Raw genomic sequence first — 72,089 nt, forward strand, 5'->3', positions numbered from 1 at the left:
AAGATGCAACATACCAGTGGTGGAACACATTAATTTCAGTAGTGCCAAGAGAACAGATCATACGGGAATTCTTTCAGACCGAGTTCAGAAAGAAATATATAAGTCAATGGTTTCTTGATAAAAAGCGCAAAGAATTTATAGAGCTTTAACAGGGTCGTATGACGATAGCTGAATATGAAAGAGAGTTTGTCAGATTGAGTAAGTATGCCTGAGACTGCATTCCAACTGAATTAGTTATGTGTAAACGGTTTGAGGGTAGTTTGAATGAAGACATTAAGCTTTTAGTTGGAATTCTTGAATTGAAAGTGTTTGCTGTTTTAGTTGATAGATCATACGAAGCTGAGGAGCTTAGTAAAGAGAAGAGAAAAGTTGATTCAGAGGCTAGAGATTTGAGAAAGAGGTCAACGGGGAAATCATATTAAACATCATCAAAGAAATTGAAGGATTTCCATAATCGTTCGACCGCCACAGTGGGTTATCCTAACAGAGATCGTGGTAAGCAACACGCACGCACGTTCAAAGGCTCAAGCTATATTAGTAGCAAGTGTTGGTAGTGTTAAGGGCAACAGACCTGAGTGTCAACGGATTAACTAACGCCCTTGCAGTATGTATGGATTTGATGATTAGAATCTTAAGACCATATTTAGATAGATTCGTTGTAGTATTTATTGATGATATCCTAATATATTCCCGAGACGAGTCTGAGCATGTTGAGCATTTGAGAATTGTGTTACAAACTTTGAGAGATAAACAACTATTTGTTAAATTCAGTAAATGCGAGTTTTGCCTCCGAGAAGTTGGGTTTTTAGGACACATAGTATTGGAGGAAGGTATCAGAGTTGATCTGAGTAAGGTTTCAGCAGTTGTTGACTAGAAATCACCAAGAAACATATCCCAAGTCAGAAGTTTTCTGGGATTAGCAAGCTATTATCGGAGATTTATAAAAGGGTTCTCGATGATAGATACACCGATGACGCGGTTATTACAAAAAGATGTGAAGATTGAATGGTCTGATAAATGCCAACAGAGTTTTAACCAGTTGAAAACACTGTTAACTCAGCACCAGTTCTGGTTCAACCTGAGTCGGGTAAAGAATTTGTGATTTTCACTGATCCATTGTTGAACAGTTTGGGATGTGTTTTAATGCAAGAAGGCAAAGTGATAGCTTATGCTTCCAGACAGTTAAAGCTGCATGAAAAGAATTATCCGACACATGACTTAGAGTTGCCGCTATCATGTTTGCATTGAAAATTTTGTGACACCATTTGTTCAGTGAAAAATGTAACATATTTACCGATCACAAGAGTTTAAAGTATCTGATGTCACAGAAATATCTGAATCTGAGACAGCAAAGATGGCTCGAACTGTTGAAAGATTATGAATTAGTTATTGATTATCAGCCAGGAAAAGCTAATGTAGTTGCTGATGCTCTCAGTAGAAAATTTTTGTTTTCTTTGCGAGTGATGAATACACGATTGACTTTGTCTGACGATGGATCGTCATTAGCTGAGTTAAAAGCTAAACCGATGTTTCTATAGCAGATCTGCGAAGCTCAGAAATGTGATAATGAATTACAAGCTAAACGAGTACAGTGTGAATCGACTTCTGATTCAGAGTTTCAGATTGGACCTGATGATTGTATGTTGTTAAGAGGTAGAGTTTGTGTACCAAAGAATCCAGAGCTTATACAGAAAATTTTGCACGAAGCTCATAGTGGTAGCTTGTCTGTTCATCCGAGGAGTAATAAAATGTACAGTGACTAGAAACAAATGTACTGGTGGTTGGGTATGAAACGCGAGATTTCTAACTTTGTGTCCAGATGTTTGATTTGTTAGCAGGTTAAAGCCAAATATCAAGTGCCTTTAGGACTGTTATAGCCAGTGATGGTACTAGAGTGGAAATGGGATAAAGTTATGATGGTTTTCATATCGGGGCTACCTCTATCCTCTAAAAAGAAAGATGTTATTTGGGTTATTGTTGACTGTTTGACGAAGTCTGCACATTTTATTCCGGTACATAGAGATTTTTCACTTGACAAATTGGTTAAGTTATATGTTTCTGAGATTTTCAGATTACAAGGAGTGCTAGTCTCTATTATTTCAGATAGAGATCCACGGTTTACCTCACGATTCTGGAGGAAGTTACAAGAAGCTTTGGGTACGCGGTTGCATTTTAGCACTGCATTTCACCCTCAAACTGATGGTCAGTCTGAGAGTGGTTCAGATTCTCGAAGATATGCTTCGTTGCTGTGTTTTAGAGTTAGAAGGCAACTGGAAAAATATTTATAGTTGGAAGAATTCGCGTATAATAATAGTTTTCAGTCGAGCATAAAGATGGTACTATATGAAGCTTTATATGGTCGTAAATGTAGAACTCTGTTATACTGGACCGAGCTTAGTGAGAAAAAGATACACAGAGTTGATTTGATCAGAGAAACTGAAGAAAAAGTGAAAGTGATTTGTGACAGTTTGAAAGCAGCTTCAGATCGACAGAAATCGTATGCATATTTGAAACGTAACGATATTGAATTTCAGATCGGCGATAGAGTGTTTCTAAAAGTATCGCCTTGGAAGAGGATTCTTCGATTTGGTCGCAAAGGAAAGTTGAGTCCGCGATTTATCAGGCTGTATGAGATTATAAAGGGAATAGGGTCAGTGGCGTATCAACTAGCTTTACCATCAAAGTTAGAAAAGATTCATAATGGATTTCATGCATCTATGTTACAACGGTACCAATCAGACCCTTTGCATATAATTCCTCCAACAGAGGTTCAGATTCAGCCCGACATGTCGTATAACGAAGAACCGATCAGAATTATGGCATGAGAGATTAAAGAGTTAAGAAACAAAAGCATAGTCTTGCTAAAGGTTCTTTCGCAGCGTCACCGGATAGAGGAGGCTACTTGGGAACCCAAGGAAAATATGAGAAAACAATACCCTAATCTATTTTCTGGTAAGATTTTCAGGGACGAAAATTCCTTGGGGGAGAGTTGTAACAACCCGTTTTCAATGAATTCAGAATAGTGGTTTCGGGACCACAAATCTGAGTTTGAAAATTTTATTTTAATATTATTTTATGATCTACAGTGTGATAGTGTTATCGCATAAAAATTTCGTTAAGAAATTTTACCGTTTGCATGTTCAACTTGACAAAAAGGTATCACGTAAAATGCAAAAGTTGTGTTCTATTAGCTAAAGGTATTAAATAGCTATAGAACTTTAAAGTGGAGGTCCTTATATGGTAATTAAACCATTAAAGGTGATAGTGGATGTGCATGGCTTGGCAATTTTGTTATTTTTAAAGTTATGTAAGGGTAATTTGGTAATTAGGTAATTAAAGATAAAATAAACAAAAATTAAAAGGCTTCATCTTTATTTTGATCTTCCCCAACCGAAATTAGAGAAATAAAACATCATTGGAGGGCTTTGAAGGTTCGACCATCTCTCCCTTTGCATGTTGGTGTGTTTTTTTTCCGTTTTTAATGATTTTTATGTTTCCTGGATCATTGTAGCTTAACCTAACTAACTCGAGGACTAATTTGCAAAATGGTTGAATGTCTAGAGTTTTACCATGAGTGCATTTAAGTTTTTTTCTCAATTTTAATGGAAGAAAATGAATTCTTATTGTTAAATAAAAAAAACTTTGGTTAAGTGATTTTTGATAAATTTGTCAATTAAGGGCTAAATTGAAAAATATGAAATATTCATGGTGAAAGTGTGAAATTGTGAAATATATGGCATGCTATAAGCATGTTTAAAATTTTTCTAGGCTTGGGTATGGATAAAATTGAATGAATTTCATTTTACGAGCCTAAGGACTAAATGGTAAAGAAATCAAAAGTATAGGGGCAAAATGGTAATTTTTCCAAAACATGATTTTTGGACCAAATTGATAAGAATGAAGTTTGAATTAGTTAAATTTGATTATATAGATCAAGAAAAGCAATGTTCGTATTTAGATCAGGAAAAAGAAAAAGTATAAGATTAATCGATCATTTTTTTCTGTACAAGTTTGAGGTAAGTTCGTATGTTCAATAAGCATTAAATTATGTTTTATTTAAATGCTTTATTATTATATTCTTGATAATATGACTCCATAGAAATATCCAACGAACAATTCAACAGCTCTCAATTCGCCAGGAGATTATCAGCTATCGAAACTTCACCGTCAAAATTGTTCAAAAACAAAAGCTAGCATCGATCCTCACCAAGTTTGAATGGAAATGCAAAGACACCAAAGTGATAGAACAATGGTTGTTATCAATAAAAATGAATGACAGAGACTTACAGGTGCTAAAAAGGCTAAGAAATAGGTGTAATATGGTTCCCAAAAAATGGAAGAAAAAAAATGAAGCATAATTAAGAAAGTGGAAAAATGACAAGAAAAATGAGGGAAAGAGGGGGAGACATGAAAGGGAGTGAGGGAAGCGTAAGAGAATTTTTTGGGATATTTTTCTAAAATAAGAATCCCATTAAATCCCAAACTAACCACCTTATCAAATTTTCCCCCGAATTCGAATTCTTCCCAACTACTATAACATGGACAACATAAGCAGTAGATTAGCACAAATATTCTTGTTTGCATGCGTAGGGATTCGAACATAGGGCCAAAGAGTAAGCTGAAACCATACCACTGAACTAGCAGGCTCATTTTATCATCAGTTGTGTGAAAGTAATATATAAGCTATATGTTCAAACATAAGGGTTGAGACAAAACTAACACAAATTCAAGGGAAAGGTTTTGAACCCAGAACCTCTCACACACAAACACAACACTTAACCACTTAACCAAATCAATCCACTTGACAAAAATTTCACAACCTTAATCCAAAAACAAGACATGACCACTCTTGGTTTTACAAACCCAATTTTTACTAACCCGATTTTTGCGATGTGACAACTCTTTCCATTTTAAAAGAATTTTATTCTCAAAATTCCAACTATCACGTCGATCACTTAACAACAAAATCTGGAACTCCACACCCATACTGACCATCACTCTATCGCTGCAAAACTCTGATTTCAGTGTAATCCAAACAATATTTCACTCCCAATCTAGACAATATTTTTAAAAAACTTTCTATTCACTATTTTGGATTGTCTCAAGAAACTTTTTACAAAAATATTAATAATGATTCCTCTACCCTAGATTCTCAGATACACAATTGACAATAAACATTTTAATACAACCAATCCTTAATTAAGACATGATACAATTGAAATAAATCGCAAAAGTACCTGTATCATTGCCAAATGCATCTCGATCCCCTCAACGCCTAGTTGCATAACCCAGTCTCTGACTCCGTTTTTGAGTCGATGCTTGCATCCGACTAAAAGTGTAACACCCTTAACCAGTAACCGTCGCCAAAATAGGGTTATGGAGCATTACCAAAATTTACAGATGATATACAGATATTTCATAAAATTTAGCATTAATACTAGAAATGGATCATATTCAACCATATTTTCCCTTAAATGAGCCATCGAGGCCCAAAATATACATTAGAAACTAGTCGGGACCAAACCAGGTACTCAGAAAATTTTTCGCAAAATTTCAAAATCTTTCCAAGATGCAGGAGACTCATGCCAATGTGGTCAGGCCGTGTGGCTCACACGGTCAAGAGACATGCCTGTGTCTCTGGTCGTGTGGGCATTCTAATTAGGGACACGACCCAGCCTATGTCCGTACCCGTGTAACTCTCTAACTTGGGTCACAAGGCCAAGCCACACATCTATGTGCTAGGCCGTGTGAACATAATAATTTACATTAAATAGGAGCAGGGGTCAAATGGCCAAGCCATACGCCTGTGTGCCAGGCCATGTGATCTATTTTGAGCATTCTGTTTTGAAATTTTTAAGATTCAGGGGACACACGGACAAACCACATGCCCATGTGTTAGGTTGTGTGTCACACACGGCAGAGACACACGCCCGTGTCTCTGCCCGTGTGGACGAAAATAGGTCATTTGCAAGGCCACATTTCTCACCCAATTTATCTTTCACCTACATTAACACTTAAACATATTCACAAACCAACACAATTCAATTCACATCTTAGGAAAAATTATAATTTTGCCCCTATACTTTTAATTAATTATGATTTCGTCCCTAGGCTCGAAAAATGAAATTCATGCAATTTAATCCTTATTTCAAGCCAAGCCGATTTTTACATGTAACAATAACAACCCATATAATTCACAAAATTCAAAAATTTTCCATGAATTTTACATCTTTTCAATTTGGTCCCAAAATCATGATTTTATCAAAATTTCCTTAACAAAAGTTATTTATCTATCAAAAACCTTTCATTTTCTACCATAGAACTTTATAATTCAACTATATTCATCCATGGCAAAACCCTAGTTTAAGCTATTACGACCTCGAAAATATAAAAATCTTTAAAAATGGGACTTGAATATTCACCTAATTGAGCCAAAATAACTTGCTTAAACTCAAGTCTCCATAGCTAGGGTTTTCATCTTTTTAATTTAGGAAAGATGATAATATGATGATATTTTTCTTTATTTTATTATTTATCATCTTTTAATCTTTTACTTTCCAATTTAGTCATTTTCTTTACTTAGTTTTCCATGGATGAATCATCATACTTATCTACTAACTCCTCTTAATAGTCTATTTTTCATATAAGGACCACAAATTTTGAATTCCATAGCTATTTGATACCTATAACTACTAGAACTCAACTTTTGCATTTTATGCAATTTGGTTATTTCCATCTAATTAAACATATAATCGGTAAAATTTTCTTAAGGAAATTTTCATACGATATTCCTATCATACGGTAGACCATTAAATAATATTAAAATAAATTTTCTTCTGGACTTAGATTTGTGGTCCCGAAACCATTGTTCTGATTTCATTGAAAACGAGTTGTTACAACACTCCCTCTTAAAAAATTGTCATCCTCGAAAATCTTACCAGTAAAAAGGTTCGAATATTGCTTTCTCATTGTTTCCTCGTGTTCCCAAGTAGCCTCTTCTGTTGCATGTCGTTGCCAGAGAACTTTTACTAAAGCTACATTTTTATTTCTCAATTCTTTCGTCTCACGTGCCAGAATTCTGATTGATTTTTCACTATAAGTCATGTCAGGTTAAATTTTAATATTTGTCAAAGAAATGACATGTGAAGGATCTGATCGATACCGTCGTAACATAGACACATGAAAGACATTGTGAATTCTATCAAGTTCTGGTGGTAGCGCCAATCGGTATGCAACAGGTCCGATTCTTTCAGTGATCTCATATGGTTGAATAAACCACGGACTCAATTTTCCTTTAAGACCAAACCGAAGAACTTTCTTCCAAGGTGAAACTTTCAAGAATAATTTGTCACCAACTTGAAATTCTATTTCTTTTCGTTTTATATCCACATAGGATTTGTGACGATCAGAAGCTGCTTTTAAACTATCTCGGATCACTTTCACTTTTTCTTCGATTTCACGGATCAAATCAACTTCATGTATCTTTTACTCACTGAGCTCAGTTCAATACAATAGAGTTTTACATTTACGACCATGCAAAACCTTATACGGTACCATCTTTATGCTTGATTGATAACTATTATTATATGCGAATTTGACTAACGGCAGATGCTTTTCCCAATTGCCTTCGAATTCTAAAACACAACACCGAAGAATATCTTCCAAAATCTATATTACATGTTCGGGCTGGCCATCAGTTTAAGGATGAAATGCAGTACTAAAATGTATTTGCTACAGACGTAGTCTGAGATCTCGGATTGGAGCGTTGAATACCTCTGTCTCTCCCAGAATCCCCCGCAAAGCTGGTTGAACGATCATGATATTTCTTTGATTTCTTCGAGGCTATCTGATATTACTTTCTCGTAAATCTTTTACTTGAAGTTCGGGCTTCAATATCAGCTTGTCTCTTTTCTTTACTAAGTTCTTCAGCTTTATGTGCTCGGTCAACCAGTATAACAAATTCTTTTAATTCAAGAATCCCAACTAGCAATTTTATATCTTCTTTTTGACCTTCTTCAAACTGCTTACACATGGCGATTTCAGTTGGGATACACTCTCTGGCATACTTTGTAACACCCCTTACCTGCATCCGTCGTCATTTAGGGTTACGAGACATTACCGACAGAACATAGCTCAAAATAGGCATTCATTACATTTCATGCTTCATATTACAATCACATCAATACACCTGATTTTATATTTAAATAAAAAATATCATACGGCTTATAAATCGAAACACATTCATATAAATCATTAAACATGTAAAATCAATTGATCAACTAAAACCCAACCATGCTATATTTCCATTAATACATGAACTATTCATGCTTCACAATAAATCTACTTTACTTTATAAGTATAATATTCAAAACATACTAACATTATATATATGATATTCAAATGCCTAGTTTATAATCAAACCTATTTCGTTTTATAAACCAAGTGCGCATATTAATACATTTATTCATAAGACATTTTTAATGTTCATTTGACTTTTATTAGCCAATTTCCATGTACTTAGCTTAATCAAAATATAACACTTCCATATGCTTTTAATCATGCCCAATTTCATTCAAACAATCGAACTAACATATCTCATATTTGCTCAATTAATAAAACTTTCATATAACATTTATTCGGCTAGCCAATAAATCTATTATTATGACATTTGTATTCCTAACCACAACAAAGCATATCATTGATATGCATATAATTATTTTACTTAGCATACGCCGAATATATCATCAACTTATATTTTCGTACCTAATTAGTTAACTACAAACCAAACAATTGAATACATATTTAATCAATCATGACAACATTGAATACATAATATGATTATGAAATTATGATACAAACCAAATCACATACTTATCATTATGAATCCAAAGCCTTAGCCGAATATACATATACGTATTAAATATCACTTAATGACATGATTTAAATACCATTGCCGAATCATAAATAACTTATGACCATCACTTATAATTTATCACATGACCAAATACTTAATTTACATTATTAACAACATTCAATTTGAATCATGTTTCAATTTATGCATCTCTATAATAAGTCATTAACAATCCATAACCCAAAAACATTCAACAATCACATGTATCAAGCTTTCCAAATGAACTAATCATAGGCAATATATAATTACTTAATGCCAAAACATATATATATCATGACCAAAACTATATAACTCAAGCATTAAAATATATCCATTATATCAAAAGCATAGAAACTACGCTTAACCAAAATAATAAGCCATTTTCACATGGTTCATATTTACATATCCCAAAATCAAAAATTTTAACTAGACTATACATGCCATAAGTTCAAATTCGAACTTAATAAAATACCGAAAACAGTCGATAGTGTGATGAACTTCTTTGACGATCCCTGAGCTCGTAATCGAGTACCAAAATCTATAAAATAAAGAGCAAACATGCACACACATTAAGCTTTCACAACTTAGTAAGTCATAAGCAAATATTAATAAAATGAACATTAAAACTAAATCAACTAACTGAATCAATCCAAACCTTAACTAAATATACATATATCACACTCACAAGTTTATATATTATCAAATATACATTAGCATTTTAACATCATATGACAGAATGCACAAGTACTCAACAACATATATAATTCTCACTTTTAATATCACATATACATCATTTGGCCGAATGTATATATTCAAATATGCATACACATAGTTCACATTAATATATATAACATTTATATCATCAATTCAAACATCCAATTTGCCATTTTTTCATAACTTTGTATGAATACATACCTGTGCCTTTTTAACTCAATTTTTACACTCGGTTTTAACTTATTATTGCCCATTGAACCATTCGAAATTAAAAAGGATACCCGGATAATCGAACATTTCGTACAATGCCAATGTCCCAGACGTGGTCTTATATATAATTATATATCGATGCCACTATCCCAAACAGGGTCTTACACGTATGTCACAAGTCGATGCCAACGTCCTAGATGTGGTCTTATACGATAACACATAACAAAATCCTATGTCATGACATAAGTATCCTAACTATTCCTAAGGTTCGTACAGGACTTTCGGACATCAAAACTCGATCATTTCAAGCTCGTGAACATTGTTCCCATGCTTAATTCATTTCAGCATATTATATGCACAAGTAATAATTCACTTCAGCATAATAAAAAAATGAATACAATAGAATTTATCGATACTTATTTACTTATGAACTTACCTCAGATAACGACGGATGAAATAAAATGACTATTCAATTATTTTTGTTTTCCCCCGATCCAAATCTGATTTCTTTAGTTCTTAATCTAAACATATTCAAATTAAACTCATTCAAACATAGTTCCATTCAATTTAATCTAAAAACACATAAATGGTTAAATTACCATTTTGCCCTTGACATTTAACACTTTTTACAATTTAGTCCAAATTGCACAAAACACAAAACATGAAAAATTTGCACACATCATGCTTGGGCCGAATCTTCCTCATGCTCATACAAGTCCATGTATTTCATTTATTTCACATTTAAGTCCCTCAAAATTTTATTTTCACAATTTAGCCTAAATTACTCAAATTCATTAAAAATCCAAAGACAAAACATTATAATCTATCACATATCTTTTATTTTCTATCATCAAATAACAAAAATCACAAGCTATCATCAATAGAAAAACACAAAATCATCATCCAATTCAAAAATTAAAACATGGGCTTTATAAATTTCATAGCAATGATCTGAAAAGCGTAAAAATTATCAAAAACCGAGTAAAACACATACCTAATTTGAATTTCCAAAGTGCCGAACCTAGGTTTCTTTTCTTTCTTCTTTTCTTTTTGATGTTTCGGCTATGGATGAACAAATGCATGGCTTATTTTGTTTTTTTCATGTACTTTTATTATATCTTATTTTATTACTTACTATTTTAACCTTAATTATAAAATGTAATAATAAACTAATATATGTCCATAATGGTCCACTCAAGATACTACTGGTTTAATAACATTATAAGGACCTCCTAATTAACAAACCATAGCAAATAAACACCTTTAACATATAGAAAGCCTCTTTTACTTTTTATGCGATTTAGCCCTTTTTTCCAAATTAAGCACTCAAAAAGATAAATTAAATTACGAAAATTTCACACATATCAATTCTTATATAATAAAAAAAAAATAATATTAAAATATTTTTAACTCAGATTTGTGGTCCCAAAACCATTGTCCGACTAGGGTCTAAACCAGGCTGTTACATACTTACTCTTTCGGACAAATTCCCTTTCATACTCAGATACTATCATATGCCCCTGTTTGAGCTCCAAAATTCTTTTCGTTTCTGATCAAGAAACCTCTGGCTAATATATTTCTTTTGAAATTCGGTTTGGAAAAATTCCTATGTAACCCTTTTCTTTCGGTACAACAGAAATCAGTGTGTTCTACCATTGGTAAGCTGAATCTTTTAACAAAGATACAACACACTTCAAACATTCATCCTGTGAACAAGATAATTCATCAAGAACTCGGATAATATTTTCTAACTAGAAATCAGCTTTTTCAGGATCATCTTCAACTGTAGCTCAGGATTCTTCTGCCCCATATTTACGGATTTTATCAACAGGAGGCTTATCAGTTCTAATAAATTCTGTGCCTTGAGGCATATCGGGAACCGGTTGGGCAACAGGAAGGGGTAGAGGTTGTTGTACAAATGGATTTGTTCTTATATACTCGGTAAATTATTCATTCATCATTTGGAAAAATGCTTCTTTAGCCTCTCCTCCTCGGCCCTCAGATACGGGTCTTCTGCTACTTGAAGCTGCTCTTTGAACTGAAGCTTGAGCATTGCTCTCAGCTTCTTCAGATTCAGCTCGATTGGATGACATTACTATATGAAAAACATATTTAAAATTGTTAGGAGATATCACACTATCACAGGTTATATAATGGTATGTATAGCTAGACTCGTACACGCTACGATAGATCGAGAATCGGATAAACAGTAGCTCTGATACCAATAAATATAACAACCCTAACTCGTATCCATCGCTAGAATAGAGTTACAGAGCATTACCAGAATTTACAAATGATATACAAATATTTCATAACATTTAACATTCATACCATAAATGGATCATGTTCAATCATGTTGTCCCTTAAATGAGCCATCGAGTCCCAAAATATACATTAGAAACTAGTTGGGATCAAATCGGGTACTTAGAAAATCTTTCGCAAAATTTCAAAATTTTTCCAAGATGCAAGGGACATACGCTCGTGTGGTCAAACCGTGTGGCTCACACAGTCAAGAGACATGACGTGTCTCAGGCCATGTGGGCATTCGAATTAGGGCACATGGTTGTGTCCAGCCCGTGTCCGTATCCATGTAACTCTCTAACTTGGGTCACACGGCCAAGCCACACGCCTGTGTGCTAGGCCGTTTGAACATAATAATTTGCATTAAATAGGTGTAGGGGTCACATGGCCAAGCCACACACCCCTGTGTCTAGCTGTGTGATCAATTTTGAGTATTGTGTTTTGAAATTTTTAAGATGCAAGGGACACACGGCCAAACCACACGCCCATGTGCTAGGCCGCGTGTCACACACGGCTTAGACACACGCCCGTGTCTCTGCCCGTGTGGACGAAAATAGGTCATTTCCAAGGCCACATTTCTCACCCAATTTATCTTTCACCTACATTAACACTTAAACATATTCACAAACCAATACAAGACATTTAAATCAAGCCAAAACCAAGTTTTAAGCATGACATTTCGTCATATATGACCATGTATCTAACTTACCAATTTGATCAATTACCAATTAACCTTTACCTCAATATATCTATTAGTTAACCATCATTCAATCGTACCAAAACACACACATCAACCATAATAAGGTCATATACTTTAAATATCCAAATATACCAATCATAAGCCATACCAACGACAAGTTACAACCAAAATGTTTATAAGCCATCATTGGCTAATTAACCTATACATGGCATTATATCCAAAATTAGTTTTGTATTTGTATCGAAATGGGCCGATGGATAGTGTGATATGTCCCCAACCAACTTCCAACCTTAATGAGCCTTCAAGTTACTATAAAACAGGGAAAATAAACTGAGTAAGCTTTTAGAGCTTAGTAAGTTCATATAACATAGAATTAAACTTACCATTATTTCTTACATAGGTAAGTAAACTAAACATGCTCAAAACATTTTGGCCAAATGCCTAAACACATATCCTCATCAAGCATGTTAGTCATGAGATTCATGTAACAATTCATATTCACAAATATATAGAGAGTCATTAAGCAAGTTTCATACACATGTATCTTTCATTCCATTTTTCAAAATGTCAAATATTATCACTTTCATGTATTTCAGGCATATACGGTAACAATTCATTTTTGTACTCATGTTGTTCCATAACAGAATTTCGCCCGTTGGATGATTTAAATATCGATGAATACCCAGTAGTACACACGAAGTGTACAAATCTATAATTCATTAATTTTTATTTTGGAATGCTCATATTAGCACATAAACGGGAAACTCTTTCGAGCCACGTAACGGGAAACTCATGTGATCCATGTAACGGGAAGCTCCAGAGAGCCATTACGGGAAGCTCATATGAGCCAATGTCAGGAAGGTTCAAGCAAGCCAATATCGAGAAGCTTGGGAGAGTCATTAACAGAAAGCTCACAAAGAGACTTTAATAGGGAAGCTCACGAAGAGCCATATATCGGGACGCTCATAAGAGCTGCAGTGTGTCCACAACACATGAAAGATCGCAACCAAATCAGGATGCTCCGAAGAGCTATTAACAGGAAGCTCGTAAGAACCATATAACGGGATGCTCCCAAGGCCTCTTGCAACTTGGTCCAGAATCGGGATGTGAACCATGGATCTCTATCAGAAATAATAGAGATTGGCACTCCATGCAGCCTGGCAATCTCAGAAACATATAATTCAGCCGACCTGTCCAAGGAGAAATCTATACGTACCGGAATAAAATGTACAGGCTTTTTCAAACGGTCAACGATTACCCAAATGACATCTTTCTTCTTCGGAAATAGGGGTAATCCTGACAAAAAAATCCATAGTATGTAATGACCCATTTTCAATGAAATCAGGATAGTGGTTTCGTGACCATAAATTCGAGCTAGAAAGAAAATTTATTTTAATATTGTGGTATGGTCTATATTATGATAGGAATGTTACATGAAAATTTTGATAAGAAAATTTTATTGATTATATGGTTAAATTGATTTAATTGGATTAAAAAAAACATTTTCGGGACTCTGTTCCGGTAAATCGGATTCGTAAACCTTATGAGATTCCAAAAACTTTCCAAAAATCCCAAAATGATTTCCTAACAGAAATCAAAAATAGACTTAATGCTTTAGAAAGCTACAAGTCTAAATTAATTGCCCCTGATACCCCAATACAAGCCCAATATTCAGTAAATACATTACACCAATCCTCCAAATCTGACTCGGATCAGTCAGATGAACAACAAATTAACAAGATTGCTTGGAAAGAACTAAAAAGATTATATTATCCAAAAATCACTACACTTGATCTTAACATAAAAGAAAAATCCGTTTTCCAAAATAAATACAATGCTAATACAATCTTTGAATGGAATATAGATGGAATGTCTGAATACAATATTCTTAGTTTATTACAACAAATGACAATGGTTTCAAATGTTTATAAAACCCAAAATCAAAATGGATTAATCAGTGATCATGCTATAGCCAATCTTTTAGTTGTTGGATTAACTAGTCAATTAAAAGGATGGTGGGATCATGCACTCACTAAAACCCAACAGAAAGAAATTTTAAAAGTAATAAAAAAAGATGCCCAAGATAGAATAATTTTTGACGAACAAGGAAGAGAGATTCGAGATGCAGTTGCAACTTTAATTTTCTCAATCTCTAAACACTTTATTGGAGATCCTTCTCATCTTAAAGATAGAAATTCAGAATTATTATCAAATTTAAAATGTAAAAAATTAACCGATTTTAAATGGTATAAAGATGTCTTTATGACTAGAGTTATGCAAAGATTTGATAACCAACAACCCTTTTGGAAAGAAAAATTCCTAGCACGACTTCCCACTTTATTAGGAGAAAAAGTTAGGAATCAAATAAGAGAAAATTACAAAGGTATTATTCCATATGAAAAGCTTACATATGGTGAACTAATTAGTTTCACCCAAAAAGAGTGATTAAAAATTTGTCAAGATTTAAAATTACAAAAATAACTTAAAAAAGAAAGATATCAATGTAGAAAGGAATTAGGATCATTCTGCCACCAATTTGACATTAGGAATGAACCTTCTACTTCAAAAACATGTTACCCTGTAAAGCCAAAAAATAGGAAAAAGAATATTTCAGAATATTATAAAAAACCCAAATATAGAAAATACAGAAAAGGAAAGAAATATCATAAAACATAAAACAAAATTGATAAAACAATAAAATGTTATAGATGTGGAAAACCAGGACATATTTCAAAATATTGTAAAATCAAAAGAAAAATCAATAATTTAAATCTAGATGAAGAGATAAAACAAAAAATTAAGTGAAATCCTGTTAGAAACAACTTCTTATGAAAATGATACATCTACTGAAACAGATGAATTACAAATAGATGAATTACATACAACATCTCAGTCTTCTGACGATGAAAATGAACCTTCAATTAATATGTTAACCAAAGATCAAGAATTTATGATTGAAGTTATTGATAAAATTCAAGACCTAGAGCTTAAAAGAGAATACCTTTTGAAATTATAATCCTCATTAAAAGATAAACCAGAAAAAGAAAAAGAAATTATTTCTAGTCAATCACAAATGTATAATATACAAGACACAATATTTAATAAATATGAAAAAAATAAAACCAAGACAAATTACAAATTCTGAATTACAATTGGAAATAAAACAGATTAAATTAGAACTTTCTCAACTTAAAATAGAACAACAAGAAATGAAAGAACAAATGAGGACCTTAAAACACGAAACCTCAGAAAAAGTTCATCAGAAACTGAAACTGAAGAAAATACACAAGAATATATGATAGTTCTAACTGAAGTATCTATTCAAAGATATTTAATAAAAATAAATATTATCATAAATAATGAATTTCAATTAGAAACAATAGCCCTTTTCGATACAGGAGCAGACCAAAACTGCATTAGAGAAGGAATAATTTCAACAAAATATTATAATAAAACATTAGAATCTCTTAAAGCTGCAAATGGTAAAAAACTAAAAATTACTTAAAAAATTCCCAATGCAGAACTATCCAACAAATGTATAAAATATCAAACATGTTTTTTAATGGTAAAAGATATTACCCAAGATGTCATATTAGGAACCCCATTCATATCCTTACTCAAACCTTATAAAGTAACAAACAATTCTATCTCCACCAAAGTTTTAAACACTAAGGTAGAATTTCCTTTTGTAGAAAAATCGAAAATAAGAAATCTCAACCTATTAAAATATTTATCTATTCATAATGGGCAAATTAATAATTTAATTAATCATAAACAGAAGCAAATCTCTTTTCTAAAAGAAGAAATATGTTTTAAAAATTAACTGAACAATTAAGAAAAAGAGAAATACAAAAAAGAATAGATCAAATCAAAAAAGAAATAGAATCAACAATTTGTTCTGACATTCCTAATGCCTTTTGGAATATGAAAAAACATGAAGTAACATTACCATATGAAAACAATTTTGATGAAAGACAAATACCCACAAAAGCAAGACCCATACAAATGAACAAAGAAATGGAAGAATTTTGTAGAAAAGAAATACAAGACCTTCTTAATAAAAATTTAATTAGGAAAAGTAGTTCCCCTTGGAGTTGTTCAACATTCTATGTAATAAAAAATGCAGAACTTGAAAGAGGAACACCAAGATTAGTAATTAATTACAAACCTCTCAATCAAGCCTTAAAATGGATTAGATAACCAATACCATATAAGAAAGATTTGCTACAAAAACTTTGTAATGCAAATATTTTCTCAAAATTTGACATGAAATCTGGATTTTGGTAAATCCAAATAAAAGAAGAAGAAAGATATAAAACAACATTTACTGTACCATTGAACAATATGAATTGAATGTAACGCCTTTTTGATTAAAAAATGCTCCATATGAGTTTTAAAGAATAATGAATGATATTTTTTTACCAATATTCTCAATTCACAATAGTATACATCGATGATGTATTAGTATTTTCAGAAAATTTAGAAAAACACTTCAAACATATATCGATCTTTATAAAAGTCATAAGAAATAATGGTTTAGTGGTTTCTAAATCCAAAATAAGTTTTTTCCAAACAAAAAGTAAGGTTTTTAGGTCATTATATTATCCAAGGAACCATTACCCTAATAGAACAATCTATAGAGTTTTCTAGAAAATTCCAAGACCAAATTCTTGATAAAGTCCAATTACAAAGATTCTTAGGAAGCCTCAATTATTTCATAGACTTTTATTTAAGTCTTAGCAAATTATGTAAACCATTATATGGCTCAAAAAGAATCCACAACCTTGGACAAATAACCATACCAATATTATCACCCAAATCAAAAAACAAATCACTAAGCTTCCTTGTTTATATTTAGTTGATCCAAATGCCCCCAAGATTGTTGAGACAGATGCTTCTGAAATAGGATACAGTCGGATCCTAAAACAAGTTAAAGGAGGTAAAGAGCAAATAGTCCAATTTACTTCCAAACACTAGAATCCTACTCAGCAAAATTATAGTACTATTAAACAAGAAATTTTATCAAATGTTTTGTGCATTACAAAATTCCAAAGTGATTTATTAAATCAAAAATTTCTTTTACGAATCGATTGCAAATCAGCAAAAGAAGTTTTACAAAAAGATGTCTAACACATTGCCTTAAAACAGATTTTTGCAAGATGGCAGACAATCTTAAGCATATTTGATTTTGATATTGAATACATCAAAGGAGAAACTAATTCTTTGCCTGATTTTCTCACCAGAGAGTTTTTTCAAAAATGCCTCTCAAACTTCGAGACAAAGGAAAAGGGAAAATAGAAGAATCATCCAAAACCCAAATCACCTTAAAACCAATTAAGTCATGGTATGAAATTTGCCATGAGAAAAATGAGAAATCATCATCATCGTCAAAATCCTCTAAAAATACAATAATTCAAGATGCACAAGATCCAAATGAGATTGGTTCTCAAATCAAAAAATGGATTGAGTCCCTATCTCAATCTCCGGAAGTAGCATTGGCCTTTTCGCAAATGAAAGAGGAAACCCCTCTCAAACAAATTGCTGCTGAAGCAGTAAAGGTTTTAAAAAATAAATAGATAGTTTTACACAAACCAAAATCTCTCAAAAATGTTTTAAAAGAGACTTCTCTCCAAGATGTTTTTTCCAAAAGAGATAGCAGTGTCTTCACAGACTGCTACACAAAAATCTTCACAATATTTTCCAAACAAATATTTTGAAAAAATTCTTGTTATGGAGGAAGAATTTTCAGAAAAACCTCCACATATACTGGCAAAAGAACTTTTCAATGGATGGCATTTCAAACCATTGGATTCTCAAAAGCCCTAGCAGTATTATGAAAATATATTGGTCCAAACTGGATCAGTATTGTTCAAACATTACACAGATCCAAATTTTATTACCCATTAACAGCCCAAATATTAAAAAATCATCGACCAAGAGATTAGAGTGAAAACCCAAATTCTCCAAAGAAATTCCCAGCCAAATTTACCACCAAAATAGACCATTACCCGTATTTTACATATTGGGATTACCAAATGACACAATGCCTTCTTAATGAACAACCAACACATGAGATATTTATGGCTTATATATTTCAAATATGGCACCTAATTCAAATTCCAAACTGGTTCCAAGAATGGTGGAATTGGTATGGACCATCATCCTTTGAGATACTACCAGAAAAAATTCAAAACTTATGGCCCAAATTCTTTGACAAATTTCATCCTGAACTAGACCAAAAATAAATTTACAGGACAATCCATTTTTTCTCGAAACTATGCATTTCTTGAATTGTTTCATGGAATTATTCTTATGAGCAAGGCCAACATACCGGAATTCCATTATTAGTTCGCAACTACAGGACTAAATGGTGGGACAAATTTAATGATGAAAAATATGATTCAAAATATTTGGATAATTTTTTCAACAAGAATCCAAGATTATGTAAGTCCGCAGCCCCGGATCAAACCACATCAAAATTTCTTCAAGCAAAGTCGACAGCTAGTGCAATGTTAGCTCAAGCCAAGACCAAAAAAGAATACAAAAAACTCATGGCTGAAATGCTCAGCTCATTGGACACTGAATCTGAAGATGAATCTTCAGCATCCTCAATCAAGACGGTGGATCTTGCAGATGATACCACTTCGGTGACCATCACCAGGTCCAAGAAGAAATGATGCAAGAAAATATGTGTGAACAGGAAAGATTCCCTGCAAGGAATGATGCATGAACAGGAAAGATTCCCTGCAAGAAATGATGCATGAACAGGAAAGATTCTCTGCAAGAAAAGACGAGGTGAACATGAAAGATTCCCTGTAAGAAATGATGCGTGAACAGGAAATATTCCCTGCAAGAAAAGACAAGAAAAAGAAAAGACAAGTGAACAGTTCTGTAATTTGTATTTTTGTAATCAGAGAATATATTCTCTGAAAAGTTTGAATCAAAATCTCAAATGTAATGATTTCCCGATTCAAATAATGTAAAGAGAATAGCCCTCTATAAAAGGCTATCAGATTGAGAATGAAAGGCAGAACTCGATATACCCATTTGAGTTGTTTCTCCAAATTTTCCAAAAAGTTTCTCAAAATTTTTAAGTTTACAAACTTTAATTTTTAAGTTTCCAAATTTTCAAATTAAGTAAATATTTACGAAATTAGTTGTGTTTCTAATTAGGTTTTGATTAGTTGAATTTGACTTAATTAAAAGTAATTAGGAAGAAGGATTAGATTGAAATAAGTGTGAAAGTTTAACTATAAATTAAAGAAAGTAAAAAAGACTAAATAGGTAAATATGCCATTATAAATATGGTCTATATTACTTTTTTATCCTATCTTGTGAGTCTTTCATGCGAGTTTCAAGGCTCAATTTCAAACCCATGAATGTGATGGGCTCACATTACCTTAAGGCCTAAATACAATGTCAAAGGCCAAGCAAATCAAACCAAGATTCAATTAAATACAAGATTCAAGGACGAATCTTTTCGAGGAAAGGGGGAATGATACATGCATGGATTGGGTGAAATTTATTAAATTTCATTCACTGAAGCTATCAATTTTCAAGTTTAGGAAATCTACAGACTTGCAACATCTTTTTGGATAGGATCCAGGCATTTCTAGGTTGAGATGTCTTATGGCGTTCGAAGATCTATCTCTTAGCTTCGAAACGCACTTTGAATCACTCGATTTTGTGTTTGGGAATTCAAGTTATGACTATTTTAGTGAAGACTGTGGAAGTAGAATTTCTGAACGGGATTATGACGAAAATTATGAGTTTTAGGCTCTTAATTTGAGTTTAAATCATATTAGGTTTGGGTTTTAGGCTAAATTTTTATTATATATGAGCCCAATATTGTATTTATCAGCTCTTATTATTTTATTATTTTATTATTCTGAATTTTCAATAATTATTTAGTAGTTTAAGTTATTTAGGAGTTTTATGTCAATAAGAAAGTTTAGTTTAAAACTACTTGTTTAGATTAATTAAAGTTCTAGTATAGTTAAGAGTCTTATTTATATTTATTTAGCTAGCCTATGTATAGGCATTTCTATTGTAGACAAATAAGACAGTTCATTATTATTCAACTTCTCTTTTGAATTAATATATTCTCTTTCAGTTTTCTTTTTAGGAATTTCTCTTGAGTTTTTTTTTTTAAAAATAGTTTTAACAATCTTTTGAAATTATTGGGATCATCTTCAAACTTTTTCTTGCTAAATTTTCTGTCTTGGAGGGGAAACTAAAGTAGCTTGATGGGGGTTGTGGATTCTTCGTGTTTCCAATGATTCTTAGGACTTCTACATACCGCATTCTATCTTTCCATCTATCTTCTTTATTTTCTGCATTATTCTTATAATCGTAGATTTATTATTCTATTTTAATTATCTTAGTTATCTATTTTAATTGTCTTTCCTGACTTAGATTTGATTTTGTTTCAGGTTGTATCAAAATCCAAGTTTCTTTCCCAACGTCTAGAGCCCTAAGTCAAATCCGCAACTTGCACAAACTTTACGATCCGCTTCCACATTCATCCACACTTATTCTGTATCAGTCTTTTAAAAGTGTTTATGGTAACTAAGCAGAATGTATTAGAATCAAACTAGCAAAAAAAACCTAATGGCACTAGGAGTCCAAAGTCAATTAAACATCAAAGAATTGTGTTGCACAAATGAACAAATGTGAAACTTGCTTTAAGCTAAAAACACAAGAAACAACAAAGGGTTAGAATGCGTAAAGGAACAATTAAAAGCAAAAACAAATGAAAACCTAAGCCTAAGAGTTAATGAAAATCACTAAAACCTGAAAAATTGTAAAGCAACTTGACAAACTTTGTTCGAGGTGCTCCCGATTTCAAAAATTCATAAAATTTAAACTAGAGCCTCCTTAAATAATGTAGGTCTAATATGGAAAATTTTGGCATGAAATTCAACCCACAAAATATTTTTTAAAATTCTTCTTTATTTTTCATATTCTTTCACTTTTCCAATCACTTTTTTATGAGAAATATTTTTTAATATTCTAAAAGAGTGCCAAGAATCAGTATGAAAAATTTTAGATCATTTGGAAAACGTTTACCCACTAAAAAATATTTTTTTTGAAAAAAATTATGGGTAAAAGAAACTGTTTTGAGACTTTTTGTTGGAAATCAGTTTATAAGAACACCAAGAACACCTAAAATGCCAAAGAAACCGATACCAAATGATACGGACGGGTGTGTGTGGAAGAGGATCGTAAGTTTGTCCAAATCGTAGATTTGACTTAAGGCTCTAGATGATCGAAAAGAAACTTGGATTTTGACACAACCTGAAATGTAAATAAATCCAAGCCAAATCTAAGAATTTAAAAATTAAAGGAAGCAATTAAAATAGATAATTAAGATAGAAAAAAACAATTAAATAAATCAAAGATTTGAATAATTAAATAGAAACAAAATAGAATAAAGAAGAAAATAAAACATATACATGGAAAAGATGAAGATGTCATGTAAAAGTCCTAAGGAGTCTTAGAAACCTGATAAATCCATAACCCCTTTCAAATGGCTCTAATTTCCCCTTTAAGAAAGAAAACTTGGCAAGAAAAAGCTTGAAGATGATTCCCACAATCTGAAAATATTGTTAAAAACTCTTCTAAAAGAAAACTCAAGAGAAATTCTTAATTAGAAAACTCGAAGAGAACTTTATTAACTCAAAGTGAATAATGAAATAATGAATGAATCGATTGCTCCATAATCGTGTACAATGAAGAGGCCTTTATATAGGCTAGATAAGTAAGTTCAAATAAAACTCTTAAGTATACTAAAACTCTAATTAAACTAAAATTTCTTGTTGACATAAAACTCCTAAATAACTTAAAATACTTAAAAATAATCCAAAATTCAGAATAAATAAATAATAAAATAATAAACTTAATAAATACAATGTTGGGCTTGTGTATAATAAAAATTACGTTTGAAACTTGAACGCGATATGATTTAAACTCAAATAAAAAGCCTGAAACTCGTAATTTCCGTAATATTCCTATCCAGAAATTTTGCTCATGCAATCTTCACTAAAATGGTCATAACTTGAACTTCTAAACTCAAAATTGAGTGATTTAGAGTGCACTTCAAAGCTAAGAGATATCTCTTCAACCGCTATTCAGACATATAAACTCATAAATGTTTGGATCTTATCCAAAAATCCAACACAAGTTTACTAATCTTTTCATCTTGAAAATTGGCAGTTTAGTTGAATTAATTTTAATAAATTTCACCCATTCCGTGCATGTATTATTCCTCCTTTTCTTAAAAATATTTATCCTCACATATTATTTTTTATCGAATCTTGGTTTGGTTTGTTGAGCTTTTGACCTTGTTATTTGGCCTTTAGATAGTGTAAGTTCATCACATCATTATTATTTTATTTAAATTGAAACATATACTTTTCTATATTTTATATTATTAAAAATAATATGATATAATTTTACAAATCTAATATCAGTCTTTTGTACTTATTTTTTATCTCATGAAATTTCAATAACTTAAATTTTCTTTTAAAAAGTATTTATCGAAATAAAATAATTACAATTTAAAAAGAGTTAATTATGGCAGACATCCTTAAATAATGACTCTCATTCAAAATTAGTCCCCGAACTTTAAAATCTTCTAATTACATCTCAAACTATTGAAGTTATATCAATAAGATCATTCTATTACTAAAATCATTGATTTAACCATTAAATTAGACATCATATCTTATGTGGTATAATTTAAAATGAAAATTGTAAAGAAAAATCAAAGTTGTGAAAATGGATATTACAAAAATCTTGGTTTTGAGGTTCTCAAAACTTCTAAAAAAGCTTTATCATTCACTCCCTCTTTGTCGGTTTTACATTATTTTTAGTTTTACTTTTAAAAATTATGTGTCAATGTTTTACTTTTCTTTATTTTTTGTTGTTGGGACCTTAATTATCCTGTATCGGAACTTCTCCTCATGTTCGAACAACTCCTTGAAATACATCTTTTGTCACCGTATTCTATCCATTATTAGAAGTGATATTTATATAGTTGTACTTTATTAATCTCCCAGAAAACTTGTTTGCTTCCTAGTAACATTTGACTTGATATTTGTTTCGTGGTCAATAAACAACTCTCCCAATTTTTGCATAAACCAACCTTTATTAGAGATAAAGAGAACAGATATGTATCATTTTTCTAGCTAAAGATATAATGTTTATTTCAAATATGAAGATAAAGTACAATAATCAAGTATGACAAATTTAAATTCTGATAAGATCAACATATGTATTTCTCGTACTTTTATTATAATGAAGAGGAGTAGAATCATACGAGTTTTTCACAATCTAAAAGAACGGAGTCTGTAAATAACATCTTAGTAATGAACTACAGTAATGTTAAATTCCATAATGACATTGGTGGCATTTATAATGATAGGGTTAAATAGAGCAACCCCTGTTGCCATCATGAACTTTCCTCTTCCTCCGGCCACCGCAAGCCCAGGTTCTCCTCTTGAAAATACGCTTATTGAGCTGCCATTAAACCTACCGGTATTAAATCCAAAATCTATGTATTGTGTGCTTGACGCATTCATTCTGGATAGGAGCGCAATACCCTGAACATTTCCAATCACCTTCGAGTCAGGCTCAGTACCAGTCCTGAGGGGATCATTAAAGGCAACTAGGGAGGCAAATGGCACTGATGAATTATTATCGTTGCTTGTGATGTTAGCTTGGGCTACCTGGACTGCTGTAATGCCCGCAGTTTCGTGCATAAAGAAGTGAAGATTGGTGACCTTAACTGGCCTGGGATGATATGGTCGGGTCTTCGAGTAGTATTGGCTCTGCACTGCTACTTGGGAGAGGCAGATGATCAGAATCCAAGTCAACATCAATGTTCCTCTCATTGTCTCTGCTTTACTATAATTTCTGGAGGCGAAATGTATGAAAGTCCGTCGAGTTGTTGCTTCATTTTTATTAACAAAACACAAACTTTATACTCAGAAAACCCACAGACATGAAAATAATTAATTGTGCAAAATATTTTAAATCCCTGCTTGATTTCTCCGGTATCATTATTAAAAAGAAATGAAATCTTGATTGGAACGATCCACGTTGTAAATACCATTGATAATTTCTCCACCCATAATTAGCATGATCAACGTCGTAAACACCATAAATAAAATGATCTACTTACTGTAGATTAATTTTAGATTGGAAGTTTTATCTTCAGTGTCTGCAATAAAATCACCTTATTTTTCAAAAGAAATTCATTGTTGTTCATAATAATTGAAATTCCATTAATACTTCCTTCTCATCTACTTAAATTTTTGTATAAAGTCGATCCAATATTCGTGTGAGTTAATGTGTTGGTTTTATAAATTAATTTAACATCGTCTTCTGCTAACAAAAGCTTGTTTGAGAAGAAGAAGAAGAAGAAGAAGAATAAAGCAATAAATAAAGACAAGATATAATAAATCAGTTGATGAAAGACGAAGGAAACCACAACCCAAAATCACATCATAAGCATACAAAACAGAACTCACATCTTAATAATAAAAATTACTCAGAATATTTTTTATTCAATTCACATGTTGTCACTAAAAAATTAAAAAAATAATAAAAAATTATTATTTTATTAAGGGAAGAGATCCACCTACACCGGTCTAAAACATAAATAGTTTTACACTATTCCATAACTTTAAATATGATTAATATTTTAACAATTCAACTGTTAAAATTTAAGGGTGACTTAATTCTTTTTATTTATGTTTTTGTTACAAATGACAATTGAGACCCTATAAATAGAGGGATTGTATAACCTTATGGTATCCCAAGTAAAAGTTGAATTATTCTTTCACTTTTGTGCTTACTTTTCCCTCTTATTCTTACTATAATTCTCTTAGTTTTTATAATATTTTGTCAGCAAGATCTTACTCAGAGTGATAGTTTCTTTTATTGATAATCAAATATAGTTTCTTTTATTGATAATCAAATTTATCCTTCAAGATTTCCAAGATCTTAGACGGCATGATGCAATGTTTTACAGAAACTTTTTTTTAATGTTTTGTGTCTTATTATTTTTTAATTAGCTAATTGATGATTAGTTATAAATTATTTTGATTAATTTGTTTTATTTTTATGTTCTTAAGAATGGTTAAAGATTTGATATTAGTATGAATTTTGATTCAGTGTTGTTGATGTTGGGGTTTATTAGTATATATGAGTTATTTTGAAATGAAAATTTTCAATTATCTGTACAAAATCGGGAAATAAGATTTGGTTTCAAAGTTTACTATCAATGAATTTTGATTGGATTCAAAGTCTACTAACATAGTTTAATTTGCTTATTTCTTGATAAAATCATCAAGACTTAACGTCGAACAAGTAATACATCAACTTAGTTGGATCTCCATTTTTAAACTCTTAGCATCTTAAAATATTAAATCAACTTGATAACTGTTTAAATATTTGAGATTACCTTTGTTTACACCATTTTTTGCAAAAACGGGGTTGACTTGGATTTTGAAAATGAAAACAAAAATGGGAGTCGCCACCAATCCTTTTTGATAAGGTGTGATCGGGTCACCTCGAAAAGTGGGTGTTTTTAATAAACGATTTAATTTTATTAAAACAACGATTTTGGTCCTCGATATTCAAAAAAAAAAGGGGTCTGGGAGTCAGTTACGTACGAAGAAGGATTGGCACCCTCGTAACGCCCAAAATTGGTACCTAGTTGATTAATTAGCGTCTCTAGTGTCGAAGATTGGAAACTTTGAAAAAACAATTTTTTTTAAATACGATTCTTAAAAACTCGAATAACAAGGATTGAGATTTATGAGGATATTCGGCTATTTGGTCGAACGAAAAATCGAAACCTAACACGTTAGGGTACGTTTTCTCGAATTTCCAAACACAAAATATTGCTTTACTTTGAAATTTTAAAAGGATATTTGGCTATTTGGTCTAACGAGAACTCAAAACCCAGCATGTTAGGACACGTTTCCTCGAATTTCTAAACGCAAAATATCGCCTTACTTTGAAATTTTAAAAGGATATTTAGCTATTTGGTCGAACAAGAACTCGAAACCCAGCACATTAGGGCACGTTTCCTCGAATTTCCAAACGCAAAATATTGCCTTACTTTGAAATTTTAAAAGGATATTTGGCTATAATTTGGTCGAACGAGAGAAATCGAAACCCAGCACGTTAGGGCACATTTTCTCGAATTTCTAAACGCAAAATATTGCCTTATTTTAAAACTCTTCTTTCTTTTGAATAGGGGGTGAAAGCCGGTGGAATTTCTAAGAATAATACACGTGTAGTTTATTAGATTATGCTTTAAAAGAAATTGTTTAAAAAATTTGAAAGGATCATATGTGGCTAATAACGATATTGCAATATACATTTGAAATAATAATGAAATAATATGCATAAAAAAATACATGTAGCATTGATGCTAACAAATCACAATATCTACATGCATGAATAAAAATAATGATGCGAATGACAATATTACAATAATAATAAAACAACAACAATAACCATAATAATGAATCTAAATTTTGAAAGTACTAAAAATGGCAAATAAATAAATAATGAAATGAGATAGTAATAATAATGGCAAGAATAAAATACACAAACCAATGTATAAAAAATGAATAATAAATAAAATAATAAATAATGTAAGTTGACCAAAAATTGAAAATAAATAAGTAAGTAATATTAAATGAAATATTAAATAAAATTGATTTTTTTTTAAAAATAAAATAAAAAAATAAAAAATTCTGAGGTTCAATAGGCCGAGGATCAAATTGAAATCGAGCCAAAAATTCGAGGCCAAATTTGCAAATAAGTAAAAAAAGGGTGGTTTGAGGCTGAAATATAGCGTGCTTAAGACATGAGGGACCAATTGGGCAATATTCCCCATCCTAATGCGCATCGTTTCAGCGCGGACCAAAATGAAACATGCAGAAAATTTGTGGGGCCAAAATGTAAAATAAACAAAGGCCAGATTGCAATATACCGAAGAAGCGGAGGGACTGAACATGCAATTAGCCCCTCCCAACAAAACACGTGGATCCTCAGCGCCACTGGGTCGGGTCGCGGGTCGAACGAAAAACGGTGTCGTTTTGGCCATTGATATTAAGGCCCAAAATGGCGCCGTATTTACCACATATAAATATAAAAAATACACAAAAAAATCTCATTTTTCATTTTAAACAAAAAAACAGAGTCTTTCAGACTCTCTCAAAAAATTTTACCCTCATCCGTCTATTAGGGTTATCCGGCCTCCCGACGCGCCGCTATCGTGGCCAATGGCCGATGGCGAAAGAGAAGGGGTTCTTGACCCTTGTTTCGCGGCGTACGCAAGTCAGGCTTCGACTGGAGGGAACGAAGAGCCTTGCACCCCTTTTTAGACACGATTCCGACGACGGTGAAAGGACCTCCGTCGACGGAGCTACGGAGCGATACAGGTCTCTTTCTAAGCTCCTTTTCCTTTTCTTTTTTAATAGTTTTCTTTTAGAACAGATTTGTAGAAAATAAATGAATAAAATAAAAAGAATAAATGAATAGATCGAAAGGAAAAAGAAATGAAGCCTCAACCTTTGTTTTCTTTTTACTTTTTTTTTTATTTCTAACGTGCATAAAAAAAATACAAGTCGCAGATAAGGGCCTTTATAGCCGAATTACAAACTCTTTAATGATTATTTTTGTCGTTTTGCGATTTGTTTTGTTGTTTTTGTTTCTGCTGTTGCGTGTGGCTTTCTCTTGCAAGTGGCAGACGCATGGATAGCCAGTGATAGGTGAATGGCGGCAATGGCGTGTGACTCGAAGGTGACGTGCGGGGAGGCCACGCGCAGGCTGGAGGGCGACGGCTGCATGTGGCTAGGGTTTTGATTTGGCTAAAATTGTTTTAGGCTTAGTTGGACTGTTAGGTTTGGGTTTTCGGGCTATTTGGGCCAATTGTAAAATGGATGTATTGCTTTGGACTATTTTATTTATTTTGATTTTGGGTGTTGGGTCTTATTGGGCCCCGGGCTAAATTGGTCTACTACAATCTTCTTTTTTAAGTTTTGATTGCAAGGGTTACTTATTATTTTAAGCATATTATTTGTTCAAGAAAATGAGTATTGATTGATGTATTTGCGTCACTATAGTAGATTCTGTAATTAAAACTAAGAGGCGAAGTCAAAAAAATTTTTTAGGGGGACAAAATTAAATTATACATTTTTTCGATAGTAAAAAATGTAATTTCACTATTTTAATAACCTATATCTTTATAATTTTAAAAGATTAAGTCAAATTTTTATCATTTTAGGGGGTCAAAGTATAATTTTATCATTACTAATTTAAAATTTTATAAATTATAAAAGATCCTAAATGAAAATTTTTCTATTTTAAAGGAGACCGGGGCCACTACCAGCGCCCTAGCTCCACCCCTATTAAAAAATATATTTGACGAAAACATATTTAGCATGTGTTCTTTTGTTGTTGTTAGAATAAATACTTGTGTTGGTAAATGAATGCGTTTATGATTATTTAGATTTGATTTTTTAAAAAAAATATATTACATTCCTATGATGTCTCTCTTTAATTTGGTTAAAGAATTAAAAAAATAGAAGTAAAATTTTATTAAACAGCAATAACAGGATAATTCACCATGAGTAGAAGTCAATGCTCCAAAAGCCGATACGAAATAGATGATATGAGTGACTAAAGACACTTAACACACTTCACCATAAGAGCCCAACACACCCAAACAACAGTATGATGACAGCACAAATAAAAATATAGCCACAATACAGAGCCACATAAAATGAATCAAAAGCAACGCACCAAGAGAGTCAAAACAGACATAACTTTTGTCCACAACCATGGTTAAAAGGCTAGGCAAAAACATGGATTATAGTCTAGAATTTTAAGCTTTAATTGTTTTTATTTTTAATTCTTCAATTATTTACTTAAAAACAAGAATTACTATATTAATTTAGTTAATGGTATTTCTATGGATTTTTTTGCATTAATCAATTTTTGTTTAATAGGAAGCGGTTTAATTTTGTAAATACCTTATATTTTTCTGACTATGCATCATTGAGATACTTGTTATTTTTGTAGAGTTATTAAAGGTAATTCATATATTTTATATTATTTCATTTGTTAATTATTTAGATAAATGACATGAGCAATTATAAATGGAAAAGTTTTCTAAGTAATTGTAAAATGCACTAGTGCTTAAACTAGTGCCAACCGGTAGTAGCATTAACTACTCAAAAAAATTGTCATGTTTGAGTTGGCAAATCTTGGCAACAAATTACTTAAAGTTGTGATCTCTTTAGTTATTTGGGATATCTACCAGCCCATTCTGGATATCCAAAATTCACTTAGCAAGAGATCTTGATGATTTATTTGGATTGGATCTAAGCAATCATCATCCCTGAATTCACAGATCGGATCAAATCAAGCTATAGAAGGAAGTATATTCAGATTATTCAAGCTTGATCCTATGCTATTTTTTAGAGATACTATTTGTGTTGTTTTTTTGCTTGCACACAACAGTATCGTATGGCGGTATCTAACAAAATCACTCTTTTCTCATCCTAACTTTATTTATCCCGTCAGTAATTTTCCCTCCAGAACACACATATATTACTCAAACATTTCGCACGATTTATCGTTATACATACATCACGCCAGTTAACCAAATACTTACGGTCTACCATTAAACAATCAACACACAATTGGCAAGTTCACATGGTATTGTACACATACACAACCTTAGGCAATCTCTGTACATAGACAACGTGATACATGCAAGTCATAAGATATCATTCATCATCCAGAAGGCATGGTACAGAGACTCACCTTGCTTCCTTCACTTTGATAGCTTAGCTCATCCAAACATCAAATTCTCCTTTGTCCTGGCAGCTAAGCATGACAGTCATTATCGGTTAATCAAATAGTGGTCATCCCTTAAAACTCAAAATCTTAAATTAAATAGAAGCTTTGAGATTCTTACTCTACTTCTTTCTTCAATCCATAAGTACAGAGAGATAAAATCTTAAATGCCATCATGAATTCTCCTCTTCCTCCGACCACCGCAAACCCAGGTTCTCCCCTTGAAAATACGCTTATTGAGCTGCCATTAGACCTACCGGTATTAAATCCAAAATCTATGTATTGTGTGCTTGATGCATTCATTCTGGATAGGAGCGCAATACCCTGAATATTTCCAATCACCTTCGAGTCGGGCTCAGAACCAGTCCTGAGGGGATCAGTAAAGGCAACTAGGGAGGCAAATGGCACTGATGAATTATTATCGTTGCTAGTGATGTTAGCTTGGGCTACCTGGACTGCTGTAATGCCCGCAGTTTCGTGCATAAAGAAGTGAAGATTGGTGACCTTAACTGGCCTGGGATGATATGGTCGGGTCTTCGAGTAGTATTGGCTCTGCACTGCTACTTGGGAGAGGCAGATGATCAGAATCCAAGTCAACGTCAATGTTCCTCTCATTTTCTCTGCTTTACTATAGTTTCTGGGGGCGAAATGTAGATGAAAGTCGGTAGAGTTGTTGCTTCATTTTTATTAACAAAACACAAACTTTATACTCAGAAGACCCACAGACATGAAAATAATTAATTGTGCAGAACATGTTAAGTCCCTGCTTGATTTCTCCGGTAGTATTATTAAAAAGAAATGAAATCTTAATTAGAACGATCCACGTTGTAAATACCATTGAGTTTCTCCACTCCATAATTAGAATGATGAACGTCGTAAACACCATTCTGTCCATAAATAAAATGATCCACTTGATGTCCATAATTAATTTGATGTTCTGGGCTTGAAATTGAAAATAATTGTAAGTTAATTTGTGACACCAACTCAATTAACAACATTATTAATATTAGAAATCATATCATAAGAGTATTCGTTTAGAAACCATAAATTTAGAATACAAATGTATGTTTAAAAATAACATATAATCAATAATAAAATTTACAATTTAGAACTAATTAATAATAACACATGAAATATGTATGCTATTAAAATCAAAATTTAGATTAATTTGTTTATCATGACATTGTCATCAATTTTGAATCGATATCGAATTAACTTATGACATCATATACATATTTTAATTAATTCTTGTTAAAATAAAAAGACTAAAATCATTATAATGATGTTTACATATAAGATTTATATATATATATATATAAAAAAGATTACAGCAGATGACAGAGCCTGATTATTACTTAATAATATTGGGAGATGTCCATTTTTATTATGTGTGGAAAAGGCTAAATCATTATTGAACAGTATGTCATTTTCATCATTCTTTTCACAATGTATTATCTATAATATTATATTTCCAATTTAACTCAATAGAAGTAGATAAAGGCTTCTAAGTAAAGAGTTTGAATTATTTTTAGAAAAAAAATCAAACAATTAAAATAGTGCTCTTTTTCCTATTAATTTAAAAAATTTATTAATTGGCTTCATTTTAAAATTACTTATAATATTTATAAATATAATTATTTCCAAATGTTAAAATACCCAAATTTGTTAACTCAAATATCATATAAAAATAAAATCGATAATAAATTTAGATATCCAAGTAGGCAGTTTTGGACATTTGATTTATTGGCAAAAATGTAAGTAGAGGGTTAATATCAACTCCTAATCCACAGTTTCCATCGTCATAAATCCAAGTAACACAAACGGGAAGAAAAAAATTTCTATCTACGACATTTTATTTATGCATGAATGAAGAATCAAAGATGCCAATTGTTGTTCCAACTATACACGGATTATGCACTGTGTAGCGTTCCCCCCAACAACTGATCATTCTACAAATTGTGGCATTTTTATCTCACATTCGCTCTTTTAGACCTATTGCAGGACAATACTGTTCAACTCCTATTTTGTTCTTTCATCTCTTTACAATATTGAGTATGCACGGATTACCTCGACAATAGGTGCTCGACATAACGGGCATTTCCCCCCACCACGAACCAACTCATTTGCACATTTTAAACAAGTGCACATGTGTCCACATCTGCAACCGGTTTTTTAATGTCAAAAACTTCAGTTGCAATGTCTAATTAAAGCATTAATGGAGTTTCCAATCAAAGGTTTCACAGATGATATTTGACCATGGAAAGATTTAGAGAAGTTAAGAAGGTAAACCTGTACAAAAGCGAATCAATATGGCTATCACAACAAACACAACAAGTCCCTTTCCTCACATGACCCCAATTTGACCCATCATTTGATGCTTCTGCACTTGAACCTGGAATGCGACAGAAACAATTAAAACCACCTCAAGAAATCCCAAACAGTGCTTTGCAGGTAAGAAATGTTGGAAAGTTTTACGAACCTTTTTCACCAGCTGAACGATTCAAAGCTGCAGAGACTTCCTGCCTGACGGATCGCTGCAACTCCAACTGCATATCCATGCAGGCTTCCAACATCCTCTGCATGTGGTTCATCCCCTGCTGGAGTCTCACCATATCAGCTCTTAGATCATTAATCATCTCCCATTCCTGCTCAAAATAAGCAGCCTCATAAATAACTGAAGAGATGCAGAGTAACAAAATGTACTGTACAAATAAGACATCTGGGCCTATTTCCAGAGAATATTCAACTTCTATTCAACTAGCGATGACTGTACAAAAGCTGAAGCAAATCTATGTTACTGAGGTGTGAGTGTACAATATAGGCATGTGCGCGGCACAGGCATGTTCAAATTTTCTAAGATTTTCCATATATTTGAAGGGTCCTTCAAGGTTCATATAACCATACTCGTGTCTGAAAATGTACCAACATTGCTACTTCAAGAAAATAGAATAGTTGGACGCTTGGAGCATAGAGAAAATGAAACCCAGCAGTCACACAAGGAGTTGTCTATAAATTTGATTATTATCACTATAATTTCACCATTAGGAAAACAAAAATGACAACAGACAAACACAATCAGGGAGGAAAACATAACCCCTAATACATAATTCAATCAGTTACTTATCCAACAGAATATCTCTCAGAAGGGATAATTCCACAAATAAACTTACGTTAAGTATGAAAATCAGATTTCCTAGAGCTAATCTCTATATGTTAAAATTATTCCAATTTCCAAGAGAAAAATACAATGAAGAGAATGGAAACGATAAGATTCATTAGTTAAGGAATAAGCAGTTGCAAGACTAAGAATGATGGCTTACAAGGTCCGATCTATGCATGCTGTGCCTAGACCAGCTAGTGTGATGTAAAGTCTGCTGCCACAATGGCTGTGGGGGTGGCACTGGAGGAGAAGGTAGCACAAGTGAAGGCCTGTTACTAGCATCATTCTGATTATCATTTGTTTCATCCCTCTGCTGCTCTTGATAACGCTCTGGTGAGGCTGGAGTTGGCAAGTTTCTGTGCAGATCCCAATCAATGGGTGAACGGCCTTGTCTTTCCACATAAGATTGTATTAATTGGTCTAGACTTTCCCGGAAACCACTTCGAAGAAGATTAGAGACACTCCTCCTACAAATTAAATAAGATCCATCAATAAGTCATATTTTACTTTAAGTGTAAAAACACAGCCATGTGATCAAATACCTGCTCAGAAGTTCTCTAAGTTCCATACTGTACACATTATCATCTACAGGTGGATGAAATCTACTGAACCTTCCAACTGGGGTTGCACGACGTGCCCTTGGAGGATCAGAAGGCCCTTCTGACCAATTTTCAACAGCTTCGCGAGAGCCATCCTCATGCCAAACTCTCTGGGCTTCCTGAGAATCACTTTCTTCTCCATTTACATTTCCAGGAATATCTTGGCTATAATAACTATATGAACTTTCTTGCAAATTTGTATCCATTTCTTCTGCATTTCCCTCTCTCCATTCATTAAACTGAGCATATCTTGACTGTTGCCAGCTTTCTCTCTCATTATTGGTTGTTGGTTCCCGCCAATTCCCACCTTGGGTAGCATTTTCTTGCCAACTTATGCTCTCAACGGCTAGCATGTTGCTAACAGTATTTCCTGTTTGATTAGGCAACCGTCCAAAGTGACTTCCCAAACTCCTAGGTTGCATATCCTCATTGTTTTCACGTTGGACATCTTGTGACATATTTGTTTGGGAAATTTCATCTCTAGAATCATTGAAGACATTGCTAGTCATGGGTTCAGAATCGCTGTTTGCTTGACCACGTACAATTGCTTCTGATCTGTTCCGGAACTCTTCCCTGAATGAGAAAAATAATTGCCTTTTATGGAAATCAATGGAAAACTTGGAGCTGGGCATTGCAGAGAATTGTGCAACCTATAATCTAGATACAGGTAGATGGACTCTGCACTTGTGATCCATTTCTTCTTTTCGTAAAAAACCATAAATACCATATATCTCTCATTGTTTCTCAGAAAATGAAAAATAGAACTAAGTTGTTCTGGTTTTCCACGACCAGGAGAAGGTTAAAAATCAATCAAATAACCAGACTAGAACAATAAACAAAATATTATAACTGTATGGATGTAGCTGCATAGTATATCAACAGAAAGTAACAAGATTGTCAATCCTTAACACCAAACTCCAAGTACTACAGCAATGCATCTTGTTCTATGCATCATTTGCCAAAATTCCTCAGCCCATAAGATCATTGTTTCACAAACATTAACCATTTTAGAACATTGTTTCACAAACATTAACCATTTTAGAACTATCACCGAAATTTTTGAACAAGAGTGAAACATTCTCCAAAGAATTCGTAATCGAAGAATGAAAGAAGTTTCCTACCTCAAACCAGATACAGTGTGCCATTGTCTTAATTGATTTAATTCACTCACTGCCACTGAAGTTGGTCTCTCCTCTTCAACAAGTCTTTCATGCAAGAACCTACCTCTGAGTAGTGACTGCAAAATTAAGATAAGAGTGCTGCTAGTTTAGCATGGCAACATGTGAAAACAAAAGGATTTTCATAGAGCAAAACCATATATATATATATATTAACATCAATCATCAAGACATGTGATCACACAACAGTCCAGAAGTCATTTATAAAAGCTAATTCCATCATCGGCATACTTTTAATATTTTACTTTCATAAAAAATTAAAACGTTTTCTTAAAACATACGAATGATGTTACTTTCAGTCTTAACCATTATATAGCAAGTATTATCCTTCTACAAAGAAAGAAAAGGTTAACCTCCTCTAGTTTCCAGCCTAGCATGAATATGTGAGAAAGAGGGATGAATGGTGAAAAACTTAGGTAACAAAAACGTCTTTAAGGATTTACTAAAAAAATAGAAGCCAACCAAGAGCATCATTGAAATTAATGACAAGCGACTAAAATTCTAAAAATTCAATATGATAAATGACGATGGCACAAGATTAGTTAGCTATTACACACCATTCAAACGGATCTAACCAATACTCAAGTTTCTAGCTTCTCAAGGAACAGCACTGCAGAAAAGTACAGAACAGAGCCACCTATTGATATTGAATATTTTTCATTCCAGTAAGAAAGCTAGACTCATGATTTCTCTGTTTCATATTTTTTCCTTTGGCTAATTTGTTGATTGGTGAAAGAACCACAAACCTATTAAGAAAATCAAATCAATTTACAAAGATCCCAGTAAAGCAAACAGATCGAACTCTCTGAGAAACTAAACTAGAAATCGAGTCCATCCAATTTTCGAACCAATTAAACAGGCTTGTTTCCTAGAAGTTCCTGGTAAAATGGCTCTTGACTTAAAAGCTGAACATCCTTAGTCCCTTATAATTAAATTAGGTTAATACCACATGGGCTACAATACATATAGGATATAAAAGTCAAAACCTAGACTCAAACCATGGAACTAACATCCATGAATGGAGTGGAAAACTTGTAGTCCTATTTCAAGCAAATTTACGAAATGCGCAAATCAGGAGAAAGCATATAATGTACACTACATTAGTGCAAAACCAAATAGCACAACATTAGTAGACACTTAAGATATGAAGATTTAATTTAAGCCAATTTAAGATGCATCATATTTGAGACATTTTTTGCGAAATTAGCAAAGTTAAAAAGATAAAGACATACAGACCATAGCTGAATATAATTCACTGAAAAAAAGAAAATCATTGTATCCAGCCTTTACAAACAAAAGGCAGCTATAACCATGACTCTCTTAGAGTTGTGCAAACTTAACAATCTTCTGATATGTATGTTTTTATTGCAATAGGAATTTTAGTTTTATTTATTATATCAGGTTTTATTAAGAGTTTTAGTTTTACTTATTTTCTCTTTTATATTAGGTTTTTATTTCCTTCATAAACTCGAGGTTAGGAATTCTATTAGAACTCTTTTCTTTGTTATTAAGAGTCTATAAAAGGCTAGATAAGCAATTATTCTATCAAAAAAGAAACGTTATTTTGAGAGGGGTTCAGTCAAATACAAATCTGCCTTTTGAGTAAGCATAGGTCAAAGTAAGAATTCTTTGTTGTCTAGACCTGTGACTAGATCCTACCCCAAGGCACATAACATCTTCATGACAGCTAACTCACATGAATGCTGTTACGATGAGCAAAATCTGATACAGCACGGTGCTCCAATAAACCCTGAAGTTCTCTCTGTCTTTCTCTTTCAGTCCTCACAAGTAAGTCAATTACTGCTTGTCTTCCACGCAACCTCAGCAAGTCTCTCTGAATGTGCTCTGGTTGGCCTTCATCTTGATCATTAACTGAGCCATCAGGAACTCGGTCAACTTGCGCACCGCTTATAGCTGCCTGATCTTCCCTATGTCCCCAATGAACTCCTCGCTGTTGACTTGACATTTGTACCCACTCCCGGACAATTCTAACTCGCTCACGCTCCGTTTCACCAAGCCATTCAGCTCTACGGTTGCCAGCCCTTTGGGTAACACTGGATGAATGATCACTAATCCCACTCTCCATCCATCCCCGAACTATCTGTCTCACCCTCTCCCTCTCAACTTCACCAAGATCAGGAGACTGCTCCCTACTAGACCCATTATTATCCCATGATCATTCTGCAACACACCTTGATCGTTCAACCAAGTTCCATACTCATTCTCACTCTCAGTAACATCCCCAACGCTCCCATGATTATCACTCCCGTGGCTCTCATTCAAAGTCATACTAGACATTGTCCTATTATCATCAGCATTCCTTTGCTGCCTCAACCTTTCCCTAACCCTCTCCCATGCCCTATCCAACAAATGCTCATCCTCCAACTCCCTCCACATTTGCAAAATGGCAGAAGCCTGAGTGCTGGGCCTGTCAACATTCCCACATTGTCCTCTAGAAGTAGGCGACTCTGACTCTCTCAAGAAAGAGGAATCAAGCATCGAAACAGTATGTAAACCAGCTAAAGCCATCAGCTCGGACTCCCTATTCCTCCTCTCCATTGTAGTTATCATTTCCTGAGCCTGCCTAGCAGCCCACCTACTCAAAATCCTAGATTGCCGCCTTCTTGTGGCGGATGACTCGGCTAAGTCATCACCTTCAATATCAGACCTTCCCCTCCTCCTAACAAGTTGATCAGCCTCATCATCCTCATCATCAGGATTTCTACTAGAACTGCATGATGCAAATGACATACAATCATCTAAATGCCCCCTCATTAATTCTTCCAAACCCCTTTCGAATTCAGCTCTGGCATCACTTGGGGGTTTCAGGTTTTTGTAGTAAAGGTTGAAAATCTGTCATTTTTGTCCCTAATGCAGATAACCCATTTGCCTCCTAATAATGAACCTAAGATCACAACTTTGAAATAAATATGCCAAAAATTACAAAATCAACCTCTAAATCAGCTCACAAAATTCATTATATATATATAGATATAAACTATCCTATGCCCTACAATTGGAAACAACAGAACTCCAGCTAATTTCTTCACCAGATAACAATTCCAAATTCAAAAACATTATACAAAAGAATCCAAAAAAAGAAGATCAAAAGAAACGGGAAAAAAGGAGGAAATTTTGATTGAAACTCGTTGAAAGTGAAAGAAAATTCCAGGTGAAAGAGACGTGCCTGTGAATTTTGACGACAAGAATGTGAGGAGAAAGAGAAAAAGAAAAAGAAAAAGAAAAAAACTAGCTTTCTATTGGTCTTTATGGAGCACTGAAGTTTATTTTTCTCAAAATGAAAATAGGAAACAGAAACAGAAATTCTGATTGTCAAAAAAAGAAAGGAGAAAAGGAGAAATTCAAAGAAGATAGCGGCCCCAATTTCCAAAGGAGTGACACGTAATCAAAACTTTTAGCTTTTGATATTTCATTTATTTTTAAGACTTGTCACTCTTTTATAATTAATGTAAATTATTAAAATTTAATGGATTTTATTTCAGATAATTAAAACAGCATATATTTCAGCATTACAAGTTTGATAAGGAGGGTTTTTAACATGTTTTATTCACCTTTAATTAACAATTTTTAATAGCATGCTAGATAAGGGTTAAAGTAAATCAGGCTTTGCTTCTGTTCTTTTAAATGTTTATTGTTGGTTGTCCACAACAATCACAACCTACATTCACCAGTATTGAATCATGTCTGATAATTAAAGCCTGTAATTAGTGAGATCTTATATTTAATAATCAATAATGGAGTGTTCGATTATATCTGGGATGGATTTAATTATATCTTCCAAAAAGCTTGCCTTAAATCAGTTAATGAAAAAGTTTGGATGGTAACCTCCTAAACTAAAGTCAATGGCACACAAACTGTGAAACCAGATCAAAAGTATTGCATCCATAGGAATTTAGAACAATCTAAGCTCCAGATGTTTGAAACAGTAGTATAGATTTTTATTATATTATATTTAAAAAATTGAAAATTGATAGGTACTCAAGTTCATGAGCATGCTAAAAACAATTGAAGAAATTGAAGGTTCAACTTGATGTGCTTTTCTTGAAGAAATTGTCTTCTTTTTCATAAACCAAGAGTTTTATTGAATTAAAACTAATATGATACATAGGAGTGCCAATAAACAAAACACTAGGATTGACATGATTTCCAACTCTAGCTAAAGCATCAGCACAGCGATTTCCCTTCCGAAAGGTATGCCGGAGACAATTACTTGGTAATTGCATCAACAAAATGAGAGGTCCAAGTAAAACATTATCAATATATGAATGATTTAGAAGATCAATATAACCTGGGCATCAAGTTCAACAATAACATTAGTAATATTCGTTCTTTGCGCTAGTAAAAGGCCATCACGAAGAGCCCAGAGTTCAGCCATAATGTTGGGAGTTTTTCCAAGTTAACGATGACATCCAACAATCTAATGACCATTATGATCTCATATAATAGCTCTTAAACCTATAAGACCTGGATTACTCATGGAGGAGCCATCACAATTAGGGGGTAGTCCACATTATTTGAAGAGAGGAAGGATAGCCTAGAAATTTAGATCCATGAGAAAGAGAAAAATATTCCATAGCAAAAGAAATACTTTGTATTTGATATCATCTCCATTCAATAGGAATGTCCAAGATGATTGCATTTCTAGCAATCCAAATGCTATGGAGGAAGAAGGTGAATAAAGTAGGCCAATGGATGTAGTGGTTGGGGAAGATCGATTTCAAAGTCAAATTCTTTTTAAACCAAACTAGAAAAGGAAGTAAAGCAAGGCTCGCCACTTAAGGGGGAAAGGGAAGAGGCTTCAAATATGAGAGGTGAAAGAACAATGTTTAAGAAGGTGTTCAATAGTTTCAGGGTGATTGTTGCAAAAGGGACAGTTAATGGTAATGTTTATACCTTTAGGAGGAAGAAAAAAATGAGCAACTGCCCAGATGAAGAAAGAAACCTTCGAAGGAAGTTTAAGTCTTCAAATCCACATCCAATCCCCTGAAACATGTTAGGGAGGGTTTATAAGGTTTGAAGCAATATGATAAGTCGATTAGAAAGAAAAAAAAAACATTCGAGGAGGCATTCTAACACAAGGTATAAAGACCATCAGAAAAGATGGATAATGAATGTGCAAGAATATTGTACCAAAAGAAATTAGGGATTTCAAACAACAAAGAACACGGACTGAATTGGAAATCTTTGACTAAGAAGTTCTCTTCACGTGGCATAAAGGGGCCATGAATAAGAAAGCGGATAGAACCTAATTTTGTATAATCATCATGCGAAAAAAAAAACCTCGACAATTATCTTCAATGATCCACTAGATACCTGTAACACACTATACTTGATCCAGTCGTCGAGTCCGAGTATCCAATGCCACAATTGACCTGAGTAACTTAACAGGAATTTTAACTTAAATTATTTACTACTTAAATATCGCCATGATTTCTTCATTCTTGACATCATATTTTCCTTAACCTTTTAATTTATCAATGGGTTTCCAAAACTTAGCTACAATTAAAGATTCTACAAATTCTAAGCTATTACAATCAATCTGCCTTAATTTGTCATGTACGTAGTTATATATATATGAACATACTTACTGTGACTTGAAATTTGCAACTTGTTAGAAACTCAATTAATTAAACCCCGAGGTGTAGCCTCTAAGGATGACCTTCTATATGCATGATATGACTCACTAGCCATCCACGAGAGCTTGGTGGTATTTGGCTTGGTCCCTCCACACAAGTCTTGCGTTACCCCTTGACCTTACATTCAAGATAAAACACGTGTAAGTTTAGAGAAATTAGTGAGAATCTTCTAATATAATTTATTCGGATGGCTTTAAAGTTAAGAATTTAATAGTAAATGCACACAATATAACTCATTATATATCATAGGGGATCTCGTAATTTAAACAATCACTACACCAAAACAGGTTTTTAGCGGCGTTTTTTTAGGCCTTTAGCGGCGCTTTTTAACGCCACTAAAGGTATTTGCGGCGCTTTCTCAAGCGCCGCAAAAAAGGCCGCTAACGAAAACGTCGCAAACGTTTGCAGCGTTTACAAACAAAAACGCCGCTAAAGAACATGTTCTTCATGTTCTTTAGCGGCATGTTTTTTAGCGGCGTTTTTCCTTAAGTGCCGCTAAAGAACATGTTCTTTAGCGGCGTTTTTTTACAAATGCCGCTAAAGAACATATTCTTTAGTGGCGCTTTTATACAAAAACGCCACTATTTTGTGATTTTTTTATATTAAATTTTTCATTTTTTCGGCCCTCCTGTAGCAACAATTCAAAAGCAACAATTCAAAAGCAACCAATAGCAATAAATTTATATAATATTTCAACATAAGGGAATAAAATAATATTAATATCAATAAATAAAAGTGAATTCATATTATTTTTGCAAAAAATGTTAAATGTTAAAATGATAAAAATATTTATGTCATACACTATGAAGGCGGAAGTTGCGACTTAAACATCTTCATCATAATCTGAAGCTGCTGCTGAAGTTCGTCGTACTTTTTGCTCTGCTCCGCTTCTCTCGCTGCAGCCTCCGCTTCCCTCGCTGCAGCCGCTGCTTCCCTCGCTTCCGCCTCTGCTTTAAGTTGTAGCTGGAGTTCCTCATATTTCCTTTGAACCTCAATTGTAGTCGCTTGCATCTGAGCCATCTGGTCTTTTAACCTCTGAACTTCAGCTTGAGCCTGACTCCCCGAAGCCATGTATTGGTGGGAGCTGGATCCAAAATACTGGGTTGGGCTAACAAAAGATCCTTGAAATCGAACCCGACCATACCTTTCAGGACCCAAAACTTCAGTAATAATCCGGTTATCAATATCTTCAAGATGAACCGAACTATCACTAGAAGCAATCGCTTCGTACTCCGCCTTTTTATCCTTTAGTTTTTCCTAATAAATATATCACATATTTAGGAACGCAATATTATATATTGAAAAACATATGCAACATAACAATAGTCGCATTACAAGCAATGAATTAAACCATTAGAAAATAAACATTAAAAATAACTAAAATAAGTCAAATCGTATTAAGTAAACGTACCATTATTTCAGCAGCTTCAAGAGTCATGGGAGATCCATCTTTCTTCCTATGTGTAATTTCAAAAAGTTGAAGGCGTCCAAATTTTTGACCAGACGACCGTTCCTACAATATAGTAGTATAAATATTATTTAATAGAAAGTTATATATATTCGACAATATTAATAAATTTAAAAATACCTCCGCCTCAGCTACACATGCGAAACTTCTCGACCCGGCTGTGTGGGTGAATTTTTGTTTCTGCCTGCTGCTTATTCCAACTTGTTCACGATCCTACGTTATGAAATTTTTTAGTACGTAAATAGAAAATACTATAAACCAAAATAATTACAATAGTTTAGAAGTACGTCATACCTCGCCTTTATTCGAATGCCAAAATCTAACCGCATCTTCCCATTGGTACCTCAACATACCCGGCGGGACATTTTGCAATTTCTCATCGAGGGTTGTTTTTGTCTTATAATAATTTTTCTTCAAAGTACTTTTGTTGTCTCTCCATCCTTTTCCCAATGCCTTCTTTACATAAGCATCCGAGACCTCTAAAGCAAACCTCGCCTACAAAAAACAAAAAACACAAGTTAATCAAGTAAATATAAATGAAACTATTTCCCAAGCATTATAGATGACATTAACATTTTGTTACCTTAATATTATCGAGGGCTTGGTTTTTGTTGCTATCGGGCATTTGATGCCATGACTCGTAGTTTATAGGCAACATATTCGAATTTCGTGCTAAAATGCCCATGTATCCAGCTAAAAGTCGAGCTTCTGATCCAACAGGCTGACCAAAACTGTTTCGTCCAACTTTGACACGCTCGACTGGATCTAACTCGTACAACTCTCTAAGTAGCGTACGTCCTCGACCTCTGCGCGTCCCACCATTTTCAGCTACAAATGGTATATTATAATGTAAGAATTTGAAAAATAAATCAACTATAACAGAAACACGCATGTAAATTAAATGTAAAATTACTTTGAACTTCTGTAGAATCCTCAGCTATAATCGGAACATTTGAAGATCCAACTGCTGTCTGTTGTTCAGTACTGTTTGTTTCTGTCGAGTTTGGATCATTTTGAACAATGCTTCCCCTTAGAATTTTTCTTCTAGGCATTTTATCTACAATACACATAAAATAGTTAATAACTTAATAACTATTTACAACAATAACAGCACATATAAAACAGTTGAAATATATAATAAGACGAAGATTTAAATTATGATATTACATATAATTAAACAATCGTAAAATCTTACTACATCATCATTCGTAAATATCTTCATCGGTATCCTGACGAACCCATCCAAATTGTGCACTAGTACTAGGGATATTATCGTTTAAGTTTTGTTTTGGAAAGGGCAAAGTTACTGATCTATCGTCGATGTTATCTCTACTTCCACTGCCCATGTCAAACAAGTCTCTAGGGATGTTACGGAGTACAACGTACCAACCCTGATCAGTTGGATCTTTTGAGTAAAAAACTTGTTTGACTTGAGATGAGAATACATACAGGTCATCTATCAGTTGTTGTCCGGTGTGAATCAATCGGTCAAAGTTCACCATTGTAAAACCAAATTGATCTTGCTTAATTCCACGAGCTGTATTAACATCGGCCCAATCACCACGAAATAAGACAACTTTCCATTTGCCGTAGTAATCCAACTCAATTATGTCAGTAAGTTGTCCGAAATATTCCACATTTCCCTCGACAGGATTATTGTCCCTAGCACTAGCATAACTTGTAATTGCATAATTGACAACTATTCCACAATTTTGCGTTCTCCTCAACCTCTCACGATATTTTGTATGAAATCTGAATTCGTTGATGAGGAACGCACTATATCTTTTAACCACTCGATTTGGACCTTGGGAGAGCCATTTAACATCGTCGTTTACGTTATTCCCACTCCAAACCTATTGAATGGAAAGTAAACTGAGTAATTCATTTGTTATGAGAAAACATTATTATTTGTAAGCGGAAGCTCAAACTACATACCGTTTGGCTTAACCATTCATAAAAGATTTTGTAAACAACTTATTGATATCTCGATGTTGTGTTCTTCGGGAGCGCAAACGAGATCTCAATATTTGTTTGTACTCACTGTGTTAAAAAAATGTGATCTTTGTTAGAAGATAAACAGTTATTAGTTTGATAAATATTTATCAAATTTGTAGAACTTAATTCCGTAAAGGTTCCAATAATTCGTGGTGAAACAGAACATATCGATGTGCTTGTACCCACGATAAATGATCTAATTCTGCAATTTCAACTTTTCCGATTGGTTCTCCAAAACTTTGGAACAAATAAGTATCGGATAAGTTATGGTCTGTGAGTCCAGCATTCCTATTTGGTATGTTTAACCTTGTTTCAACATCTTTCAAATATCTTGAGCAAAAGGTCATACATTCTTCTGCCAAGTAGCCTTCAGCAATCGATCCTTCTGGATATCGCTTGTTGCGGCAGTAAGACTTTAATTTGGATAGAAACCTAAACACAATATACAACATTTCTTAATTATTGAAACTAAAGGCATAGAGGTGAATGAAGGAAAACTTTAAAATTTTTAATTAACACCTTTCTATGGGATACATCCATCGATAGAAAACGGGTCCGCCAAGAATTGCTTCGTGCGAGAGATGGATTATCAAGTGAACCATAATGGTGAAGAAGGAAAGTGGGAAGATTTTCTCCATGTTGCATAAAGTCAAAGCGGCTCGATCCTGTACCTTCTGAAGTTCTTGAACGTCCAAAACTTTGCCACAAATGGCTTTCATTATGTTGGATAGTTCAATTATACAAGATGTCACCTTCTTGGACATACAACATCGTAGAGCCACTGGCAGTAAATCTTGCATCAAGATGTGATAGTCATGTGATTTTAGCGAATATAATCTTCGATCTTTAACACTAACACATCGAGATATATTTGATGCATACGCATCTGGAACCTTTATATCCTTCAACACCGTGCAGAACAATTCTTTTTTCATCTTCGACATTGAAAAAATAGAAGGCGGCAACCGATATTTCCCATTCGGAAGTGGATTGGGATGAAGATCAGGTCGGATTCCCATTTGGACTAAATCAAGTCGACTCTGAAGATTGTCTTTTTATTTTCCGTCGACATTCAAAACTGTACCCACAATGTTCTCGCAGACATTTTTCTCAATGTGCATAACATCAAGATTGTGTCGTAAAAGGTGATGCTCCCAATAAGGTAACTAAAAAAAATACTTCTTTTTTTCCACAACTCCGCCTCATTAGGATCGTCCTCTTCATCAGAGTCATCATCAGCTTCATCATTGGATCTTCTATTTCTTTGCGTGTTTGGCGGTTGGTTCATCTTCCCATAAATGAAATTCATATCTTCCAACATGAACAAGATTTCAGAGCCACTGGTCTGCGAAGGAGCTTCTCTGAACTCTTCAGTACCGTCAAATACAGAACTCTGAAATCTAAATCTATGATTTTTCGGTAACCACCGACGATGCCCCATGTAAGAGAACTTCTTCCCATTGTACAACCATTGCGAACATGTTTGTGCAGCACAACAAGGACACGCATAACGACCCTTGGTACTCCAACCGGATAAATTGACATAAGCGGGAAAGTCATTAATGGTCCACATCAAAGCTGCACGTAAATTAAAGTTCTCCTTTCTCAGCACATCGTATGTCTCGACACCAGCCCACAATTGTTTTAACTCTTCAATAAGTGGCTGTAAATAAATGTCGATATCATTCCCGGGCCCTTTCTCTCCAGGGATAATCATAGATAAGATAAGGGAAGATTGCTTCATGCAAATCCACGAAGGCAGATTGTAAGGAACAAGCACTACTGGCCAAGTACTGTAGGCAGTGCTCATGATCTTGAAAGGATTAAATCCATCAGATGCTAGCCCAAGCCTCACACTCCTAGGATCGCTTGCGAAGCTTGTAAATTTATTGTCAAATGATTTCCAAGCTAAAGAATCTGTCGGATGCCTTAGTAATCCATCATCGGTTCGTCCATCATGGTGCCATGTCATTGACTCCGCTGTCTTCGACGGCATGTAAAGCCTTTGAAGCCTTGGTATCAACGAAAAATACCGCAAAATCTTGGCTGGCTTCTTCCATGACTGTGCATCATTTTCATCGTCATTCCCATCTGTGTTTCTACTTGTCCAACGAGAGTGGCCGCGTACATGACAGCACTGTTGGTTTCTCCGATCGCCCCAATACAGCATGTAGTCATTTGGGCAACTATGAATTTTGTTATACCCAAGGCCTAAATCTTTTATCATTTTCTTCATTCTTTGCATGACCGAGGGATTTTTGCAAACGGGAACATTTCTCTCAAAAACTCTAATAGCATCAACGAGTTTCCGGTCCACCCTCCCAAACACTTTAATTGAAAAAGACGAACATAGAAGGACATCTTTGAAAATTTTGATCCCTCATACAGTTCTTTGTTCATGTCATTAAATAGCGCGTAGAACTTCGCCGCTTCTCCATTCGGCTCTTCATGACGAAAACTACTTTCCGGTTCGGTAAAAGCATTTCCACTAACATTACAATCATCAGAGGTCATGAAGTCCGCTGGGAATGATTCGACACCATGATTGTGCATATTAAATGCATTCCGTAACATACCTTCCATGTCATCCCCTCTATCAGACTGATGATAAGCAGTATCAGGATAAGTTACATCCATCCTTGAAGAGGAAGTACTAGGCGGGCATTCTCCATGAAATAACCATTGTTTATAACCCCGAACAAACCCATCAACAATTAGATGCTCGTATACAACTTCACGATAATGCCAGTTTATGTTGACACACTTCTTACACGGGCAAAGAATCATGTTCTCTTGGCTTGCATATTGAAATGCAAAATTTAGAAAAGTCTGTACTCCATTTCGATAACCGTCGCTTACCCTTGACAAATTCATCCAAGACCGGTCCATTTCTTAGATCTTAAAGTCTGATTTTCACCAGAAATTACAATGGTAAGTTGTTCAGTGGTAAGTATAAATGAGTTATGTGAGTATATCATATGATATATATTTATGTATTAAGTAAATTATGTAAGTTATGTACATGTATAAGTTAAGTAAGTTATGTATTAAGTAAGTTATGTAAGTTATGAAAGTAATGTATGTAATGTAAGTTGTAAGTTATTATGTATTATGTAAGTTATGTAAGTTAAATGTATTATGTAGGTTATGTAAGTTGTGTAAGAGATTTAAGTTATATAGGTTATTTAGGTTATGTAAGTTTTGTAATGTGCAAGTGTCAGGTTATTGTTATTACATTTTAATAAGATTATTGTTAAATATTTTTTAATAAATAATAAAAACAAAAAAAATAATTTAATTATATTTTAACATAATTATTGTTAAAATAAAATAATATATAATTTAATAACATTACTAATATAAGTATTAACAATATTTAATAATAATTTTAATATAATATTATTATTAAGAATATTTCATTGCCTAATATCATTTGCTTCAATCTAACATCTCACCTGTTGTCTTAAGTCACAATAGCCAATATTTTTTTATATTTTAATATTCCACATATTTTTTTATATTTTATTTTATCTTTTATGATAACATGACAACAAAATTTAATTATAAGGTATACTCTTTAATAAATTAATTATTTATAGCAATCTTTTGGTGAAATAAAAACCTTCAAATTTTACATAAAAATTACCTCATTGTTTATAACATTAGTTATTTTCATATGTGAAATAAAAAACGAGATCTCATAGTCCTATGTTTTTAAAAAACTCATAGTTCTTTTCAATTAATTATATGATTGCGTTTTTTGCACGAAGCTGCTGCAGAAAAAACATGATAAAGGGAAAATTCTGTGTTCATAATCCTTTCTAAACTAAAAGAAAGGTTACCAAGTAAAAGAATTGATTTTCAACAAAGAAAACCGAACACATGAGGTAGAAATTGTGATTTAAGCAAAGTCTAAATGTGGTTATGAATAAGTTTACATCCAGTTACGAGTCATAGTTAGAACATTATAATTTAAGATACAAACCAGAATATAGATAAGAACCCAACATTATATTTTAACTCACATTCTTAAATTAAAAAATAGTGATTTAAAGACACTCATATGCTTAAATGATATGGAAAACCAGATTATGCATAATGTGCAAACCAGATTATGATGAGAAAGTAAATGGTATGGATGAGCTATTTCCCATTTAGCAGCAGAAATCAATAGAAGCGGTACCATCTTAGCAGTAAAAACCAGTCCATTTTTTTTAGGATCTCGTTTGGGATTTTGGAATTATAATTATAGCAAAAACCAGTCCATATTAGGAATTTGGGAATTAGCAGCAAAAACCAGTAGAAGGTCCATTAAAATCGAATTCATTACCTGCAAATGTCATCCCCTCATAAACTTGTAACAACTTTTTTTTATCAATTAATTTCGGTAAAACCTAAATTACACGGGCAAAATTTCATCTAAAAAAACAACCACATGATTTCATCGACACCAACAGAAAAGAAATGAAAGCATTTGATGCATACACCAAACCGTCGTCACCAACAACATAACATTTACTCCAAACCAATGAAATCATTCCCAGTATAAAAGAAGTGAAAGCTATAGTGTACCTTCGCGACGATGAAGAAAAATGAAACGATTGAAAACCCTATACACAGAGAAGACGATTTCAAGACATTTCAGGGTCATCAACAAATAACAAACAAAAAAATTAACAAACACAATAAAACCCAGTGTTTAAATGCGCAGAATCGGGAAATCGAACCTTAAATACTGATTCCCCCGACGACAGAATCCGAATGTCTGCCCACCTTCTCCGTCTTCTCTGTCTAGGTTATGTGAGTTAGCAATAAACCGAAACAATGAAGCTAAATAATCCTTATAAGTTTGCAAGAAACCGAACAACGGATGTAAGAAATCGGATGTAAGAAGCTTTTCAATTGAAGAAGAAATCGTAGATAGAAAAAAGATTTAGGGATTTCGACTGATTGGGGATTTGGTGCTGGGGGCGGGGATTTAGTCCAAAACTGAAATATGTTTAAAACGACCCCGTTTTCAATTCCAACTTTTCTGGCGCTTACAACCAAACGCCACTATTTTTACAACATTTACGGCGTTTTGAGAATAAACGCCACTAATATTTAATTCGTTAAGTGAAACGGTGCTGTTTCGTTCAATTTATATTATATTATCTGCAGCGTTTATTGGCAAAACGACACTAATATTTAGATTGTGTGGCGTTTTTCAGAAAAACGCCACTAATTATTCACTTTTAAAATATATATTAATAAATTTATAAGTTTTCAAATTATATGATATATATTTATGAATTTGATACATTCATATCACATTATTTTTAAGCAGGTACATTGTTATGACTTTATTAATATTATTTCAATAATATTATTTAAAAGTATGTTACATATTTAATACATTAATTTTAATTGTTAAAATTTAATAAATTTTATAAATCTTAAAGGGTGTATAATTAAAATTTTATCAAGAATTTATAAATTATTGATATTATTCAAATAATGTATTACAATTTTAAATTTATGCTATATTTTTAAGTTAAATTGGGTTGATGGAGATATGCCAGTATAATTTCATTTCATTTAGCGGCGCTTAAAGAAAACGCCACAAATCTTACAAATTTCAATTCATGAAACGGCTCCGTTTTATTCAATTTTCCAAATATTATTTGCGGCGTTTGTTACAAAAACGCCACTAAATTATTTATATTTATTTATAAGTAATTGCGGATATTATTCATATTTGCGGCGTTTTAGTATAAAACGCCACTAAAATTTCATGTACAGAAACAAACGGTGCCGTTTTATTAAAACATTATTCAAATAATGTATTACAATTTTAAATTTATGCTATATTTTTAAGTTAAATTGGGTTGATGGAGATATGCCGGTGTAATTTCATTTCATGTAGCGGCGCTTAAAGAAAACGCCACAAATCTTACAAATTTCATTTCATGAAACGGCTCCGTTTTATTCAATTTTCCAAATATTGTTTGCGGCGTTTTTGTAAAAAACTCCACTAAATTAATTTCATTTCATGAAACGGCTCCGTTTTATTCAATTTTTCAAATATTATTTGCGGCGTTTGTTACAAAAAACGCCACTAAATTATTTATATTTATTTATAAGTAATTGCGGATATTATTCATATTTGCGGCGTTTTAGTATAAAACGCCACTAAAATTTCATGTACAGAAACAAACGGTGCCGTTTTATTAAAACATTATTCAAATAATGTATTACAATTTTAAATTTATGCTATATTTTTAAGTTAAATTGGGTTGATGGAGATATGCCGGTGTAATTTCATTTCATGTAGCGGGGCTTAAAGAAAATGCCACAAATCTTACAAATTTCATTTCATTAAACGGCTCCGTTTTATTCAATTTTTCAAATACTATTTGCGGCGTTTTATACAAAAACGCCACTAAATTATTTATATTTATTTATAAGTAATTGCGGATATTGTGTTCATATTTGCGGCGTTTTAGCAAAAAATGCCATTAAAGTTTCATGTACAGAAACAAACGGTGCCGTTTTATTAAAATATAAGTAAATTTTCTAGCGTTTTCATAAAAAACGCCACAAATGATTAACTGAAACAATGCCGTTTTCAATTTAAAGATAATTTACGGCGTTTTGTTGAAAAACGCCACAAAAAAATGCAATAAACATTTGCTAATAATTATTCATTTATTTATCTATTGTATATTTAATTTAAATTTTACATTAATAATTATTCATATTTTAAGTAATATTTAGAAGTATTTAATATAAAAATTAATAACTCCTAATTCCCAAATTCCTAACCCATAACCCCTAAATCCCCCTTAACCCTTAAAGCATAAACCCTAAACTCCTAAATCTCCCTAACCCCAAAAGCAAAACCCCTAAAAAATTTATTATATAATTTTACTATTTAAATTTTACGTAAATAAATATTCTTTAAAAATATTATGTAATATTTAAAAGTATTGATACATGTATCAATCTACATGCATAAAGTGATTGATCATCTATCTATTATATATCTCTTAAATAATATAAACTATATTAAATTTAAATATATTAAATTTCTTATTAACTTAAATAACATATTTCATATAAAAATTAATAAAAGATATTTAATCTAAACTTAACCTTTAACTTTATCGTTCAAACTCTAAACCCCAAATCTCTAAACCCCTAAACCCTAAATCTCTAAATCCCTAAATCCCTCTAACCCCAAAAGCATAACATCTAAACCCTAAACCCTAAATCTCAAACCCTAAATTCATACCCTGACCTACTCCTTAAACTCTAAAGCATAAACTATAATGATAATTAATTCAATATTTTTAAATTTAATACTACCTCTTTTACGATTATATAAGAAATTATTTAATATATAAACTAACAAATCAGTAATGTATCCAAAAAACTTTAAAAATATTTTAAATAATAGTTTTTTAATTTTTCAATTTTTAAGAAATATTTTAAATTATTTTAAATCCCTGATCATTAGCGGCGCTTTTTTAAAAACGCCGCTAAAACCCCTAAAGCTAAGAAAATTGGGCTTAGGTTTTTAGCGGCGCTTTTACAAAAAACGCCGCTAAAAACCTGAGCATTAGCGGCGCTTTATATAAAGCGCCACTAAATCCCTGAAAGCTGGCGAGACGACGTCGTTGCGCCAGATTTTTTGCGGCGCTTTCCCAGAAACGCCGCTAAAAGACATGAGCATTAGCGGCGCTTTCATAAAAACGCCGCTAAATCCCCAAAAGCTCAGAAAACGGCGACGTTGGCCTTAGGTTTTTAGCGGCGCTTCCTTAAAAACGCCGCTAAAAACCTGAGCATTAGCGGCGCTTACTTAAAAACGCCGCTAAATCACCAAATGCTCTTGAAACGGCGTCGTTGCACTAGGTTTTTTGCGGCGCTTTCCCGAAAACGCCGGTAATGTTTATTTTCAGCGGCATTTTTCATAATGCGCCACTAATGATCGATCTTTAGCGGCGTTTTGTATCCAAACGCCGCGAAAAACGCCGCTAAAAGCCTGTTTTGGTGTAGTGAATGCAGAAAACACATATGCAGTCTTCTTTAAGAATAAATTTCGGGCATTCAGACAAATTCAGTCTTCCTTCCTGTCATGCTATTGACCCTTTTTGAAGACTTAAATTTGTTTAGCTACATTTCAAAAGTTCAGGTTACCTTCCCAGGTTTGACTTATCGACAATAACTCTATCGCAAACTTTACGGGCCCGAAAATTTTCTTCTTGGAACTTGGCTTGTACATAGTTTCCTTCTTTAAAGATCCATTTAATAACACCCTTGTCCGTGGCTTTGAATAAAATGATTTGGCTGAAGAATAATCACCTCCAACATTGTGGACCTGTACTTACCAGGTAGTCCCGTGGGACTTTTCTATGACAAAGCATTCTACTGTGATACTACCAATAGTAGATGGTTCTCGGCAGACTACCTCCTTCTTAGATTTCCCTGGGCAGACTTCCATACTTGATAGTCTAAAATGGCTTCCCCACGATATAGGGTCTTGACGGACATCCGTGCCTTCTGTTGTTTCCCGAAATACTGCCCACCAACATACTTTGGCGGAATTCCCTTTTATTTCTGGCGACCTCTTTACCCACAAGTTCTTAGCATTTCAATCTGTATAACCATCTCGATTTATTATAGTCCATATTAGTTTACCCGATAACTCTAGCGGACTCATATTGGACACTTAGAAGGAAATCCCTTTCCTCCCACTTATGTTGCGATTAATACGCTTCTACTTGTTCATCTTACCTTCGTATTTTAGCGGATCTTCTTAATAACACACTAGCCCCCGTTCCTAGATGTGCCATGATTATCCCGATAGATTGTTCCTATGCAAGTCATATTGTGATTTTCCTTTTTATGCCCTAATAGACTTTCCTATTTACTTCCCGACGGACCCCATTTCACCATGAGATGTACCTATCCACCTCTAGATCGTGTCATGGCTAACCATGGACTTTTGATTCTAAAGAATCAAAAACCCCTTTCGAGGTGTCACCCCGAAGGACTTGCATACCATTTACACGGTGTCGCCCCGAAGAACCTATATATCATTTACATGATGTCTCTCTGAAAGATTAGTAGATAATCATTATTATGCTGTCACCCCGAAGGGCCAGTAGATAATCGTCGTCACGGTGTCACCCCGGAGGACCACTGGATATTTGTTCTATGATGCCGCCCAACTCCCTTGCATCCGGTAACAACCTGCCCATTCCTCCATTACACCGATTACTATTTTCAACTACCTTGTCAATGTAACTTCCTCCGTACTCTGCATACAATAAGCATGCATATCACTCAAGTCATTATACTTATTACTATATCATACAGTACGCCATTGACCATTTTCATAATCATTTGACATCCAATGTACATACTACATAGTGCTATGTATACTCAGCATGCTCATTCACCATTTTAATACACAACAATAGATTTAGACAACTCAGAACAGACATAAATATAGATCATTCAAACAACACAATATCATCCATCACCCAAAATTAGAGTACAAAAACTCACATTAAATTCTTCATCCTCATCAGCTTAGCTTCCCAAATGCCAGAGCCTCCTTCTTCCTAGCTGCTAAGCATGAAAACCACATATCGGTTAAATCAAAGGTATTCAAACCTTAAAAACCTAGAACCCATAAACAGAAACTTTTCAAGAATACTTACTTTCTCTTCCTTTAATCCACAAGTACAAAAAGGCTTAGGAGCTTCCTACTTACTGGATTTTTTACTTTCTGAACTCGAGTCTTACATTTACCACCCCATGTAGAGCTTTCCTTAAATTTCTCTTCTTCGAAGCAACCGAAAAAGACGATGAATATGAGAAGAAGATCATAACTAAATTGAGAATAATTCATTCTAACATAAATATATATACCTAGATTGCACGGTCTCTACAATCTCAAATAACCAATCATCCCTAATCATATTGTCTCGCACTAAGGAACCAACTGATTCCAACATAACCAAACTAGAATTGGTTCCCAACTAATTACCAATTAACCACCAAAATTTTCCAAGTATTCCAGTAGAGCCCGCCAACTTACTATATTTTTCAAGAAACTTCCAGTTCGCTATAAATTTTCAGGACTTTTAAGAAAACCAAGTGTGACAAAAACTTTATCAATAATATGCTGCACACTCTTTAGAGCTTTCCAAGTAACCGAGGATTTAACTTTGGAGTTGTCGTTTTAGAGGTACTTCGTATAAAGAATTTGAGTCCATAATTTAGAGTTGGAATGAATAAGCCACCAATAAAGTTTTGCGAGATGAACTTGGTTTTGAGCTTTCATCTGGAAAATTACAAGTCCCCCATCCCATTTCAATTTTGAGATAGTTGCTCAGTTTGCTAGATGAATGCGAGTGTGAGATTTTGTCCCTCCCCAAAAGAATTATGATTAATGCAATCAATGGAATTACATATGCTAGAAGGGAGTTTTCGACATTGCATGAAATAGAAAGGGATAGATGTCGTAGTAGATTTTATAAGAACAAGTCTCCCGGCAAAGGAAAGGAGATTCACTTTCCATCTAGAAAGTTTTGAACGAATGTTTTTTACAATGAAAACATAATCCTCTTTGCTGGCTCTTTTATGATGGATTGGATAACCAAGATAGCGACTAAGGTCATAGGTTTCCTAAAAGCTTAATAGGTTTGTGATCCAAGATCTTTTGGAGCTAAAAGTATGTGGTGAGAAATAATTTTTTTTTTAATTTTGAAGATTGATTTTCTATCCAGATTCTCCACAGAAGGAATTTAGGATTTCCCAAATAGTATTAGTTGATTCCCTGTTTTCTCGAGCAAAGATTATAGTATCGCCTGCAAAGAACACATGAGAGACATCTAAACTGGCTCGAGAGCTTTTGAGGGGAAACGATTTCTTTTGAGAGCAGGCATGATGAATAAAATGATCGAGATATTCCATACAAAGGATAAAGATATAGAGAGATAATGGGTCTCCTTGATGAATTCCTTTGATAGGAGTGAAACTGTTTAATTTTTCTCCATTGACAATAATGGACTAGTATAAGAAAAGATACAACTCATGATAAGATTAATCCATGGCACTAGGAAATTGAAGGAAGTAAAACACTTTCTAATGACGTCTCACTAAATGGTCAAAAGGTTTTCTCAAGGTCAAGTTTAAGAGCCATGAGTCCTTGTTTTCCCTTTTTTAAGTCTCATAGAGTGAATTGTTTCTTGGATAATTACAATATTATCAGAAGTGATGGAGGAGACCGGCCCCTGGGCATTATGGGATAAGAGTGATAAGAGTATCATTAAAAGTCTTTGAACATGTTGTATGAATTGAAAATTTCCATGATCAAAGCACAAAATTTGTGGTGGACAATATCCCTATATTTTTAAAGGAATATTGGATGAAAACCATCAGGGACAGAAACTTTTAAATGGTTTGAAACACCACTTGAACTCATGAGTAGTGATAGGAGAACAAAGCTCTCGAATGTTATCTTGCGAAAGAGAGGGCCATAGTCAGAGACTATTGAAGAAATTGTTTATTTCTATGTTAAGTCTCAAAAGTGTGCCATCAAATTATTTTCCTTAATTATTGGCGAAAAATTTATCTTCCTCAAGAATTATAATTAAGAAAAAAATTTGAAAGCTTCAATACTTCAATAATGACTAGAAGGGAATAAGGATTTGAGAAATTGAGCCAAGTTCTAATGTCATATAATATAAATATTAAAAATCACACTAAAAGAATTTGATGATTACCATTTGCCCTTTTTATTCATCCATCTTGGTAATACATGTTATATATGTGTTAAACACGGTTTGATTATAAGTATTTAATTATTATTTTCGATAATTTTTTAATTTAAAGTGTGTTTGATAAATTAAAATTTTAAGTGTTGAAAAATTAAATATTGAATTTTTATTGTTAAATTTTATAAACATTGAATTTATATTAAAAAATTGTTTGGTAAATTAGTAATATAGATACTGAATATAATTATGTTAGTTGATAAAAGTAAATATTGATTTTTAAAAAGTTATTTACTTTAAATGTTAATCTTATTAACATAATATTTTATATTATTTTGGATAATTTTGGATGGAAAATAAACATGATAATTTGAATTTAATTTTTTATTTTTTTGATACAATAAAATTAACTTAATATTTTCTACAATAAATGATACTTACTACCTATTTATATTATTCATTTTGTTGAAAATTTTCATTTTCAATGAAATAAAAATTATTAATGATTTATCACTCTTAATTTTTAAATTTAATACATCATGCCATAATAAAATATAAATACTAATTGCTTTTAATATTAGAAATTAGATTAATTGCTTTGTTGGAATCTTCTAGTGTAATGCTAATTTTCTTTAAAAATAATATCTTTTCTATCTTAAGAAAAGAAAAATTAATATATTACTATTAATAATATAATATAAAAATACTAATGATTTTTAATATGTTAGGTATAGTTAAACAATATAGCTCACTAAGATCACGACCGAGCCAAGCCCAACTGCCCTAACAAGATTATAATCACATATGTCGGTTTTTACATGGCTTGTAAGATGGAGTAGTTTATTGTCCACTCATGAATTCGTTGCCCCCTTGGTCGGAAGATGAAGGTTGGAAACTTTTCCATTCTATTTGTCTTGTGAGAAAGCGATCATCATTTTTTAAGAATAATCAGCCTTCGTTAGATAGAGAGGTGGTGATTGTACTTAGTGGCATCGACGCAAAAGAGCTGTGCGGGTGATTGTCGAGTGTCGTGCCATTAAAAGGAGAGGCCAAATAAATTAAATGGGTGCCAATTAAAATGCAGATATGGTTGAAGAATCTTATCGAACTGATCCCTCCGCATCTTGCCCCTGTTGCGTTGACGAATCAAGAGCTCCGATACTTTAGATGATTGGAGGAATGTTCTTCCCAAACATGTATAGAAAAAATGTCCATATCATGTTTTAAGAATTGAGTCGATTGTCAAACTAAACAGACTATCCATGTTGGAATAAACCATTACAAAATTATTATTTTTTTAAAATTTTGAAATGTTCATAAAAACTTGTAATAAATATATCAAAATTAGAAATAATTAATAAATATAAATAAATATTAGGAGAAACATAAATATTCATTTTATAAATTATATAAAATTAATATTTAAACAAATTTAAATTCTACTCAAATTATTTTCAATCAATTTTTCCTCAATTTGACTGATTTTTTATTGATTTGACAAGTTTTATATTGATTCAATCCTATTATGTTTTTATGGTATTGGATGGACTAACCGATTTTCGATTTAACTAGTTCATCTAATATTTTTATTTTTTTCTAATTTTATATAGATAAAATAAAACTTTGACTTTAAGCTCTCTAGTTTTTCTAATGGAAAAAACTCTCAAAAGTTTAAAATTTTTTGATGAAAGCTTGGCTCTATAGATAGAAGTATAAGGCGACCACCCTTTTGGAATTTTCAGATTTTTTAATTTTACATATAAATTATCATGTATTTTAGATTATGTTCTACATTTTATAACATTCGCCCCCTTAAGCCATAAGGTACTTTCCAATGTCCAGGCGATACCCGATAGGAATCTCATTTAGCTTCTCTCAATGGCTTGATGATGATGTTCGATTCTGTCTGTGTTGTATTACAAAATATCATCAAGTCCGGCAACCTTACTCAAATAAGTGAAGCTGATGGAATATATGATGCAATTACATCTGTTGAATTTCTTTTCATCTTGCATTTCATGATTAAGATGTTCGGAATCACTGATGATCTCTGTCAAGCATTGCAATATAAATCACAAGATATAATAAACGCGATGTAGCTGGTATCATCAACTAAAATGCTTCTCTAGAAATTTAAAGAACATGGGTGGGATCTTTTGTTTGAGAAAATGAAATTATTCTGTAAAGATCATGAGATAAAAGTCCTTAATTTAAGTGCTTCATACAAAGCTAGTTGAGGTTGGTCTCGCATCCAAAGAGATAACCTTATAATTGAGCATCACTATCGGTTTGATGTATTCATTACTGGTATTGATTCATTGCTAACAGAAATGAATTATCACTTTACTGATGAGGTAGTGTAGTTACTTATTCTTGACTTCACTTTGGATCCACGTGATAATTACAAAGCTTTTTAGGTGAAAGATATCTGCAAGCTTATGAATGATATTTATCCAGACGATTTTATGGAGCAGGAAAAGCTACACATGAAGACTCAATTGGAGCATTTTCAACTTGATGCTCATCAAAGCACAGAGTTGCAGAAAGCTTCTACCAAGGGAGAAGCTAGAAAATTTTTTAAGGGAGCTGAAATTAAATTGTATTTTTTAAAAGATTAAATCAATATTTTATCATTTTTAGGGGGGCAAAGTGAAATTTTACCTTTACTAATTTAAAATTTTAAAAATTTTAAAGGGCCAAATAGAAAATTTTCCATTTTAAGGGGGCCGGGGCCCCTGCCAGCCCCCCTAAATTCTCCCCTAGCTTCTACAGTTGTCAAGTTGTGTCAAGTGCTAACTAAGATAAATAAGTCAAGTATTTATCCTCCTCTTGATAGAATTATTCGTCTTGTGCTAATTCTTCTCGTGTCTACTGTAACAACCGAACAAGCATTTTCAGCCATGAAAATTATGAAGACAAGGTTTTTCAATAGAATGGAGAATGATTTTCTTTCAACTTATTTGGTGGCATACATCGAAAAAGAGATAACTCGAGAATTTTTAACAGATTCTATTATTGATGAGTTCGATCTTATGAAAAAACGGAGGGTGTAATTTAGGATGCCTAGTATTAAGAAATAGAATTAAGACCAAATTTTTTTAATTTAATTTTTGGAATTATAATGATATTTATGAAAATTTTAGTATAGTATTAGTTCTTCTTTTTTTGCATATTAAAAAGAAATATTTAATTTTATATGGTGTGATTTTTTTTCTTTTAATTTTTTTACAATTAAATCATTCGTGCGTTTTAAAAACATTAAATTGATTTGTTTGATAAGAAAAAAAAAGTATCCGAAAAAAAATGATATTATTTTACGTTTAAAAAAAGGATCTTCAAAATAAAAAATTTGGTCCCTTAAAATAAAATTATGGATCTGTCCCTGCATGCACCATAGACATTCATGTATGAGGATAAACTATAGATGTATTAATCTGTATCTCCTGGTATTTGTTTCGGGTGTAAATTTTTTTCTCAATAATTATTAGCATTTCATATTCAAGCTCCGTAAGAGCTTATAAACGTGTGCAAGGGACAAATTATGAAAAGTTATTATATTCAAATAATGAATGCTATCAAAGAAAATTAATACAATACAACGAGTAAAACATATTATCTAACAATATTAAAATAGAAATGAAGACTTAATAACTTAAAAAGAAAAAGGACTAGAAATGAAATTTTACCACAGGGGCTTGGTTGGAATTGCCCAAAATACTGGAAAATGCTGATTTGGGTCGGTTAGGTATGCTGGTCTGGTCAATGACCCAAACCGTTGGGTTTGGTCTCCCTTTTTTTTTAATATTCTAATGTCGTGTTTCTCTCCTCTAATTCCCTTGTATTCTTTTTGATGGTTTAGATATAATGGTGGTTCGGGCGGTTGGCTATGGTACTAATGGTGATGCTGAGATGGGAGATTTGGGAGAGCAACCAAACCAGCAAAGCAATAAAATACGCTAGCAGACATTATTGTAGCGATTAAACCAGTAAAGCAGCAATGTTCACAACAACGTCGTTACACAGTGCAAATCATCACAATTAAACAACAAATACATGTAATGTAAAGATAGAGGTAGCTACCATCATGCTTTCAACATTGATTCCTTATCAATACTTCGATCCATTTGCCCAATAGTTCTACTCTCTGGAACATGACAAAACCGCACATTAGTGATCTCTCTACTCAAAATTTAAAAACAATAGTGATTAGTAATAGCATCAACCACACAAAGATGTGATCAAATCAATGATGATTTTGAGTTTTCATACACCGTATAAATGCAAGTTGTACAAGGGTGTTGAAACTAAATTAAAGATATAAAAACAATAATGCGTGACCCATTATAGGAAATATATACGTGAAGTATTATCCATGAGGAAAAACTATAGTTAAAAAGTGAAGGAAGTACCTTGGGTTGGTAGTTTAGTGTATTTCAAAGAATTACTCAAAGTCCCGCATCCTTTAAATACACCTATCAAAATGGTCTTTGTATATGTTATTTTAGTATGAGCTTGCAGTAGTTAGGATAAATAGATGGATATGAGTGGTGGAGGTTTGAGATTAAATGTTCATACTTTTTTTTATTTTTTCTTACGTTCTTTATTTAAAATTAATAAGTTTACATTATAAATAGATATTGTTGCATCTCTTACCGTATTAATCTTGGTCAATGTTGTTGAGGAGATTTTTTTTTTGATATTCTTGAGCCTTGAAAGAACATTCTTCATATCTATTCTGTCTTCAGGTAGCTCAGCTGAACAGTCCTAAGCCAAGTCCATAATTGTTTTAATAACAATATATTCATCTTTTTCCTGCACAATACTGGGATCCACTACACTATTTGTTTTCACCCAACGTTTCATATCCATTTCTCCTGAAAAATATTCGTCTGTAGGCTTTCTTCTTGTAAATGTTTCCATTAATAGAATACCATAACTATAAACATCACTTTTCACAGAAATAATTCCTGCTAATCCGTATTCCGTATTTCAAACATAAAAGTAAATCATTGAAATGGTATTATGCTATTAGAGCATCAATAATGAAATGCTAAAATTGTAATATCTATACAAGTTGGAATAAAGACATCACCTGGTGCCATATAGCCAATAGTAGCAAGTGTCATTGTTTGCTTCATGGAATCTCCTTCTCCCAATAGTTTAGCAATTCCAAAATCTCCCACATGCGCAACCATGTCATTATCCAACAACACTTTACTTGGTTTCAAGGCACAATGTACTACAGGAAAGAGATCCAAAATGGAGATATTCTAATGCTGATGCAACATCAATCATTATGTTGATTATTTGTAGGAGATTCAAGGCATGATTGTCAGAATATAACCATTTCTCAAGACTTCCTTTAGGCATGAACTCAAGCACTAAGAGCTTGTTTGGTTTGGTGTATTGGCTAAGCCAATACACCCCTAATCGGTGGGCCCCACGTAATACCTATCTAAGACGCCGTTTGGTTGAGCGTATTGCTAATACGCGTGTATCCCCTTACTTCCCTAATCGGTGAAAAGCACCGATTTCTATTCCCCCCTTCTGCCCAGATTAGACGACGCTACCCTAAACCCTCCCTCTTTTACCCCTAATCGATCCCCTCTGTTTCTCTTCCGTTTCCCACCTTCATCTGAATTGCTTCCTTGTTTCATTGCTTTTTCCCAGTATTATTTTCTTGCCTTTTCTGCCGATTTGCCCCCTGATTATTTTCTTTTCTATTTCGGCCGATTTGCTCACAGTTTCTGCCGATTTGCGTCATCGGTTAGTCTATGTTTCCCGATAGATTAATATCCTTTTCTATTGTAGATGAAAACCAATACTTCCGAGGTAAATATGATCTATTGTTTTTATCTAATCGGTTTCCTCTTTTGCTTTTTTCAAGTTCTTCTTCATTGTGCCCCGATTTGCTAATAGGTTAGTTTTAGCCAATTTTATTATGTTTGTATTGCATGTGCGATTGAAATGTGTTTTCTGTTGTTGGTTAGGCTTAAGAAATGCATGCCGTTCGAAGTTGTTCTCTCTTCTCTGCTAATCTTCAATTTCTGTTTGTTCTGTTGTAATTTTCGAGTCCTTTTTTGATCTCCAAAACCGAATGAGATTTCTTCCAATGTTTGTTTGTTTAAGTGCCTGAACTGAGTAGCAAAAATAGGTAAGATCATTGAGTTCTTTTGGTCCTCTGAAAGTAGCAAAAATAGGTAAGATTTCTGCAGTTCGAGTTCTTTTGTTTGTTTGTTCTGTTGTAGTTTGGTCCTCTGAAAGTAGCAAAATAGGTAAGATAAAAATGTTAGATGATAACGAATGTTCAAAACAATTTATAATGTTAAGAATATTGAATTTCATGCTGAGTGCAGATCATAGAAACTAGAAGTTGTTAGATGCAATTTGTGTAGTCTGGCTTTGGATATATGTGTGAAGATACTGATACTGGTACTTCAATGTCTTTCATGTTTTCCATTTTTTCTAAATAGTTAATTATGATGAACAGAAATATGATTTTTTTAAGATATTAAACATTTTGGAACTTGAGGTTCTTGTTATTGATTGAATAGGATGTTTGATATGAGTAAGAATTTCTATTTTCTTTTTGTGTTTTAATCATGAATTTGGGCAAGATATGAATTTGAGGTATATGTATAAAACTAATTTGTTGTAAATTAAGAATAAAATTTGATATTTTCAGACTTTGATAAACAGAAAAGCAATGATGAGTTGGATTTTCCAATCAGTGTAATATGATTTTTTTGCTTCTAACCAAGCTATCTATATGTTTATGTTTAATTGTAGGTCCAAAGTTCTGAATTCTATAGTCAAACTTATAATGTTTCATCGGAACTTTTTAAAAAGCAATAATATTATTGCAAAATTCCCTACAACTACCTTTTATCAACTTGTTACAGTCATTAAGTTCTATTGTTGGTTTTTGAACTTATCAAAGTACATTGTGTTTGGATCATTTATTAAACATAATTATGTATTTTCTGCTAGTAATATCACAAGATAGATAATATCGAGATAGAACAGTTTTAACCTCTGAGGTGGGTTAGCTTTGATACACATGGTCAGTTTTATTATGATTTCAATCTTGTAGGTAAGTTAAAGTACTTGTACATTACAAATTCATGTTTGAAGAGGTTATAGGCGATAAAGATTTTGTTGGTTTGTTCTGGACATTGTTGTACCTGTCTGCTGGAAAATGTTATTTTAGTTTGTTAGTGAGTAGAAGATGAAACTGTTGTGGAAGATGAAATGTTATTTTAGTCTGCTGGACCTTGTTCTTGATTTGGTAGTCAATAGAATTTGTTATTTTAGTTCTTTTGGACCTTGTCTGCTGGAAAATTTTGATTTGTTCTTGATTGGGACGAGTATAGGATTTGAAGAGCATGTGTTTTGAACATAGGCCATGATAATACAAAGGAAAAAGTCAGCCATTAAAATAAGCAAGTAATTACTTTCAGGTTCAATTAGCATTCAAAATAAGCTTTCCTCATTTGCTTTCAAAAAAATGCTGATCAATATTGCTAAAACTTGTAGAAGCAAGTAATTAATTTCATTAAAATACCTTTCCTTTTAATTACTTTTCATGCCCTTCATGATGTTTTAGGGTGAAAGTTTGTAATCTATTTACCAAAGCTAAATTATAATTATATCTTTCTTTATATGACATTTCACCGACCAAAGTAAGCTAATTTAATGTGATTAATTGCTCTCTTTTTATTATGGTTTACGTCACTATCTCTCAAACCATATTCATTTCGTTTACTTTTGTCTCTAATTTTTTTTACATTGGTATTTAAATTATTTATCGATTACTATTTTTAGTCAAATAATTTAACGAGTTTAAAAATAAATACTCCATCCGATTATTATTTTTATTCATATTTAACAATCTTATTTGCTTATCTAGTTTATGACTTGTATAATATTTGTCATGAGAGCAATTTTAAGTTAAAATTGTCACTTAATCCAATTTAACAAAGTAAAAGGATTAAATTTTAAAATTATAAATAAATAAATTAAATTTTAAATGTGTAAAAAATATAGAGACGAAAGAATAATTAAACCAAAAATGGGGCTTGTGACCTAATCTATCAAAAAAAAATTCTTCATGCGGCAAAGGTTGTTATTATTTAAAATAGTACAGGTAATTTATTATAAATTCGATGTTTAATTAAATTATAAATATTATGATACTAATAATGAGAACATTATTAATAACATAAATATAATTGTAATTATTATAATTTTTATCTTTAATATTAATAATTTGAAATTAATAATAAACATGAAACCTGTTTTTTAAGTATTAATGTTGATATAATTTTATGTGGAGAGAATTATATTTTTATATTAATTAATAAAAATTATCATATATATTTAAAATATACGTAAAATTAAAAGATTATACATACACCAACAATGTTTTTAGGGTAAATAACATTAAACCAACAATTATACATACACCAACAATGTTTTTTACGGTAAATAACATTAAACCAACAATTATACATACACCAACAATGTTTTTTAGGGACAATAACATTAAACCAACAAGTAATTTTAGGTCAATTATACATACACCAACAATTAATTTTAGGTCAATTATACATGCTTTATAATTTCTTTATTGTTTGGGTGATTCATAAAGAAATGAAATTAAAGTTGCAACTATATCATTTAGTATCAACTATTTTGCTTCGTGTGTTCTAAATTTGTATTGTTTATTTTTATTTTATAATGTGTAATTGAAACTTCAATTCATTGATAGTGTGTTATAATTTAAATAACATTAACAATAATCATTTACCAAAATAATTTTCTGCTAATTATAAGAATTTTATTAAATTATATATTTTAATTAAAATATATTTAATTATAATTATGTTTAAATATGATTAAAATATTTATTACTGATAATAATAATCTTATTAAAATTTAAATAACAATAACAATAATCATTTACCAAAACAATTTTATGCTAAGGGTATTCTAGTCATTTTAGTTTTTTCCATTATGCTATTACACCTCTATCCCATTCAACCAAACACAAGATTACTATTACGCCTCTATTCCATTACATTCAACCAAATAGTGGATTAGCTATTACACCTCTAATCCAATACACCTCTAATCCAATACACATCTAATCCAATACACCTCTAATCCAATACAGCGAACCAAACGCACCCTAAGACTTTGAAATCAATAGTAGAACAACAAGTAATGACCTTGACAAGATTGCGGTGTAGGATTTTGCCCATCACTTCACACTCAACGTCAAAGCTTCTGAATGCTTCATCTAAATCCAAGTTGAAAACCTTGACTGCGAATTCTGTCCCTTCTGCAAGTATTCCTTTGTATACAGAGCCAAAACTTCCTGAACCAAGTAAGTTGTTGTCATCAAATCCACTAGTCGCTTTCGATAATTGATAATAAGAAATTCTTCTCCAATCTCTAATAGGTACCGGATCTTCAACAATTGCCAAACGTACTCTTGTTTTTCCATTTTTTGTAGACAATTATGAGAGCTACAACAATGATAATTGAACCAAATACTGGGAAAATATATTTCAAAGCATGCATAAGGGCCTTGTTGTTTTGTCGAGGAATTTTATTCTTGCAAGGTTGGACCTGTAATCTAGGTGAGCCACACAGTGCATAATTGTTCATGAATGATTTCGCAGTGAAGTTCACAAAACACCCGCTATTTGGGATTTCACCTTCTAGTTTATTAAAAAACACGTCAAAAATTTTGAGATAGGAAAGTATTTCCAAAGATTTGGGAATGACTCCAGAGATGTTGTTTTTAGATATATCCAACACTTTCAAACTTAGCATGTCACCCAATGATTCAGGAATAGGACCTTACCCAATCTGTGAAAATAGAATGTCGGTAATGATAATATATCACAAAAAAAAGAATACACAGATTTTACGTGGAAACCCTTTCGGGAAAAAACCACAAGCAGAGGAGAAGAAAATTTCACTATGTCGAATTCAAATGATTATAAGAGGAGTAGACTATGTCTATTTATAAGCTTGTAAAACCATATTCTAATAGGAGTGTAGTAAGATTGACATACCTTATTCTAATCAATATCAAATAGATGGAGTTTAATAAGGTTTAAAAAACCTTATTCTAAAAATTAAATAAAAGAAGAATAATTCTATAGGGATTTTACTTTTATTTTATTTTACCACTATATTTGATTTAAATAAGGATTCGAGTCACTTAATTCTAACAATATCCACCTTGTCACGAATTCTTAATGAACAAGTTCTTCATCGCAAACTTTCAATGAACAAGTTCTCCACCTCTTCCATAAAACCCCGTAAGGGTTTAACTTCAACAATGAACACCAACCAAGTTTAAGCAATGCTCATAGGAAGTGACTTAGTCATCATATCTGTAGGATTTTCATGAGTACTAATTTTGCTCACAACAATATCGTCATGAGCAATAATATCACGAACAAAATGATACCGAACATTAATGTGTTTTGTTCTCTCATGAAACATTTGATCTTTTGTAATGAAGATGGCACTCTAACTGTCACAAAATACTGTATTGATTTGAAGGTCTTCATTGAGTTCACTAAAGAGTCCCTTCAACCAAATAGCTTCTTTACAAGTCTCAGTAATCGCCATGTACTCAGCTTCAGTGGTCAAAGCGACTATAGTTTGCAAAGTGGCTTTCCAACTAATTGCACAACCTCTGGTTGTAAAGACATAACCTGTGACAGATCTTCTTCTATCGAGGTCTCCAGTAAAATCAGCATCAACATACCCAATGACTCCATCTCTAGTTCTTCCAAACTATAAGCAAACATCGGTAGTACCTCGTAAATATCTTAAAACCCACTAAACTGCTTTCTAATGTTCTTTACCAGGATTCACCATGTATCTGCTAACTACACTGACTGCATATGATAAATCTGGATGTGAACAAACCATGGCATACATGAGAGATCCCACTGCACTAGAGTATGAAACATGTGACATGTACTCAATCTCATCATCTGATTGTAGAGACAAAGCCGATGAAAGTCTGAAATAGGCTGCTAAAGGAGTACTAACAGGCTTAGCATTCTGCATATTAAATCTGCAAAGAACTTTCTTAATGTACCCCTTCTGATTTAAGTACAATTTACTTGCTTTTCTATCTCTGAGAATCTCCATACCAAGTATCTTCTTTGCTGGTCCTAAATCTTTCATATCAAATTCTTCACTTAGTTGGGCTTTAACCTTTCTTATCTCTCTTTTATCTTTCGCTGCTATCAACATGTTATCAACATAAAGCAGTAGATACACAAAAGAACCATCACTGTTTTTCTTAAAGTATACACAATTGTCAAAGCTACTTCTTTTAAAATCATGAGAAGTCATAAATGAATCAAACCTCTTGTACCACTGTCTTGGTGACTGTTTCAAATCGTAAAGGAACTTTTTTATCAAGCAAACATAGTCCTTTTTTTTAGACTGTAAAACCCTCTGGTTGTTACATGTAAATATCCTTCTCAAGTTCTCCATGCAAAAATACAGTTTTTACATCTAACTACTCAAGCTCCAAACCATGCATGGCCACAATACCAAGCAAAGCTCGAATCGAACTATGCTTCACAACTGGAAAGAACACATCTGTGAAGTCCACTCGAGGAATTTGACTGTAACCCTTTGCAACAAGCCTTGTTTATATCTGAGTTCTTCAACTCTTGGAGTCCCCTCTTTCTTCTTAAACACACATTTACAATGAACAACAATTTTACCTTTAGAAAGTTTCACAAGATCCCATGTTTTATTTTTTTGTAGTGATTTCATCTCCTCTTGCATAGCAAACATTCACTTTTTTGAGTCTTCACAACTAACCGCCTCAGAATAATTAGATGGCTCTTAGTTTGCATCTATATCTTCAGCCACATTTAAAGCATAAGCAACTAGATCAGCCTCGGTATACTTCTTTGGAGGTTTAATTTCTCTTCTAGCTCTGTTAATCACAACTTTTCTATTTTCAGGACACCGTAACTTATACCCTTTTACACCAGCTTTATAACCAAGAAAAACACATTTAATGGATCTCGATTCTAATTTTCCATTATCAACATGAGCATACACAGGACAACCAAAGATCTTTAAATCAGAATAGTCAACAGGATTACCAGACCATACCTCTTGTGGAGTCTTTTTCTCAATGGCAACTGATGGAGATCGGTTGATCAAAAAACATGCAGTAGAGGCTGTTTCGGCCCAAAATGACTTTGGTAAGCTGGCATTTGACAACATATATTGAATCTTCTCCATGATCATTCTGTTTATTTATTCTGCAATGCTGTTTTGCTGTGGAGTATGACGAACTGTCAAGTGTCTCACTATTCTTTCTGACTTGCACAGTTTATTAAACTCATCAGAATAGAACTCTAAGCCATTGTCTATGTGGAGATATTTTATTTATTTTCCCGTCTATTTTTCAATTATGGTTTTCCAAGACTTGAATGCGGAAAACACATTACTTTTCTACTTTAGGAAAAACACCCACACTTTTCTAGAAAAATCATTAATAAAAGTTAGCATATAATTAGCTCCACCTTTCGAAGGCACTCTGGATGGCCCCCACAGATCAAAATGAATATACTCCAACGTTCCTTTCGTGTTATGGATTCCTTTGGTGAATCAAACTCTTTTTTGTTTCCCAAAAATGCAGTGCTCACAGAACTTCAGTTTGCAAATTCCTTGCCCATCAAGAAGTCCTCTTTTGCTCAATTATGCCATATCATTCTCACTCATATGCCCTAGGTGCATATGCCAAATTTTAGTAATATCATCATCTGACAAGAAAGAGGATGTGACTGCTACATCACCAGTAATAGTAGAATCCTACAAAACATATAACTTAGCAGTCTTTCTCTACCCTTACCTCACAACGAGGGAACCTTTGGAAATCTTCAAAACCCCACTTTCAACTGTGTATTTGTACCCTTTTGAATCAAGAGTACTTAACGAAATTAAATTTCTCTTCAATTCTGAAACATGTCGTACGTCACTAAGTGTTCTGAAAAGTCCATCAAACATATTAACTTTAATTGTTCCAACACCTTTAATTCTACATGAAGCATTATTTCCCATCAAAACAACACCTTCAGACACTATTTCGTAAGTTGTAAACCAATCCTGATTGGGACTCATGTAGAAGGTGCAGCCCGAATCAAGGATCCACTCATTGCTCACTTTAAAATTGTTGACAGAAGCAACTAGAAGTTCACCATCACTGTAGTCTTCTACAATATCAGTCTTACCAGAATTTTCTGATTATTTTCCATTTTGATTCACAGCCTCCCTTTTGATCTTGTTTTGTAGCTTATAGCACTCAAATTTAATGTTCCGTTTCTTCTTACAGAAGTTACAAGTTTTACCTCTGTTTGAAGACTTCGATCTACCCTTAGATTTACCGTCAGGATTTCGTTCCTGTGTCCTTCCACGATTATTATTAGCATTCTGATCTTATCTTCCACGAACAATGAGACCCTCTCCTTAAGAGTCAGTTTTAACCATAAGATGTTTTATCTTATCATACGAGGTTAAAGAATCATAAACCTCATCAACTGTGAGAGACTCGCGGCTATATAAAATTGTATCTCTAAAGGTTGAATAAGACAGAGGCAACAAACAAAGTAGAATCAACCCTAGATCTTCCTTATCATACTGAACCTCCATGGCCTCCAAATTTGAGAGAATTTCTTTAAACACTGTCAAGTGTTCGTGCACAGGCGCACCTTCCTCCAAACGATGAGCATAAAGACGCTACTTCATATGTAGATTACTAGTTGGAGTTTTCGACATACATATTTGTTCCAACTTCTTCCATAATCCAACGACGGTCTTCTCCTTCATCACATCCTGTAAAATTTCATTAGACAAATGCAGATGTAACTGTGTTAACGCCTTTTGATCATTATGCTACTTCTCTTCCTCCGTCAATATTGAAGGCATCTTATCTACCCCTAACAGGGCTTCCTCTAAGTTCATCTTTGCAAGAACTTTCTGCATCTTTATCTGCCACAACGTGAATCTGATGTTGTGATCGAACAGTGGAATTTCATACTTCAAAGACGTCATTACCATGATTGAGATGAACAACCCAAAAACTCTGATACCAATTTGTAAAAATAGAATGTCGGTAATGACAATATATCACAAAAAAACATAGATTTTACGTGGAAATCCTTTCGGGAAAAAACCACGGGTAGAGGAGAAGAAAAATTTACTATGTCGAATTCGAATGATTACAAGAGGAGTAGACTATGTCTATTTATAGGCTTGTAAAACCATATTCTAATAGGAGTGTAGTAAGATTGAAACACCTTATTCTAATCAATATCAAATAGATGGAGTTTAATAAGGTTTAAAAAACCTTATTCTAAAAATAAAATAAAAGAAGTATAATTCTATAGGGATTTTACTTTTATTTTATTTTACCATTGTATTTGATTTAAAAAAATATTCGGGTTACTTAATTCTAACACAATCTATTGTGAGAAAGAAGTAAAACTTGTAAATCTTGGAGACTTTCAAAAGTGGGAGGGATATCACTTGAGAAAAAATTTCTTGACAAATCCAAATTTGTAATTACCTTCAATTTTTTGATTTCAAACGGAAGTGAACCATTAAAATGGTTTGATGACAAGTTTACTTCTAAGATATCTTTTAAGCTCCAAAAGCTCAAAGGTATTGATGAATGGAATTTGTTGGAGGATAGATCTACCATTCTCAGAAAAATCAAATCACCCAAACCTGCGGGCAAATGTCCATCAGCTCATTAGCAGCTAATGATAACCCGTATAATCTCTGTCGAAACCATTTTTTAAAAAAACAAAAATTTAGTTATCGACTTATTAAAAATGAAAAGTGGGAAAATGGGAGTCGTCACCGATCTTTTATTGAGGTGCGATCGGATCACCTTGAAAATAATTTTAGGTCTGGGAATTTTGAGAAAACAAGTTCGGGAGTCGGTTACGCACGAGGAAGGGTTAGCACCCTCGTGACGCCCAAAATTGGTACCAATTTGATTGTTTAATGTCTTAGAGTGGAAAATTTGAAAAGATTTTAAAAATACAATCCTTTTAAATGGAAATTTGAATGAAACGAATCGGAGGATGAAACTCATTTATTTCAAGGAAATAGATTATCACACTCAGTAAGTTAGAGTGTAACATTTTAAATCCGCGAAATTAAGTTTATCTCTTGACTTTTAAAACCTATGCATTTTGAGAAGGATATCTGATTATTTGGGTCAAATGAATAGATCAAAATCCAGTAAGTTAGGGTTCAATTTCTTAAAACCAAATACAGAATATTGCCTTTATTTTTTTTAGAAGAATCCTCGTCTCAAGAAAATAACATGCCATACCCAATGCGTTAGGGCACAACGTATCAAATTCCCGAGAATGAGCTTTTTTATTTATGTTTTAATTAAAGAAGATATTCGGTTCCCTAGATCTCGAGGAAGATTGGAATCCAGTAAGTTAGGACACAATCTTCTCGAGGATCCCAAATTCCGAGTGTCGCGT

General features: G+C 32.9%; 2 protein-coding genes and 1 pseudogene across 2 annotated transcripts; all 3 read right to left on the bottom strand.

Annotated features, from left to right (window-relative positions):
* Positions 1-24,076: 24,076 nt before the first annotated feature.
* Positions 24,077-24,782, bottom strand: LOC107904172 (dirigent protein 4). The gene has a single exon (XM_016830445.2). It carries the CDS (start codon positions 24,707-24,709, stop codon positions 24,179-24,181), a length of 531 nt encoding a protein of 176 aa, XP_016685934.1. The 5' UTR covers positions 24,710-24,782; the 3' UTR covers positions 24,077-24,178.
* A 6,036-nt stretch (positions 24,783-30,818) lies between these two features.
* Positions 30,819-31,338, bottom strand: LOC107902456 (dirigent protein 4-like). The gene has a single exon (XM_016828634.2). It carries the CDS (start codon positions 31,314-31,316, stop codon positions 30,819-30,821), a length of 498 nt encoding a protein of 165 aa, XP_016684123.2. The 5' UTR covers positions 31,317-31,338.
* Positions 31,339-32,513: 1,175 nt separating this feature from the next.
* LOC107904171 (uncharacterized) lies at positions 32,514-38,975 on the bottom strand (annotated as a pseudogene).
* Positions 38,976-72,089: the final 33,114 nt, after the last annotated feature.

This window comes from Gossypium hirsutum, chromosome D05, assembly GCF_007990345.1.
Source record: "Gossypium hirsutum isolate 1008001.06 chromosome D05, Gossypium_hirsutum_v2.1, whole genome shotgun sequence".
NCBI lineage: Eukaryota > Viridiplantae > Streptophyta > Magnoliopsida > Malvales > Malvaceae > Gossypium > Gossypium hirsutum.

Excerpts from the sequence above, each read along its gene's own strand:
- LOC107904172 (XM_016830445.2), bottom strand. The coding sequence starts at position 24,709 with ATGAGAGGAACATTGATGTTGACTTGGATTCTGATCATCTGCCTCTCC.
- LOC107902456 (XM_016828634.2), bottom strand. The coding sequence starts at position 31,316 with ATGAGAGGAACATTGACGTTGACTTGGATTCTGATCATCTGCCTCTCC.